This window comes from Anopheles ziemanni, chromosome 2 (genome assembly GCF_943734765.1).
Source record: "Anopheles ziemanni chromosome 2, idAnoZiCoDA_A2_x.2, whole genome shotgun sequence".
Classification (NCBI taxonomy): Eukaryota; Metazoa; Arthropoda; class Insecta; order Diptera; family Culicidae; genus Anopheles; species Anopheles ziemanni.
Window position 1 is genome coordinate 26,341,210 of NC_080705.1, and position 72,089 is coordinate 26,413,298.

Here is a 72,089-nt window from a genome sequence, read left to right on the forward strand (position 1 = left end):
AATAGGTACTTTTCTTAACCATGGAAAAACTAAAAAAAAGTAGCTTACCATCCTTGCCAGTAAAATTATACGCGAGATGCAAAAATGTTCATTTTACGACATTCCAATATTGTGCACTTTTAAAACATGAGTTGATGCAGCATAAACAAATTGAACCGAGACTACATTTGGTACCACAGAAGTAGATTTGAAAAACATATGCCAAGAACACAAAACACAGCATCCCAAAATCCTGAAGCTTCGGTATGTTGGCAACAGGAGGCGCTCTTCCTTATCAACTAGCGGGGGTGCATTTAATGACGAGACGCTTTTGGGGCAAAAACCCACAATTTTCCACCGTAACGGGACCGTGTGGGTAGTGGTAGTCAGTGGCAAAGTGCATCCCATCCAACCCAAAATGTCTAGTACCGGGAGGTACTGCGGACTCTTGGCTGTTTCTCCGGAGTTCGGTTCATCATTTATGCAAATAATCAATACGAGTTTTCCAATTTTCCGAAACTACTGTTTCGCCACCGACTTTGTGATGCTGACACGCAGTGACGTGTCCTCAGTCTCTTTCTACACCCTCTCTCTAACACCCCCAACCCCCACCACCATCAGCACCCGATCCCCCGAAAAGGACGCACGCTTTCACGCCGCCTCGGTTCCGTCCGACTGTCCGAATGAATATATGTTTTACGTTTTACTGAAGCCTCCCACCAGAAGCTGGCCGACCACAATGAAGCCGGATGTCGGAGCCACGACAAGGTGCTAATACGTGGTACGCACCGACCGGGGACGGATGCACCGACGGACGGATGCAATTTGCAGTTTGCTGCAGTCCGCTGCGTGTGGATACGAGCGCGTGCGAGAATCCTTCGATCCGATGCTGCGTCGAAACAACCCTGCGTCCAGGTGAACGCTACGCCAAAAGCCGGCCACGGGACAAACCGTACCCGAGGGTTGAAAGGTCGAGGACGGAGGTGCGTGCAATGCTGCACCGGTGCATCGCTGTTTTCCTACCAGTTTCGGGTGCAGTTTTGAATGCTCCGGTGAATAAAGGTGGCTCATCTACATTTAAATGAAGATGGCAAATCGAAGCGGGCTCGATGACCATTGCGTAGGATTGAACGTACGCACACGTAGTCACTCAGCACCCGAAAAGGGATGCATCGATATGAACAGACAAAAAAAACAGGAGGAAAACTCCCTCCACCAACAACCATTTGCGTCGGAGGTAAGAGAAAATCTTTCGTTCCGGGGACGTCACTTTTTCCACCATCGGAATGGCTTTACCCACTCGAAACAGTAATGGGCGAGTCGTTGAAATCGGAAAGCGCCATACAAGGCCGGAGAAAAAAATTGTGACTCCAGCCTACACGGGTAGAAGTCGGACTCTTTTTGCTAATTTTTTTTATGATGTTTATTGCGGTGCGATTGGAATTCTGATGAAGTTTTGGCCATTGTCATTGTGGGAGGACTTGAGCTTTGAGTGAAGTATCAATAGAACGCGTATTACAGTTATTAAGATTTCAAGTATCGATGTCACGAAATGGCATGAAAACGAGAAGATGGAGTGGAGCTTATTGCGGAGAGTTTTGGAAGAATATGAACGGGGTAATTAGTGCTCTCGAAACGTAGAGGTGGTTTATACTTTCACAAAAACTGATAAACATTAATATTAAACCCGGTTTTGAAGTAGGTTTTTTAATTTCAAACTAATTTAGATAGATATTAATATATTCTACGTTCAAAACAGTTGCTCACTATTATTGTTAACAACGTTCATGCATTGTCTGATTAATTTTACTGTAAAGAAACCAACAACAGCGACAGATCAATTAAAGTTATTCTGTAAGAGTACATTTAGAACATATGAAGCTATTTATAGAAAGGATTTTTATATTTGTTTTATCCTTCTGTTTTCTAAGAAGGTAGGAAGCTGTTTCTCCTATTTCCAGTAGCTGATAATGATTAAATGTTTAAATTTATTTCTGTCTGCAAAAACGTAACAAATTTTTTTTTATAAAACTTACCATCAGGCTGGTACGCTTACCAAATGATATAAGAATGATTCAACAATCAAATTTATATCAACGTGAAATCATATAAAGCGGCTAAAAATATTGCCTTCAACCGTCAGACATATGAAATGTGAAATGTCGTAGGAATAAAAACATTTTAGAAGTATTGAAATACCCAAAGAGAAGAAAATAATAGATGCGTTAACCGTTCCCAGAATCAAAACCAATTCAATTTAACCAATAAATAATTCCAATTGTATCAAATAATCTTCCACGAGCTAGATTGTTGGTCGGAAAATGGAAAATTGAACAACCAACCCTCGTTCATCCCCCGTTGGAAAGTCTTCCAAAAAGCACACACACACACACACGCATGATGTAGGGTACGTCGAGTGTTCGCATCAAGGCACACGCGCCACCATATGTAGCCTTTAATTAGAGCATTATCTTCCGGCCCTGCCCAGGTCGGCACTAATTATAACCGTCGCACGATGGTTTACGGTTTCGCGGTGTTGGCATACGCATTACAGAACAAGGTGGTGGTACATACACCGCCTTCTTCCACTTGAACGGACCGGGTAAGGGATACTTTTAAGATCGTAACAGATCCCACCGTTTGCCATTTCAATTAGCTTCGCGTGCTGATTGCGTTTCGATGTTGTTTTAGGAAATTAATTCACATTTTCCACGGCACCCCGCGTCCGGTTCCAATGCCAGCGGCGGAGGATTAAAATAAAGTGATAGATTTTATAGCCACGACGACTGGAGACAACGAAGAAAGACATCATCTTTCTGTGGCGCGCCGTTTACTTTAGTTTCCGCGCTAGGGAAACTATATTAATCCGGGATCTGGGAAAGCAGTTCGTGCTTCGTGGAAAGAATAGATCTTTTACGAAGAACAACGGGCGGGAAAAGACAAAAGTCCGGTCAGTAAGTATCTAATTAAATCGTTCCATCATCTGTGGATAAAAACCATCTTGTTTTGAGATCTACGAGATTTACTCTAAACTGTCCGGTTCTCTCTGAATACAGACTAAAAGTAATATAAAAAAGACACGATCTTTAAAAAAAATGTATATCAACGTTCGCTTGCTATTAAACATGCAATTTTATATGTATAATATATTTCAAAACAATTGTTTCTACAATTTCTGTATCCTACCTACTGGTTAACGAGTGTTTGCGAATCGTTTTTTTTTCTTTCTCCGTTTCCCTAGCTCCCTGAGTAAGTAACCGACTACCATGCAACCGGTGGGAAATATTCTACGGGATATGCATGCACAAAAAACGTAACTTTAACAAAAAAGCCTCACGCAGCGAAAGGCAAAACTCGATAAACTAACCTAGAGGGAAGGGAGTTGGGGGATGGGGGTGGGTGAACAGGGTGCGAAGGATAATAATATTCGTGCATAGAAAAATTTGTAGTTGAAATGGATAAAATGAAAAATGAAAAAGAAAACTTGAACTACACATGGGCACAAACTACACACATTTCGCACACGCCGCATCGTGCAGCAGCATTGTGGTGAGCATTTTTAGAAGGATATACACTTCCGGCCAACAAAGCATTCCGACAACGGGGTAGGGATTTCACCCCCTAGAAAGGAGCATGCTTTTCTCGCAACTCGGAGGAAAAAGCGCCTTTGCTGCGTTTGAAAACTGTTCCGACAGAAACGTTGTCTAGTTGAAGGCGCGTTTGTAGCAGGCGCACCGGAAACGGCCCGATTCAGCGAGTTTGTTATTTGATTTTCCTAGTCCACCCGAGACACACGCTAGTCTTCGTTTGGTGATGATGTTCTTGTGGTTTGATAGCTTCTTTTTTTTTGTAAGACAAACGGCAAAAGATTATCCCCTCCATCCCGAGGTGGCTTGACTTGCGTGGTGTGCATAAAGCAGAAACATGGCAGTTGATGAGCCGCATGAACGGGTTGGGAAAGTTTATAATTTATACTTATTCCTTGCGATTTGGGTGAGGAAAGAGTCGGTCTTGCAAACGCTCATTTCGTGGGAGGTGGGGGACAAGGGGAATGTATAGAAAGGAAAACTGAACGAACAGGTATCCTTTGAAAGGCATGCACAAAGCCGTTTGGCCGGAAGGAATGAAATAAATTATTTTAAAATGCTCAACACAGACCACTCGACTTGACTGCCTGTGCTGGAGGGTGATATAGGAACAGGGAGGGGGGAGGGGGGGGGGGGGTATTACCCCACACTAACAGAGGAGCATGGGGGTGTGTAGTTTGTTTCTATTCAAAATTAAAATCAATGCAATTAGATGAAAGCCATGCAATTAGTAAATGTAGGTGTGTGCGAGGAGTCCATGCGAAAGGCTTGCTGAGATGGAGACAACGATTAAATCTCTTCGCGACTGATGCACTGTTGACGTTTATGACGTCATTTTGGGTTTGCAGGAAAGGGAAGGTTCGATTCGATAATGGATTCAGGGGAGGGCATTGGCTTTAGAATGTTTGTAAGCTCACAGTTGAACACATGTCTCTCTTGGCGGATTTAACCTCACTGTCTTACGTTTGTCCTAGTCGAATGTAGTATCGTTGTTTGAGAAACTTGGATGTCCGCACGTCAGTTTGTGTCCTTTTTAAAAGCGTTGGTTCTCTTTTTTCCGTTGGAAGAAAAAAGAAAGCGTAGCACCGGGTTGCAGCCTGGCTGGTGGCCACCACTTTCCAAACAGGATTAAGGGCGGATTTTGCAGTTCCATTTAATTGCAATTATTGTACTGCTGCACTTCGCCCGCCGGTTGGTAGGCGAGATGCACGCCGAGCTGGTAGCATTTGGGTCCGTGTCCGTACTGGGCGTGCTCGGGACTCGCCACTTCTTGGCTTCCTGTTTCCGCGTGCCTTCTGTGCTCGTTCTGCGGTCTTTCGTCTCATTTGGTCCACTTTTCGGTCCGCAGTGGCGGTCCAGTGGCCGTCTTGCGACAGATTGCCCGTCCGGCCGGGATATTTCGCACAATCTACAATTGAACCGAAGCAAATCGGGTCGGCATCGTGTGCGACATAGTACCCCTCATGCCGTGCGGTCTCTTTTGTTGGCTCGATGGACAATTTTCCGCTTCCACTTGATCCGACACAGATGCGACAGTTGAGCAACGGCTGCGTCATGTACGGCGTGACGTGTGCTTCCGATTCCGGACTCGGAAGCATCGATGCAGTGTGCATAGAAGTGCAGTCAATGCTTTTATTTTGCTTTCGAAGAATCCACCAAGAGTCCGTGTGGCACGAGATTCAATGCTCCAATTATCGCCGGATCAGGGCCCCAGTGACAGGCCACTGTAAGCGTTGGCGGAAATGTTGCAAGGAAACGATTAATTAAACGAGAGTTTAATTAATTTTCCCCTTCATTTCCGGGGTGCGGGAATTATATACAATCTATAGGCACCAAAGCACCACCAGTTCTTCCCTTCGAAGAAAAGGGAGGTATCGAACGCCTTCATTCCATGCATGTTTGTTGTTCCGAATCGTGCTGGAGCCGGAGTTATATCACAAGACATCAGCATCGTCACGGTCGCGTCTCCATCTCGTTGGGTTCGAGCAGCTCACGTCTACTGTCCACTGGAGCTGCGTCGTTCCGCGCCGGGTGCGGCGGACCCGGAAAAACGGGATAACGATGACGGCAGCGCCGATGGAGAGAGGGCTGAGCCACCGAAAAGCCCATTGCCCTGGCGAGCGCACAGGTCGTGGATGGCCATCAGTATTCGGCGACGTGCCCCAAGCGGCTTGATATCCAGATTAAGCAGATCCTGGTCGGTGAGCGTCTGGAAGACGGTCATATCGATCTCGCCGTTGATGAAGTTCTTGATGTAGTGCTCCAGCCCAAGCCCGGTCAGGATAGTCGTGACGTCATTGTACTGGGCCATCTGCTCGCGCTGATGTCGTGGCGTCACCTCGATCATGGTGGTCGTCATATTGTGGCGACTCGAGTCATTGTGTCCACTGCTGGAGCTGCTGCTCGTGCTGACATTGGCAGCCCCACTGCCGACGCCACCCCCACCGCTGCTTGAAGACGACGAGTTGCCCCAACTTAGATCGCACCCCTCGAGCGGGGCCGGTGTCGACTGACTCAAGCCCAAACCCTGCCACGAAAGTGTCGGTGTGCGTATTTCACCCTGCTGCGGTGACATGTGCATCGCTTTGTATCCGGCCACAACTCGCGGGTCCAGGTTAAACAAAAACGTCTCGTTAATCGAATGCTGTTGAAGAAAGTGGTTGTTATTGCAGAAACGTACCTTAAAAAACATCTCCGGAAGCTTTCGGAACATACTAACCTTCTGATCGAATGCCAGTGGAGTCCGTTGTTCGACGTCCGATGGGAACTGGGGGCTCTCGGGCGTACAGGTGACGTGCCGGCAACGACCCAACCCACCGGCTCCGGACACACTCGGACTCTGGTGATCAGGCGAGCCATTGATGAGCGAAGTGGATGAAACCGCCGACAACGAACCGGCTGTCGACGAGTTCGCCTGAAAGGGCTGATCCAGCGAGCTGCTGCCGGAGCAGTTCAGACTCTGATATCCACTGGAGTGGATGTCGTTGTGGCTGTTGTTCTGACTGCCGGCGGTGAGTGTGGTCGAGCTCGAGAGATTACCTACGTTTCCGCTCGAGGTTTGCTGATGTTGCTGCGTGTTTCGTTGATGGAGTGAGTACTGCTGCTGCTGATGGTGATGATGATGCTGTTGCTGCTGCTGATGAAGTTGAGACTGATGTTGTTGATGATGAAGGAATCCACCGCCTCCGCCACCTCCACCACCACCATGTCCTGGTGGGACCGACAGAAGATGCGGATTGGGTAAATGCAACGACGGTTTATTCCCGGACCCTCCAACCAACGCCCTATCCAGCCCCGGTGGAATCGACAACGGGTGAAGCTGCGAATGGGCCGACGTCGGTTTAGCCATGTGGAAGTTTTGGAACTGGCCGCGCATGTGACTGAACGCGAACTCGGTCGACGGCCCGAGCGGTGCCGGGCTTGGCGACGGCCAGCCAACAAACGGCATAGAATTGATGGGCGAAAGGGGCGAGAACGGTGGTGCGACGGGCCCGGCCAGCAATGCCGAGATGTTTTGGGACGTCTGCTGTGGGTGTTCGGTGGGTCCGAAGTACGTCCGGGGTACCTCAGCGATCACTCGCGGTCCGGTCGACTTCAGCAGCTGGTGGCGCGCCTCGTAAATATTCGCAATGAACTTCTCGATGCCCTTGATAACAATGCAGAGTGTACTCTGGCGAGACTTCTGGCGCACCGAGATGAACACGTCGTGCGTCAGCATCAGCTTGGTGATTTCCTCCGAATCGACCGTGTTGTCCGGATAGTCGAAGATGAGCGCGATCGGTAGACTTCCCTGTGATAAATGTGCGGTGGCATTAAATTACCAATCGATAGAACTCCACTTATTCCCGTCCTCAGGCCATACTTACAATCAACTGCTGCCTCGCCAGATAGACACCGGTAATCGTACCGGTAATGGTCACCTGGGAACGCTTGATTGGCTTGATGTTCACATCGTTTGCGTCCGGGAACATTATCTACGAACGAAACAAACATATTAAAACACTCCACCTGCACTCAGCTCACCACACATTTGCCCTTTCCTTGCAAAGAGCCCCCGTCGGGAAAGGAAAGCGTATCTACCTGCGTTCCAGTTCGGTTCATAATTTCCCGCAAATTGCTCGATGCCCGCCCAAGCACGATCGGATGGTGCTGGGTCGAGATTTCCAGCTGCATCTGGACCGGTATTTGATTCTGTAAATAAATTTATTACCATCAGACGAATGACTGCGGCACTCGGTGCTTCCTTGGACCAGAAAATCAATACCAACTAAAGACGGAGAACGGTAGTGCTCAGGGAAAACATACTAGATTAGAAACTGTGCATACATAATTTGAAAGAGACAATAGCGAAGTTCAAATCTTAATGAACCATTTAAGGCAATTGAATAAATCGAACCCTAAATAATGCATCGCTTCTGACATCGTCGACGAAGCACGTAGAATGAGAGACAATATTTTACTGTGCTTGGCATCCTTGGATTCAATTTCTTGTGTTACCGTAATTATAGAAAACTACCATAAACCAATGGAAAATGTTGAAATTTATGAAAATAATGTTTTAGCGAGCTGGATTTTACAGGAAATGTAAGAGAATTATCAACCAAAATACCTTTTTCGTAAAATTGAAAGGTATCTGTTAAAGTAAAAATGGAATTTACATCATAATTATCATCATCATTTTCAATCTAAGTATCCAAGTCATTATGCAGCTGCTGTTCATTTACTTACCGCCATGTTCTCACACATCAGATCCATTAGCCTCCTGGTGGCCTCCTTCACCATCTGCTCTTCCTTTTCCGAGCCCTTTACCAGCACCAGCGAGGAGTGCAACTTGGGCCGGGTGGAAAAGATCACCTGGACGCCGTACTCTGCTTCGACCTCCTTCACGTACGGTGTATCGTTGTCCGGAGGCGTCTTGCCCGGAGCCAGGATGGGCAACTCGAATGAAATCAGTAGCGGGGTCGAGTGGCGCACGAGTGATCGTGCCCGTTCGACTCCCTCGATGCTGCCGCACATGGACACCTGGTTGCTCTTCTCGGTCGGGTTCGAGCGGTTCGAGTCCGGGAAGTGGATGTGCGTCGCCGTCTCCTCCATAATCTTCTTGATGTTGTTCCCACCGCGCCCGATGATGAACGAGTGATCCGTGTACGATACGTCCATCTTCATGATGACACGGCTTCCCTGTAGGGATGGAATGGGAAATCAGTATCACTATTTTGCAAACAGATTATCCTACCGCATGCTGCAAACGACGTACCCTGGAGTCGAGCCGGCTCATGACTTTATCCTTCGCGCGCAGTACATCCGTCATCTTACCGACGATCCTGATGTGAGGATCTTTCTTCGTCTTCGCGCCAATCTTCAACCGGCAGGGCCAGCTAACGTAGGTGGTGGTTTCCTTCATGACCTACTCAACGTAAACAAAACAAACAAGACAGTAGTAATCAAATTGCAAATATCAACATATAACGTGCCGCAATTACAGAACCGGGTTGATGTTTCATTGATTATTCAAAAATCCAAATGCAATTTAATAAAATCGGGTGGTCACAATTTTCTTAGTTTCAAAATGGTGGTTCAAATTTCATTCTTCGTGGTTTAGTAGACTTCGGATTATCCTTCATTTTCATTTTTTTTCTAATTAGTTGCTAGCTCATCGTATAATCAATCTAAAAAAAAATCTGTAGTTAGTAAAAAATATCAACTGTTGAATTTTTTCCTTCGAAGACATTTTCTGGTCCAAGTCGTACAGATTCCAGTTCATTTTAGTTTCCAGCTCAGTCTAATTTAAGTTAAAAAGTTCGGTGGATATAAAGCCTCATTTTGGAAATGTTGTTCACCTATTCTTAGTGGTACACTTACATTCGTGAAGAATTCCTCGGCACTATTCATTCCCTCTGAATATGTTTCCACTGGAACGGAAAACTTTCGTTAAATCCTTCACCATCCGCTTTGGATATCGGCTTCAACCACCCTTACCCTTTATCATGTCCTCCAGCTTCTGTCGGTCCACCTTGAACCGCTCGACATGCAGATCGTCCGGATTGGCGACACCGAGCTGGGCCGCGATGGATCGCAGATCGCCCCAGTCACTCTCGACCGACGAGATTTCACTCGTCGTTTCGCTCGGCGGTCCACCGTTCAGGAAGATGTGCCTGCCGAAGGACGAGCACGATGCCATCATTGTTCCTCCGTCCCCCGGGTTAAACGCACGGCTGTTCCCGGCCTTCCGCGCGGTCAAATTAAACTTGCGTATCGCCCAAACGACGTTGTCTTGTCGTGTCAATAACTTTGCTGCTTTTCGTTACAATCCGTGTAGTAATGCTTTTCGAAACAAAATGAAAAACTGTACCAAATAACTGGCTGTCTCCTTGCTTTCTTGCCTTCCTTGTTACTGGCTCTAACACTAGGGCCAGCCTAGTTTGTTTGAATTTGCGTTGAACACCCGGCCGTAGGTTGATGGGTGGTGAATGACGTCTGCTGTAGTCGTTATGCTGTTATCCTCCGAAGGACGTCCATCAAACCGTGGTCAAAATCATCAAAAACGCAGTCAACAATTTTAACGTGGACGTTCGTTACGCGACCAGGCTACGTAGAAAATGGAAACAAACCGGATATTAAAAGCAAAATAACATGATATTCCATAGTGGTTTTTATTCTTTTTTTCCCTATTCATTGGTGCCAACGCAGCGATTTAATCGCAATGGAATTTATAGATTGACGGTAGAAATAAAACGAAATGAAATATGATGCTCCTATTTACCTTAACGTTGAGCCTTGTAACATGGATTTGTTTTTCGCTCATCCGTCATTTAAATGGCTTTGCGATTTGATCCATCAGAATACACAGTTTTTCCAGTTTACCTTTAAAAGTTTTTTTTCCTGGAAACTGAAGCCACGTAAACGCGATCGTGTTAAAATCTGCGATTTAAAACACGTTGAATTTGATGAAACAAAAACCACGCTAACTTTTGGCTGTATCAAATATTTCCCCGAATGATACGATGTTAGACGTCCGTGCTTTTGGACGAAAAAACACAACAGTCAACACACATATCATCCCCGAAAAGTGGGTGCCATTTTTCAGCCCTTTTAATCCTTTTCGCAGCCTGTCGGCTTTCGACGCGCTCAAAAACAAATCATCGCGTGACCGATCGCGTTGGGAAATTCGCCACAAGATCCAGCAGGCCGTGGAGAAAGTGAAAGAAAAAATCACCCCGTCATAAACTGAGCCCAGCGGGCGCGATAGCGATTATCAGATAACACATAAATCATACCGCTTGCACCCACTCAGCAGAGAAGGGCTTGTTTTTCGCCAACCGTACGTCCATTACGGTGTTTGCGTCCTGCCAACCGGGTTTTCATTCGTTTTCCTTTTCTTTCCTTCGGAAAAGATTGGGATGCTATGCTACCCTTTCCAACCGAGTGCCAAATGTGAAACATCGTTCACTGCCAACGGTCAAAGTAGGCGTCACAGTAGGAATAGTGTTGTGAATATACCGGGACGTCCCTTGACCGTATGGTGGAATACGAGCTGGAATACGACGAAGGAAGGAAGGAAGATATGATAGGCGCTAACGAGTGACTAATAACCGACCGGGGCAATTTGTAACGGTTTTGAAGCGGCGTTTTGAGATTTATTTGCTTATTTGTGAGTAATTAATGACCGGTCCAGGTCCAAAGGTCACTCGGTGGATCGACGACGCATCGATTCAAAATCAGCGTCGGGCAATTGCATTTGTTTTCTGGTATCTCATTTCCTTTTGTATGCGGTCGATTGTATCTTCAATTGTAGTAACATGCTTGTATGATGAATGCCATGTATTGAGGATGCACGAAAATGTACATCCTCCGAAGCCAATGAGAAATTAGCGCTATGGATGACTCATATGTCGATCGGCCATAATTGAAGGCCTATACCATTTAACACACACTGGGTGGGTTTTCATTCATTTTCCGTGCTTGACTATTAAACACTGTAATGTTTGGCCCATAACTTTCTAGTTTTTAATAAACCAATAGAAAGTAATTCAACCAAAATTATTGTCTTCCACAAACGAAATCACAAACTTCGAAATATTCAAATTAATTTAACAATATTCAAATTGACTCAAAATGGAGGACATTCCTTGTGGCAGATAGCTACATTTGATAAAATGAACAATTAGGTGACCATGTTTTATCCGGCATTGCAAATAATTGGTCATTTTAAAACTAGTTACTCCGTATGGCTATTTAAACATATTTTTCGAATGTAGAAAGAGTGTATGAATGATTTATACATTTTCGATCGATCAGGGTGCGTCACAAATTAAAGATCACCTATAAAAATGAATGTAACAGGAAAAAAGCGTAGCAATAATTTTTCATCACACAAATATTGGGGATTATGTAAGATTAAATATATGAGTTGATGATTTTAAGTTGATACATATGAATTATTAAAATTAATTATGTATAATATTTGGTAAATAGTAAACAGGCGTGAAATGAATCATCAATTTTTGAATCAAAATCATCTCAACACAATCATCATCAAAATATCTCTCAAATAGGCCATTAAGCTAATCTAAACTAGAAATTAATCCAAGCTGCCCAGATCGTTGACCCGTTCCTGCGAACGTTGACCCTTGAGTTTGGAGACACCAGCAGGAAAACAAACTTCTACACATAAATTACTTCGCAACTGTTGACGCACACTTGCTGAATTGATACACTCTTGTCTTTTTGGTGAGCTTTGAGTATTCGGTGTTGGTGGAAGGATCTACATTGGACCCTTTTTTCTTGTTCTTGCATTACCACTGCACGTACGTCTACGTGACTTTCTCAAGCGTGCATTAACACTTTTGCATCGGCAAGATTTTGTTTTTCGTAGCACGTTTTTTTTGCAACACATTCCATTTAACGTAAAAATAGTCGTTTATCGTAACTTTGAAAATGTTTTGTCGGTTTCACTGACATATAAAATCGACCACCATTTTAAACGAACATGAAATACTCACTTCTTCCGTTTTATACGTTATTCCATGCACTTGATCGGGCGGTATTTGCTGCTGAACACTGGATCAGAAAGTAGCTGTTGGAAACTCAAGCGCACCAAAAAAACCTCTTGGTCAATCTTTTGTAAATGTAATGCAGGAACGCCCTGCGCAAAATTGATATTACAAGCGATCGTTCAACGATCGCCACTCTTGCCGACTATTGTACGTCTAAGTCTTCATCGAGTCAACGAGATTACGGCGTGTGACTGTCGGTCGGTCTGTGTACGTTCGTTTAAACTTTGCAACGAATTTGTTCGGTATCAAAAAAGAATTAAATGTCTTCAGTTGCGATCGCTCTGGCGATCAATTTCGAACTGAGTGTTCGAACGACTGATATCCCATGAAAGGCATGCACAATACCTGATTGAAGAGAGGATTATTTAGTAACAGCATCCGAGAGGGAGAGCTAAGCCTGGAAGCCAGATCGTTATCAATAGTGTTGGTAGATAATGGCGCTGGCGTTTGACGGTCGTACTGAACATCCAGCGGCTTGAATGTGATAAATGGTTTTACCAAATGGAAGTTGATCGATCATTTTTGATCGACAAAATGACAGGAATGATCAGCAGGGTTGCCAATATGATTGCTAAAGAGAAACAAATAATTTATTTGCAACAATTTAAATAGTTTTTTAGTATATTATTGTTTCTGCTCAGTTGCATAATCTAAAAAATATCTGTACATGTAAATGTGCACTGGCTAAAACCATCAATTCATACTACATTGCCAGACAAATGGATAATCGAATCGAGCCCCTTAGTTTCGTGCAAAAAACTACATCAACTGCAATCTTGCCGAGAGTGAATAGAAATAGAAAAGAACGTGTTACAACGCTGATATGAAATAACTCAATATGTCTAAGGACCAACGATATAACAACCCCAACCTTTCACCAGAGCCTCTTGTAAGGACAACGTTCAGAGGACCGACAACGACAGGCGTACTCAACGTATCATCGCCGGTTTTACAGGTGCTTGTATGACGACCCTACCATCACGTCAAGGTTCTCCCGGAACACACGATACACGGGCAGGATGTGGGAAAGGATTCAAAAAAAGGAAAAACATAAACTAGATCCACACAATCGCCTGTCACCTTCCGTTCATTGGCGACAGCTTGTTAATTGAAGTGTCATTCTAGCCTGCACTTTGATTAAGCCGTTTGAGCGAGCTGCAAGTTTAATTAACTCTCGGTACATTTTCCCCTCTCTATGGGCGTCAGTGTCAAGAAGGTTTTGTTTCGTTTTATTTTACAGATTTATGCAGCCGATTGAACTTTGATGGCCAATAAGTGCTGTGTTCGGTGGATGTGACAGAATTTGAACTGGAATACTGCATGAAAGGGTGGTAGCAATATTGCAAAAAACATCAAGGACTGAATGTTACAACTTTGAAACGTGCTACTAACAATGGATAGTTTTTCATTGCATATCAAACATTTGACACTTCTTATATTGGACATGTGGAAATCGTTTGTTTTTTCCGAAAAAATGATTTATTGCCTAGTAAAGCAACATTTATTTTTGTTTTTCATGGTTCTTGTGCTTTTCAAGAGCACAAGTACTATTTGCAGCCAAGCATTATTCATTTTCATAATCATAATGCATCACTGACTCCATTTCATTCATTCTGCATACGTAAAATGTTATTCTATAAAAAGAACCTATGTCGTGGAGGAATAGAAACGACAAGGAAGAAGCATGGGGATGTATTCTACAATTTTCATCAAATCGTTCTCCGTATCATATTGAAATATTTGTACTGAGAATCCTGGGGACCAACGACAATCAGCATAACGAGGTAATATTTCATCTAAATCTTTCTCCTCGAGATGGTACATTGAAATGGGAGCGGTTTTGGTTTTATGGATTCGGGAGCTTCTCACTTCCCTGGACAAGAGAATGCTTTAAACATAGCAAAAGCAATTCTCCGTTTGGCCGTTCTGTCTTTTACATTGTTTCGCTCATTTTGAACAGTGGCCGGTTCTTAAGCCGTAGATAAATTGAATCTGTCTTCAACGTGATATCTGTGATTTTTAACGAGCGATAACGGATCCTTTCTCTATAAAACCTCAACGCTTAAAGATACATCTAGGAAAACACGAACGAATTGAAGACATAATCAAGCACTATGTACACTAAATTGATAAAATATGGAAATATGATAGTCGCCAACGTACCAAGTCGAAAAACATGATGAAAATGCTCTTGTTGATTTATGTGATTTTCGCTCAATTAAAGGATCAAATTGAATTTTCTCAAACTTTCCTGGGAATATGTGGGAAATTCGATCAATAATAAGAATTTTAGATAAAAATGTGTAACTATTCTTTTCTTTACTTATGCACATAATGGACATGTAAAGCTATTGTTTTTCATTGCTTTTAGAAGAAAAACAAACTACGTATATTAAAGGGTATGCCTTGGATTTTTAAACAAATGAATTTGTCAATATGAAAGATGCAAACCTCATGATAGTCGTGGTAATAATTTGTAAAAAACCCTAAAGTAAAAAGCTTATTTGCTTTAATTTGATTTTATTATTATTACGCCTTTCATACAAAGTCAAAATGGAATCATTGTTCACCAAAACCGTCAATCAAACCATACAAAAAATCAATATAATCCATTTCAGTTGTTTTTATTTCATACTATTAGAAATTTATCATCTAACTTTATTTCTTCAATGTACCAAGCTTTCATCTCTTGATGTACTGCACAATTATTACATCAAAACATCATTGCTTCAACTGCTATCTTTTTTCTTAACTGAAAACCAAAGCCTCTCTTAAGTTTCTATACCTATTTACAACATCTTTTGCTAAACAGATTTGGTTTGGAAAAATTAACTAAGAAATAAATGACATCTTTGTTAAATATTCGTTTTTGGCATTTCTTGGGCACGTTTGCTTCAAAAATCTACGACGATAACAATTTACAGATACCAATCAAATACGATAGTACTATTTTATTTACACGTCTTTCTTAACATTTTATTCTACACTGTTCCTTCATCATTCCTTTGGTGATTATACTTCTGTCTGTACTTCTGGTTTAAATTATACACTCTATCCAAACTGATCTTATAAACCATTTATCCAGCACTCCAAGTGATTAGAAAGGTTGCATTATGTACTATAGTTTGTTTTAGTTTGTATTCAATTTGGCTACTCTAGATTTTTCCTATTCAATACACTATCTGGGTGTTTCTTCCTATTTCTTTGCCCTACACAGCTGATTAAACAAGTTTTGCTTTCTTACAACAAGGCATTATCCTGTCCGCAAACAACTTCCTTGAGCAGTTTATCTGACACTATCAACAACAACCCTCTACCGAAGAACTATCGGTACCGTAAAACTGCTCTTTAAAAAAAAAATAATTCCGTTTATTCGATTCACTCCCGGAAGCGCTAATGTTTTTCGCACGTAACTCGTCGCTTAGCTCATCCCGATTTAGATTTTGATAACTTCCTTCAGATTGTACAGTCAGGAGATTCCGACACGCAACGAGTACAGCAGAACGGAGCAGATCGTGCAGATGTAGAATGCGATCCAGCCCACCTTAACGTACGCTCCGACCTGTTTTGCCGCAGAAGAGGACGATGGAGGTGTTTTATCCGCTAAAAAGATAGAGAAAAACCAAGTTTTAAAAATCAAATTGACTTAAAAAAAAAAAATTCTTGATATTAATAAATTTGAATTCGCTAAGTTTAAAAACAATCCAAACCGATTGTATCGTCAAGTTTGAAAAGAGTTGTTCATAATGATAACATTTCAAGCTATAGCAAAAATCCGTGTAAAACATCGAGAATGAAGAGATTCCTAGAAGTACTCGCTCTGAATCAACCCCTCGACAACCCCGTTTAGCTTCCAATAAGTTTACGGACAATAAAAAAACCCCTACTCCTGGCAGTAAAGAACACCTTTTAACTGAGACGCTCCTTCATCCAACAGGAAAAGTAAACTAGTGCACAAACGACCTCAATGCAGTTGATTTAGAAACCTCCCGTTGCTATTACTTCCGCCTTCCAGTTGAAAGCAATGGAAGAACATTTGGATTTATTTCTACTTTTTCTTTCTCTTCTACATGCACAAAGATGACCAGTGGAGAATTTGTGCCAGAAATTCATATCATAAATACTGGATCCAAGAATTCGTTGAATTACAGGGGAAGGAATCTAGCAAACTTCAAAGATGCATGAGGATAGTGAAGATCATGAATCGCAACCTAGGTAGCGTGAAACTAGGCCGGCTCAAGAGAGAAGGCACAGGGGAGGCGGAACGATAAAGATAGTTAGATCGGAAATGTACCCTGGAATTCTTGTGGAAAAACTTATGATCCATAAAACCAAAATGGTACCGACCGGGAGGAGATGAAGGACTCCTCCCTGGTGGTTCTATCAAAAGGCAACCCCCGATCGGTTCTCAACTGGACGGTCGATGGCCGGCACATAAATGGTATAATTTTCCGACGAGCTTTTCAATGAAATCGGCGTCCGCATCCGAGCCGAGGCGATGAGTTTTCCACCCAGACGCCACCCCCAAACCGGACGCAGCCAATGAAAAACAGCAAACCAAGTGAGGAAAGACGGCGAACGGAAGCAGAGTCGATATTTGTACAACCGAGCACTACTTTTGAAAAACTCCCGCAAGGCCACAGCCGTTACTCCACGAACCAGAGGTAGTCGATATTTGCTACAATGAGTTTCGGTTTTCCGACCGGATTTTCTTCGCCCACAAAGCACCCGGAGACTGGGTTTGCCGGTCTCGACCCGGAAGAGCTGGAAGAAAGCTATTGCCTTCTCCACGGACGTCCGTACTCATCACTTTTCCATCGCTCTCGCGCACCCGGAAGGGTACCGGTTTACCATTGAGAACATTTCAACCGCAAGAATAAGACGGACCCCGCTCGGAGGAATGCCCCACCCCTGGGAGGGTGATGTTCGGTGAGGTGCAAGATTGAAACTGTAACCAAATGACCGAAACCGATTTCTTGTTTGAATATTTGGGGATTAAATGTAAGTGCGGGGTAGTGGCCGAGCTACCCGGACTTGTTTGCAAATTCTATGGAATTTGTAAAAAGGGCAAGGAATAATCCAACCGTAACGGAATGATTTGCCCACCGAGGGAAAACGCCCGAGACGAGGGCGAGTAGATTCTAGTGAACGGAATGGGAAGTGCTTGCGGTCTGCGGGGAGATCGTTTTAATCCGAAACGTTCGTTCGATTGGGGTCCGATGTTCATATTCGATCATAAGTAATGCCGTTCAATGAAAATATCAAATGAAACGGTATCCGATAGTGTTATCAAAAGAATTAGAAGGGAAAATTTAGTGCCCATGAGAGCTGAAGTTTTCCCGCAAGAAGTTTGTAATGAATATACGATGCATGTATTTGGATGCAACATATAGAATTTTATTTTAAGAAACAATTTCAAATATTACAATTTGTTATAGTGATTTAAAGATATAATAATTTTTATTGATGGTTTATAATAGGAAAACTAGACCTGTTTATCATTTCTTAATTGATTAAAGTTACCCATGGACAGAATAACATCTTAACGGATTCCACACCCTTTAAACCACCACCATTAAATATGTTTTATTGAAACAATTTCATTGAGAAAAACCACAAAACAATCCAATCCCAACTCCATATCCACGAGGAGAATGAGATGAATTCATATTTACAACACACGAGTTGCCGCTTCGCTGCCGGCATGTGAGAGGCATTTTATTGCGACATTCGTCGTCACGAACCGTAAACCCTTTCCAGCGTCGACATGCCACCACGCCAATCGGTGAGTATAGCGAAACATGAATTATGGCGGCCATTTTTCACACGTTCCCGCTTCCGTTCTGCACGATCTGAGCGCGTATCCCTGCGTGGCAGCTCGATGGCGCTGGACTCAAGGATTTCCTGGAGACCTTGGGCGGTTTCGTGAGGGTACACGTCCACGTGGAATCCGAGATTTTCGGTTCCGGAGCCTGGGTGCCGTCGGTCCAGTGCTCGCTTTCGCAGACATTCGGGAGCAAATTCAAACGTTGGACAAAGCCACGGCCCCGAAACATCGTGCGAAACCACGCGCACGAGTGTGTGCGAGGACAGGAACGTACCGGGATCCATTTCCGGGGATGATTTATATTTAATATCTTTCCAGCCGGTGCCGGCGTTCTTGTCCCGCCAGTGTGTTTCCTTTGCGGGCCGCTCCCGAAGGGCCACCGGAAACGCACGTCACGGCTGGGCAGCTGGGCCTTTCAGTCCCATTCCAGGGGCCGGTGGAATATTGTTCTAAGCCCCCGGAGGGGTGGCCAATCCGCGACCGGGCGACACGTTTCCTGAGGTGCTGAGTTGAGAACTTGAGGCCTGAAAAGATGAATGGAGTCGCACGGGCGAGACAGCCCGAGGACTCAGTCCCGGTACACCCGGATGTGCATGGGAAGAACTGCAAGCAAGAGACCACCGTGGTTGTGGTTGGTGTTGGTGGCGGAGTTTTCTAGCTGGGGATCGTCTTTCATTTGGTGATCGTAGCGTGTGGAAACCTTGGCGCACGATCCGGAGTTGGCCGGAGAAACCGGGAGCCCAAGTGCAATGTATATTAACATACTTCTGTGGTTGAATTTATGAGGCGATAAAATGCAGATATGGCACGGCTAAACTCCCGATTCGAACCAACGCTACGCTATCTTGCCGATTCGATGTGTTTTACAAGCCCTAATCGACCGGTTTCTCGGGGTACGAAGGTGGTTGTAATATCGTTTGCCAACATCAGGACGCCGAATCGACGATTGCAAAATTGCCGGAACAGTTTTAGTACACTGCGTTTAAAACCTACACAAAAAGGCATATGACAACTTTTTTCACGAATTGAGGAAATCAAAATAAAATATATACATAAAAATAATTTTTAAATCCGTAAAAACCATCGCTAGCGATTGCTCACCTTTGTATCCGTTCACCTTTAAGTACATGTCACTCTGGTCCGGCTGCTCACCATCGTAAACAGAGTTCTGGTACAGCTGGTTGAGGTTGTGGCCACTCGACGAACCTGTCGCCAGTATTCGGGGCCGATCCTCTTCCACATGCCATTCGCTACTTTCGTCGTAAATTTGATGAATGGTCGCCTGACATTTGATCTGGAATTGGGTTAAGAAGAAACAATATTGATTTATTTAAGTATTTTCACTACATGTAAGTTACGTTTCGTTTGTAATTGAGTTTCCTTAGTAATTACGATTCTTTACATTATTTTTTCTAATGAAAAGCATCGAACAAGAGTAACAAAAAGCGCCCTAATGACAAACATATAATGATAATCTCAACAATGTCTACTAATCCTGGGACTAAACAGAAAAAAGCAACGGAAAGAATTCAACTAGGAGCGCAGAACTAATAGAAGCAAAACAATAACAGACAATGATGATCAGCGGGAAAGCATCCGTAACAGATGCAGCATCCGGTTGGTTCCGTGTAGCATCCGGACCAAAGGCTGCACGGAGCATCACGTTGCCAAAGGGGCTGCAAAGGTAACTCTGGTAACGGTCGATGGCCATGCGGAGATGGAGTTGGACCCGGAATAGCCGGAAGGAAAATTTTCTGCTGAACGAAAACCAAAAACAAAAAAAAATAATAAAGCGATGCAGCAACTTTATTCCATCGTGCGCCACGAGCGCCATCTTCCGTTACGGAAACGGAAAGAAGCACCACCCGCGCAGTTCAGCGCTCGCTCCAACCCCCGGAAGGGTCCTTTGTTGGAATCAATTTAACTTTTAATTAACACCATTCGTCCAGCGAAGAATTGAATGCCGTTTTTCACTATTCACACGCCCGTTCGGATCGTTCCGGGTTTCTTCCGTTCAACTCTCGCTAGTTCATTTGTTTGCACGAACGAGGGCGCCGTCATCTTTTTCTTTCCGTCAAGGAAAGGGTCGTCTTGGTACAAAAAGGCACCGCATGCAACGTTCGGGACGTTTGGTAATCCCGTCCGGTTGGTACATTTTTTCCAACGGTCGGGTTTTTGCTTCAGCCCGGGTCAGTTTCGATTATCTTCCGTCCGCTGTACGGTGGGATAAGAGGCGGACATTTCGGACCAATCGAAGTGTTTTTATGTTAATGGTAATGTAGCGTTACGAGTGTTGGACCCACGCACCTTAAGATGGGGACATAATTATGCACCTTAAATATTTTAAGTACGAAGCACTGCTTTGGTAAAGGTAATAATAAAATAAGCACTCTTTTTTCATCAGGACCCTAAGTTAGCAAGACCTTTCTTTGCAAGGGTTCAAAATCGAGCTGATTAGGCGTAAACCCCCGAAGTAACAAGCTTAAACGATACTTAGATAGTTAACTAAGAGTAAGCCTTAGTATCAATCTAATACATTGCACAATGTGCTAACTGTGCTATATCAAAGCAGAAAAAGTGAAAAAATGTGTAATTTTTGCAAATCGTAAATCGAAATACGTGTGGTCAATTTAAAACGAGTTCGAAATTTAATGTGTATTTCAGCATGTTGAAGAGATATACTATAATAATATGAATACAATTTTCCCATTTTAACAGCTACAAGCAGTGAAATAACGTGCTCTTGTTTGGTAATGAATAGAAATATTGACATGTCCGCATGATCGTTCTACCTTATCCTACTGTGCGGCGGAGCGAAGATAAAATTTTCCAAGAATGACCTCCACCGCGCACATTTGCAATGGGTCGTGCCATTGTAGCGGTTCGACTGCAGGTGTCGGTTACCGGTGTGGAGTGGAAAACTTGTACTTTTTCATCCCCCAATGGGCGACACCCTTTTTTGTACGGGTTACAATTAACCTTGCCTCCTTGGGGTTGATTTACCAGTCGTGCTAAATATTAATTACACTCTCAACATTTTCTTTTGGTTTTAGTTTCTTCCCGCTTCTCCGATCGGCAAGTGACAGCTGCTGGCGATTAGAAGAGATTACCGGATGAATTGAGTGCGCCTCGAGCAGCGTGAACCATTGTCGATGAAGGCAAGGGACGGGTCATATTTCCACAGGAAAGATCTATGATGTAATCAAATTCGCTTTGGTTTAAGTGTAGAAGCTCTAAGTAACTTCCGGAAAATGATCTAAGGCTGTAAACCTCCTTGGCAACTTTTCGTGCATACAATTCAAAAAGCAGTAAATTGACTGTGAAGTTATCATGGCGAAAGTGGGGATGAGAGCAAAGAAATTTAATCTACAACTAATAAGATAAGGATGACGAACAAAATTTTCCATGTCGGTAAATTTCGATAAAACAATCAATGTGCTTCATACATATAATTTTAATAAAGAAAACAATTTGGTGTTAAGCAAACCTCGTCAAAAATACTGTGAAATTAAAAGGGTGTCGTTATATAAGCAAAATCTGGTAGGTGAGTGGTCGACACTCGACAATGTTGCACAATTGTTCGTTGAAATAGGAATATTTGACCATTTTTAATCATACTTTTAAATTTCCTTCGTTCACCGATCAACCAGTCGCGGCGTGTCTGACAAGAGCGCTATTTTGCATTAAAATGAGAAAACTTTTTGACGTCATCTTTTCCACCTGTTTCAACCTTCCTTTGTGCGTGTTTAAATTATGACTATCTACGCTTCTTCCAAGAACTCAGATCGACCTGAACCGAAATACTTTTTTCCTATCTCCTCGCTGTATCCATTACTCCACTACCTTTTTTTTTGTTTGTCTTCTCATTCATTGGATACATCCTTCGTTTACACATTTTTTTTTTGTCGAAACCCCGGTGGACCGTGTAATTTTCCACGGAATCCCCGGTGTACCTGGGGAAAATTTAGCACTACCCTTACCTTTAGCTTTCCCTTGACGAAGTGCGAGTGAGCGACCAGAATGTTGATGCCGAGGATCGAAGTGTCCAGCCCAGTGTAGGTGTCCTTTATCGGTCGGTACTGTTTGATGTACTGTTGTATAATCTGAAGTTTAGAGGAATAATAGTGCATTATTAGATCTTCCCAATGCAGTATACCACTTTCTTATTGTTCGTTGTTTTGGTTTTGAGCAAACACAAAATATAATTAAAATTTGCTTGCCAAGGCTTTTCTATTTTCGTCACAAACAACTTTCCATTCACAGTGTGTTTGTTCGCATGCTCCATGTTTCCGTAAATTGAAGATATTTCAATTTCAAACAAACAAATCGCCATGAATTGGTTAAAACTGATCAGAAAAAAAACGTTTCCACTCTCATTCCCCGAACAAGGCACCCTAGAGTGTGTAAAGTATCGCTGTTAACACGACCGGAATCGAAACGCTACGATACGGTTCGTTTTTCGCCGAGAAAAATCGTTAGCTGCCGTAAAAGTGTAAATTGAATTTCCCTTCCAGTGGGTTTACCCAACCGCACTGTTTGACTGCGAACCACCTCACACACATACTCCCAAGTAATCAGCATCAACATCGGCAGCATCAGCAGCAGCATCATCATCATCATCATCATCACCAACATTATCAGCTTGATCTTCAACTTCTCATCGCTCCACGGTTTGCTATTGCGAGTCGCGGGCAGAAAAGTTCTGGTCGGAAAGTGGATAAAATTACAGCAAATTCGATTTCGATTCCTTCTCGCCAACCCACATCGGCGACTCGCACGCGATCGCGAGCTGCTGGAAAATGCTGGTGATATTCGATTGAATCGTTTGATTTCCAACACCCACCCCCCGTTTCCCGTTTGCTGTCCCAGCGGCTCCCCGTGACAGGTGGTTCAATCCTTGCTGATTGAGTGGCAGGAGTTGGGTTTTTTTTTTCGTTTTTCGCGAAAACATCCGTCGTCAATGTTTGGCCGTCCGAAGCCGGTTTCTTGGAATGCGCTCGCTCGAGAAAGGGAATTATACGAAAATTACGTTTTTTACTTGGAGTTTTTCTTCGCTATTGCTTCCAAGAATCGATATGGACGAGAGATGGTAGTAATTCGTGATAAGTTGTTTTTATAATCCCCAAGAGATAAACAATTCTTCGAATGTAAAAACCACCTACATTTCGAAACCCCCGAACTGTGTAGTCCATTTGTGTTTCCTTGGAAACTTTAATATCATTTACTTACGCCCATAAGCCCGGATAATCCTTGACAGCAATATACAAACAAAACGCACACACCTCTTCATCGACGCAGAAACGCACGGTGCGTCGGTGTGACGATATGATGCCCTAAATCAATAGACCACATGCGGTGCTGGAGGAAAATATGGTTTCCATCTCCGGTCCCCACCCCCACACACCCTCTGCCCGAGTCGGGTCGTAAGCGGGATGCAATAAATCTTACCGGTACGTCATTAATCGTCCACGTCAGATTTGCTGGCGGTTTAGAATTAATCGAGGTGCAGTTGCCCCGCAGGATGTCGCCCGGTCGGTACCGACTCTGCAGGCCCGTTATTGATGGTTTTTCCGGCGGTGGTTCTGATGGGTTGCAGGTGGGTTTTTTCGTGTTGTTTTTAGGTTGTTGTGGCGTTGGTACGCATTATATCCACGTGGCACGCCGTGTGGAGGTGAAGATTTGACGCGTCGATTCGATTTTGTGGCGTGCGTTATTGAATTGGAAAGAAAAGGAGATGATGTACAAAAGAGGTTAATTCAGGGTGTTATACATTTTTTGCTGTTAGATCATCTGATACTAATGTAGCAATATTGTTTGAAATCGAAGAACACGAATAAAACTATGAATCGTTAAATATTACATTTTGCATCTCTGTATTTGTTGTACGTGATTCTTTTTTGAATTTGCTATTAAAATTAAATGATTTCGCGTAATAAGCATAGTAAAAAATCGAGTAGTCACATCTTTTTCCACAACGGATTCATTATCTGAAAATCATTTCTTTTTACTGGTCCTATTGACGTTCCAACTTATCCTCGTAGTATTGTCAGTCGTCGTCCAGACGCATTTGTGAGCAATAATTTAGTAGAAATAAAAAGCTTTGAAAGAAGTTGTTGAATATCGAAAGCCGGTCCTTTACAATTGCGAATAATAACAACGATCGCAAATGACGCGCTCGATAGGGCTTCACGAAAAGTAATGTGAATAGTTCGATGTAATCGAATCAGATGAAATACAAGATGGAGGATCTAGAGCAGTATCTTGCCTTTTGTTGTCCCCCCCAACAATGGAACTATTAACTTTAACGACTGGCTGACGCTAATCGGAGAAGCTTTCGATGGGATCGCTTACCTATAACCTCCATGTCGCCGGAGACTATCATCGTGTGGAAGGAGGGCGCATCGGCGGACACTTCGCAGCTATATTTCCCCGTTACGTTCGTTTCGTGCGCCTTTATGACGACGTGACTTTGGTTCGAAAGGGAACGCTAGAAATGTAAGAAAGTGTGGATAATGTTTATGTTAAAAAAGTTTACTTATCAAGTGGGGACACGTTTTATTTAATAACACTTATGATTCACTGTAATATCACCATGGTTTAAGCTTTACACATTTACTCAATTAACCAATGCTCTTACAACCCTTGAAAAAGTAAAATGATAAAATTCACCTAAAAGCATGGAAAAAATTACATGATAAGATAATACTCATCCAGAATTTAATTTTACTGTATGCAAACATTCATGAACTACTTCCATTCTTTGTTCTTCAATAAAAACAAATATTTTCTTAACAATTTAAAACGTAGCCAGCCTTGCAACTTTGAATAGAAAACCCAAGGCTTCGTAATTTATAAATGGTGTTCTATCACTGCTACTGTAACTTCATGCTATTCAGTTTTTTTAATGTATTCAAAACACATTCAATAGTCTTCGTTTTTGCCAAAGACTCATAAAATCTTGAGTATCTAATTTGGACCCCTCGAAGAGTGCTTATGCTTCGAGCGCGAACACTTCACTTTCCGAGCATTTATTCGCCTTAAGATTCGTGGCCTGCCTCCCCTTATCTTCCCCGCTTCCTCCAATGCAGTCTATAGTTGGCCAACAAAAACAACCCACGCAACAACAAGCAAAATAGAAAAACCCAAGCAACCTCTCCCCGAACAGCTGCAGCCGAGACCGGAACACAAACGAACCGTCATAAATCGGCGAGATAATTTAAGACGGTAGCCGGTAGCCGTTGGGTCGGCGGCCATTTCCCGGTGCTTTGCCAGCTGCCAGCAAAAAAGGCCGGTACTCTTCAGACGCGCACCCAATGTACGGGAATGTGCAGAGAGTTGGATGAAGAAAAAAAAAACACTTAGCAACATTTTGACCCCCCCCCCCCCCCCCCCCCCAGCCCTGGGTGCCGGCCGCCGCCTCTCGTTCGCTAGGACCCAATTTTCTAGATCAGGGGCAGCCGATAAACCGAGCCAGGCCTCGCGTAAGGTCACGCCCTGATGATGCCGTGCGGTTTATGGGCCACGTGTAAAATATTCCTTCGCCGCTGCGTTTTGCTGAGTTTTCTTTTGCTGATACCGTACTGGCCGCATCCTTCCCCTTGCGCGTAGCGATCCTTCGCTGCCTCGAAAAGAAAAACCCACCGTTGAACCCTACACGGCGGCCATGGGACATGGTAACATATTGGAGCGCAAACAATTTGTCGCGAAGTTTCGCGTCGTTGGAAGCTGGTCACAGTTTCATCCTCTACCAAATCCGAAGCAGCGGCCAAAAATGATGCCCGCTCGCAAGCACCTCCCCCTCTCCCCCTCGCCCAGCACGCCTTTGTCGGGGCGGAAGCCGAAAAATTCCAATAAACGCTGGCCGCGCTTTTCCGCTTCCGGGAGGGGTTGCCAGGGCGTTATCGCAGTTGTTTATTGACTGGAAAAGCAACAAAAACAGACATTATTTCTTGCTTATCTTCCTGCCGGATGCGTAGGGGTTTGGGTTCGCGCGGAGATGATGAAGGTGGCCGCAGTGGCCCCTTTTTCTAAGTCAGGTTTTATTTTTTTTTTTCTGGCTTGCCCCTCTCTTCCCAATTTAGTTTGTATCGCGTTTGTCGGACGCTCAGATCTACGGGCAGCATATGAATTTGCCTTTAATATTTCTTTTGCAATGCACATTCCGTAATTAAAGGTAGCCGAAGGATGCTTTAAGGACGCCGACACAAGTGGATCGTCGATGAAGATTTTTCTTCTTTCTTTCTGTAGCATCGTTCAAGCATCGTTCAAATCAGAGGATCTCTCTTCCAGCTGAAGTTAGAGATAGTCATAATATTGTCCATATCTCTACCGTAAGAGCCCAACGGAACGGCGTGTTTCGTTCGCTGAAGAAACCAGCACAAGAAAAACAACACATAAAGCTTCCATTTCCCTTCCCTCACAACATCGTGAAAGCGACGCGAAAGTGGAAATGTTCCAACAAACTACCAGAACCATTATTCCCAATCAAGATGAATCGATCGGGGCGAACAGATTGGTTCCCGGTTTTCGTTCCCGGGGGTAGGGCGGGGCCCTGTCTATCCCCGAAGCTCAGAAGGGCCCTCATGATGGATGATTATGATGGGAAGAATGAAATGAAATTAGAAATAGCAACCCCTCATTCGAGGTCGGTTCGCTTTTTGGCCCCGACCAAAAGCCCGTACCACTCCACGTTGTTCGATTTCTTGGCCACCGGTTCTCTAGTGGAGCGGTAGGAGAGTGATTTCGACCACTTGAAAATGTATTAGAAATTCATGAGGGATTTATGATGTCCGGTTGCTGACGCCGTGCTGTTTGTCCCTCACGATCTCCATTTATTGAACGGTTCTTCGACTTTTTCGACTTGAGCTTTATCTGGTATGTTTAACAATAAATAAATAATTTTCCTCCATTTGAATGACGTTGACATCGGGACAGTTTATATGATGGCTACATTTTTAATTCTTCTTTATGTAGGAAAACATTTAAAGGTAAAGATGGTTGATAATGTTCAACACTTTCACATTGGATTATAGTAACACAAAATTGACATAACTGTTGCTTCAACATTTACTATTGATCCATAGAATCAATATCATAGAATCTTTTGTGATTCTTTTATTTCAATTTAACGAAGTATTACAGGCTACAAACCTCGACGTCCAGGTTGAAAACTTTCATGGATGGATTTTCCTGCGGCGTGTACCGGTAGAACTCGCGCTTTCCCTTGTACCACTTGATCGAGTACAGCCGCTCCTTGTCCTCCAGCTCGTAGTAGCAAAACAGCTGGGCCGATTCGCCCTTCCGAACGGCCGTCGGTACCGTCACACGCACGTTTCGAAGGCATAGGGACATCTCTGCAATGACAAACAAAAAAGAAGAGTATGATTAAAGGATGTTTTTCCTTTCCAACTGTAAATTCCAAGCTCTTCTAGTTATTCTTAATAAGGCAAGTTAAGGTAAGGTTTCAAATGGCATTGTTATACCTTTCACTCCAATGTTTGGATTAGATTTACTCTTTAAAAATTCCAGCTTCCTTCAAAGCAATGTTTCTGATTTCAAAACCGCCAACTCTGTAAGTCTCTCCCTTGATGGTGCATGATAAGTTTTTCCCTTTAGATGCTTTACCGAACTTTACGATTCAAATGTCATAAATTTCGTTTCATCATCTCCGACGGTTGGAACTGAATTTAAACGGTGTCTTTTTCGTAGCAACAAGAAAAATCTTTCACCTTGAATTGAGGCAACACAGTGCTTTGCCTTACGGCGCTGCACTGTTGCATTTGTCGAAAAAGAAAGGGGAAAAGAATTACGATTGCGCTTACAGTTCGTAAGGTTCGAACAGGCACCGCCTCACTGTTGAAGGGACTTTGTTTTCCCTACGGAGCCGACAAGAGTCGTACAAATTCTGACGAAACCACGAAGGCGGCCTCGGTACGCGACTCAATCCCAGCCACCAGCAGCTTTCCATCGTCTTTGTAGTTTCCCGCAGGCAATCGTCTTATGTTTACAGGGTTCAAAAAACGTTCCACGAAACCGTCAAGACTAGTGGTTATACGAAGAATTGCCATTGGTTGAAGCACTCGGCCCGGGATGTGGAAGGAAGCGGAGAAAAAGATGAAATGTAAGATTAATTGCAGCACCGTACGCCTGGCCGGGTCCGGGAAAAGTCTATCCCAAGGGAGCCGCATCACCGGAGAAGCGTCCCAACCAGCCTGGATTTGGGTTACATTTGAAAATTGAGCATCGCGGAGAAAACTCCATACAAAAAAAACCAGCTCTCTCGGACTTAGCCGATTTTTGCGATGCCACTCTCGATGATTGCCGTCCGCAGATGCCGCGATAGAGGCGGAGACCCGTCGCTCGTGGACTTAGCCAAATTTTTCGATCCCGCTCTCGAACATAGCCCGCCGCAGATGCCGCGATAGCAAAGGAGCGTCCGTTTTGTGCGATAGAACGCGCGCGACGATGTGCGTGTGGATGTTTTTTTCCCGTTCGAACGGCGCATCTCACACGCAGAGTGATTTTGACATATCGAAGTAAACAAAGCAGCACGGTAAGTTCGCTAAAGTTTTTCGCCGATAATTACATGTTATTTTTACATTTCAGCTGCTACAGGGCTATATTTCTTATCTTCAATCAACCATCAATCGATCAACCTACGATCCAGAGCAGTTTGCGACGTAATTTAGACGCAGCGTCCAACTATATCATCATGACGAATCCTTACCAGCCGAGATGTAAACAATCTGGTAAGCAATGAAGTGAAAGTGTTTCATCCGAATTATTTTATGATTTCTGGTGTTGTATTTTGTTCTTGCAGCATTACAAACGCAAACTGCATCTTTACTGATGATTTAATTTGGTTTCATCAGTTGCACTTCATTCAGTCACGATGGATTTACTTCAGTGTAGCATTCGATTCAAATCGCCATCGGTTTGGGCATGCATCAATGCATAATCCCGCATCGTAAACAGTCAGGTAAGTTGAAAGGAAAGTGTTCTTTATCCGCAATGGATTTCCCCATATCACATTGTGTTCTGTGATGTCATCAGCGCATCTGGTGTAAGGTTTATATTCTGTGCAAGCAGCGTGATTATCATTCCGGTGGTCTGGTTTCGACTCAGAACACTTACACGTATCCTGCCCGGTATACATGGACATAGGTATCGTTGCGTTGGATAACGCACCGACGAAACTTCTTGAAACATGCAGGTGAGTTGTGATGTGTATGTTTGCTAGTTCGTATAACGTTGCTAATGTTTGATTATTATTGTGTTTTTACAGCTAAACTAATATCGTTGCGCATCTTTATTACAAGCAACGCAAAAAAGACATTGCGTTTTGTGGCCATCCAGCCGGATTTGGTTAGGTGCGTTTGGCGACCAGACGGAAAAACTATACTTGTGGGTGAGTGTATTGCTCTCGCTGTTTCAAACAATTAAAAAAGCAATCTAGAGAAGTGTGAAACCAACATTGCTTATCAATAGCAGTTTAGTTTGAAATTAATGTAATATGAATCTACTTTTCCAGCTGCATCCGATGTCACATGAAGGAGCTAATGACAGTGTTTTCGAAACGAACAGCTTTATTGCCGAATATCAGGTGAGATTAATCAAGAGATAAAAAACGATTCGAAGCCGTCCTCTCATATATAAATCCTAATGCTCTACTTATTTTAAATTTCAGCTGCATCTGTTTTGTTCGTCCTTTATTTTTCCCATAACGAAGGCGTCTGTATCAACTTGTAGTCAGCATAAACATGTACGAATGGTGTAACGTTTTTTTTAACAACAGAGGAAACAGGCACATGATTGCTTTCATCAGAAGTAACAGTCGGAATCTAGCAGGTAAATAAAATAAGTTATGAAAATGTTTTATTATCAGTAATTAGTTGATAAGCTTTGATTTAATGTTATCATTCTTTTGTTCTAGCAACACGTTTAATGGAAAAGTGTTGTTAGCCTGTTAGCATTGCTGCTGTAAATGCAACGTTTTCAGTGGCAATTAAAATGGAAGATCCACGAAATACGCTTGGAACTTCTAAGTGCAGTGTCTTCGAATTCGTACTTTATGAATTGAAATGGGGTATGAAGGTTATGGGCAGTAATCAGGTAAGATATGAAGTTAAAATTGACGATACGAATGAGTTTGTTCATATCTATATTTAAATAATGTTCTCTGTTTTGCTAGTACGAACGTTCAAACACGATGTGTGTGAGGATTCGCACCCTTTAATGCATTTAAGCTTAACGACCACACTACACGATAGGTCAAAGCCACCAGCTGTTTAATTTTCTCCAGTTTTACTTCCTTGGTTGGCTTCAGTTTCATGAAAAGCATCTTCGGCGTCGTTACAGTTCCAGGAATTATTTTGGTAAGTCATCTTCTAAAAGACGTATTGCAATAATACCATACATATGCCGTAAGATACGGGAAAGTGTATTTCCGATTTTATATATTCACTAAAATTATTGAAACATTTTAGATAACCCGCCATTCATCAAACGTCCTCCGCTTCAATGCATGATGCTGATGTCTACTGCCTTCAACAACACCGCCAGTATCAGAACTGGTAGACGGAAAGATCAACTGGTAAGCTGATATTCTATTATTTAAAACAATTGGGGTAATAACTTTGAAAACTTAACAGTTTTTAATATTAATTTGGTTCCGTTTAATGCAACAGTTTTATCACAAAAAATCGAGTCCATGTAATAAGAAAATATTAGATAAGAAAAATCAACATTAAATTCTTATACCTAAAAGGTGAACTAACACATCGTAATTGATGGATATCAACGATACTGAGTTGATGTAGGAAATTTCGTATATCAATTTATTTAATTGATATCTTCTACATTCTATAATAACAATGCCTTGTTCATATCATTCAGCAATAATATCAGCTCGATTACGATTCGTTAAGGCAAATTATTATATATTCTTTTTTCTATTTTACATTCCAGATTCGAATGATGATCATCACTGCATTTGATAGAGATCGTAAATCTTGTGTGTTCACCAAAAAAAATGGTAAATAAAATGAAAACCAAGCTAAAATAATTTTCGTTCATCGTATTTATTCGGCGCACGGGCTGTGACGTCACAGCCAAGCGTCGGAGTGAAAGAAACAAATACACCGCGGGGAAAAGTAACTCAAGGCCCTGGGGTGCTCGCGCGCTCACCACTGAAATAGCCCGCGAAGACGCTGCTATCGCGGGGAGTTGTCGCTCCCGGCTATTATTTGCAGATAGCCGGCTATAACCCGCCCAACTCGAGTTTATAGCATTCAAATGGGTAGTTGGGGTGTCTTGAAAGCTCGCCCAGCTCGGTCGGTCTCGGCCAAAGAAACTTTTCTCTCGTGAAGTGGCCGGCTTTGGAGCGAACCGGGAACGGTTCGGGGTTTTCGGGACGTACGTGTGTTGCGGGCAGTTTTCCCACACCGCACTCCACTACACAAGTAGTTTTCCCCCACCGGCCAGGGCACGGGAAAAAGGACACGGAATTTAAAGAAGATAAATTGATTACAAAGTTTCAGTTCACTCTCCCATGAACTCGGGCTCGGCTTCTGTGTCAGTCCATTCTTTAATATTGTCATTTATCGCGCGGGCGTATAAAGTTGTGCGGAAACTCTAATGCACTGCGGAATGCTCGACGGCGGCGAACTTTTTTCCCTCCTTTCATCAAATTAGGTTAGCGAGGCGGATGAGAACGTGCACCGCCACGTGCGCCCGACGTAAATTGGGTGGGTAAAATGGTAAAAAAATAATCTTAAACAATATATTATTTATGGTTTCAGTAAAGTTCATCCAATTTTTTTTTCATGATTAGAAAACTTTGCCTGCGTTGTTGAATATCATTTTAGTTTTGAAATCATCGAAAATGTAAATTAAAATGTTTTAAATAAAATGCAAATTCGTACAATAATTAAAACACTATTATTCCAAACAACTATTGACCTAATTTCTTGTTCGTCGTTACACTTAATGGAAACATTTCAAAAGTCAGTCATGTTTGATGTTCCACAGAACACCGTTTTGAGACTTAAAGTACCTTGTGCTTTATGAACGAGTCACGTCCAACATTGGAGTGCAACAATGTCCCCTAGGGATGGTAAATTCCACTAACGGCTGTTTGCACGCGAGCCAGCTCTTGGCCAGATCCGCGAGGGATCTGTATTCTGGCCGGCTATTCGAAAATCCTTTCGCGAAAAACGCTGGCCATTACATGCCGACCATTCGCGATGGTCCAGAAAAAGCGGCTACAGCTGGCCCGGATGGCTCCGTTGTGACATGAACCGATGCTGCTGGCTGAGGCTCTTCCGCTCGCGGTAATGTATTTAACAACATGGACGTCCCCTTTCCACGTGCGCCCATCAAACGTGGGCCAAAATCATTCGCAACGACAAGTTTAATGGCCTCGTTCGAGGATTTTTCAACTCAAAACATCCAACATGACGTGCGGATGCACCGAGTTGGCGTTGTTGATTCGTTCATCCACCTTTTGTTCGTATACTAGCCAGTTTCAGCATTCGGGACTCGTTTAGCTATCCATTGCACCTTTTAGGAAATGGGTTTAGTAGTTTTTGTGTTTTGTTATGGCAATCACTATGGCTTAATTGAAAGTTGGCTGCAGATGACACAAGCATTTGACGACGTTATGTGCCATGTTTGACGAGCTTAATGACTCTGCCGTATGTCGATTGTATTGAATCAATTTTGAGTAAATTTTTGTAATGCTATAATGTTTAAAAATATTTTAAAAAAACTTGAAAAGGTTGAAGGCAAGTCACTTGTTATCACTGCATTCCTTTATGTAAAAATATCATTAAAGCTTCAGCCAGGGATACCATATTACACGTAAAAACAACCCCTAAACTTTGACCTTATAAGAGAAGCGCTTTCCTTCTACCGGTGAAAATGGAAAACCTTTCAGCATCTCAACGTATAACGATTCCTTTTTTTTTCTTCCCGGGCGTGTATTTATTTTTTGCATCTCGCGATCAACTTTTCCACCGACCCACCGAAAGGGAATGCCACCGGTACGGTTCGCTGCCGGTGTGCGGGAGTTATGAAAAATGAAATTTCACCATTTCCATCCGGCGGAAATGAATCGAGATGAAATTGGTTTGAGCAATTCGCTGCTGAATAAAATATCACCGTTACTTCTGATGCCTTGCGTTTGCGTTACCTCGCCACACGGCCCTTTGGCAGGCAGGTGCGTGCGTTGGGCTGGGAGAGGGGTGGAAATTGGAAAACAATTTTCACCACCGCTTCAAGCAGCTCTCTCAGAAGCGGTTAGCGGGCTGGGAAGCGTTCGTAGAGGTTGTCTTAAAGTAGTCGAAAAGAAACCACGATGTATGTTGAAACCGAAAACAAAAACGATAGGGAATTTTGCAGATTTTCTTCCGAACTGAAGCATTTCGTATTGAAGTTCATGTTCATCGCTACTCAATACTTTAATTAAACTTACATTAATTTCAAGTTTAATTTATTTAGATTATTTTTTTGTTCATTTTACGTTTTGCGCTTCCTGTTTAAGTTCAATGTCGTATTCCATAGGAGTACCCTTTCCCCCACCATCCCACATCTCTTCCTTTCTACGTGAAAAAATACCACTCTTACTTCATCATATTTTATTCGGCATCTTCTTGACCCCCATTGGGGGTCTATTTTTCCTTTCACATTGGCATATCATTTTCTCATTTCTCCTCCAACCCCGGAATTCGGTTGAACGCAGTGTTCCCGTTATTGTAGCATAAAAGGTGGGTGTGGCCCTGCTTCCCAAGTGATTGTATGTTCACTTGCCTGAACGCAAATTCAAACTAGCTTCCAGTTGTAATCACCTCGTCAGGAACGGTATGAGGGCAAACGTTCTGAAGAATGGAAAACCCAGTGACGAACTGTTTGAAGCGGGGTTGGTGATGCTAATGTCGGTAGGGATGGAATATTCTTTTCCAAACCCATCAACAGAGGCAATTCCACACTAAAGCACATACACACACACACACGCGCACTTACAATAAGGTGCTTGTCACCAGTGAATGTCGTGACAACCATTTCCTTTGGCAGCCCCACTTTCCACTGTCTGAAGTAAACCGAAACCCCGTCAGCATCAGCGACAGTAACGGCAGTGAACCTGGAAAAACCTCACTTATGTATGTGTGTTATGCGCTATCTTCAGCGCCAGGATATTTTCCATTTTGCGTTCCACGGCTTTACAAGAGGCCGAACGGTTTGGCCTTCGAAAAAGCGGCAAACTCGTTATTTATCCCATTTATTCCGACATACCTCGGTCGCACACGCTTTCCACCGCTTGCCACAGTTGTTGCCATGGCTTCAATCTCTAAGCGAAGCACAAGCCTTTCCCTCCCTCTTCCGAGAACGCTCCCCTCCCGCGCAGGGCACGCCCGTTCTGCCATGCGGGAGTGGATTATCATTAACAACTCGTCGTCAGACTAGACTCCCGAAAAACGTTCACAAACACACATGAATGACATGGGGAGAGAGGGGGCAAAAAAAAGGTGACCGACATGCTCCCGCACCAACCTGTTATCCCGCGGAAAATGCGCGCGCTTTCACCCTTCGCCCGCACCGAAAGGATGCAAAACACGTGGCAGTGTGATAAGCAGTTTCGGTTTCACCCTTAGACAAGGCGAGCTGATGTCACAGCTATGGGTGGGTGGGTAACAGAGGCGCGGGGAGCGTTGGGGGAGTATTTTTGGATAACAAGTTTTTCAATTCCATAAACATGCGGATAAGAAGGCATCCCGGAGGGTGGAACCACCTTGATTTGTGTGTCCCGATATGGCGCGCGTGTGTGGAAACCTCAGGAGCCCATAAGGGGGGAGGGCTGGAGTGGCAAATTTTCTTCTTTCACATTTTACCTCCTTTTTGCCCATGCACCCTCGCTGTATGACACCATAAGGGGCGCCACAAACCCACATCTTCGGTCGATGGATGGAATAGATAAATGCTTCGCTTCTAAACCAGCTGGAACCAGCTGGCAGACTTTTCACAAAGTAATGGCAGCCGCCGGGCAAGACGCACTGTGGCGCAGGTGGGGATGGGAGGGAAGGAGTGTGAAAACTTTTCCAACACACCGGCACAGATGTGTGAGCCGGTTGGCGGTTCTTCTGGCCCGTCGGGGCTCATCAGAGTCGCGCTAAACTTTAGGCAACTGGTTTGTTCGACCATATTTTACGAGCAACCATTTTTTTCCGTTCTGAGTCTTATTCTTAAGCTCTTGTTCGGGGTTTTTCTTCACGTTCTTGTGGATTTCATTTGTCTCGGTGCTTCAGTTTTATTCCAGAGTGTCGTTACCGGTATTTTCTATACCGTTTACCGTACGGTTGCTTTGATCCATTCTCGACCGCCATGTCGCTGGTTTGCTTAAAAACTTGCCCTTTGGTGATTTGATAGCAAAAAACCGAAAACACAATCCCTAAGTATTTTTTTGTAGACCAGAAAACATGATCGCATGTGAAATTTCATGCATCGATCTGCACTAAAAGATAGTTCTATTTTCAAATTTTGGAAAAATGACCAATATTTGAGCAACCCCGTCTTCCACGTAGAAAGCTCCCATGTTTTCCCTTCCAACACTAGAAAACCGAACATTCAAATAAACCTCTATCGACAAAAAAGAAACTTTCCGAAAAGGGGAAACCAGTGAAAATTCAATTTAAATTCATGGAATTTGCAAAGCAGTAAAAATATACCGAACCCAAGGAAAGGCGGGATTTTGCACGTGAAGTTTTTCTATACTTTTTTTTTAAACTCTATTTCTCTCACAACTCACTCCTTTTAGAGTGGTTAGCAAATTCACAGAAAATGTGTAAATGCATGCACACTTTACATCGACCTCGGATGGCAAAAGTAATGGCGCGCTTCAAGAGGCTGCACTCGACCTAAAGTTCGGCACTGAAGGATCCCCGTCCATTTTTCGGTGTGATCTTTACACTTTTCGCTCACACTGCCTTTAGATGATCCGGCGGAAGACGGTGATCCTGATGGTGCACGATGCATCAATGCCCGTTGCAAGTTGCACCAGCGTGAAAGACAACGTACAGACAGTGATTTGACTACGACCGTACGTCGAACCGAGGAGCAATTCGTACGCAAACCCGATTGGCAAAGTTAAAAAACTTTCCAGCAAAGTTATTTAATATTTCCGTTTTGCTTTCGCTCTCACTCTCTCTCTGTGCTTGGTGTGTTCGTCCAACCGTTGTCTGTTTGGACCTCCTTCTTGGCCCCACGAAATTTCCTATCATTTAAATGAACTCCATCTACTACTTCTGCACACACTTAGGAAGTTGTTCGACATTTTGCAATCGCTTACATCGGATTTCGGAGAACATTTGATGCCCGGTTTAAGTTGCACCGAGTTGGATTCCGCTTCCACTTAGCCCTAGCTGCTGGCGGCGATTATTACTCCCAAGTGCTACTCAGCACAACTCGAAGTGGATTTACATGTTAACGCCAGGTAGTACTTTAAATGCGATGATTGGAAGAAACTTTTCTGCACATTTTGGGCCCTGCAGCCCCCAGCCGGTTTCCGTCCGACCGCATGTTAAGCGGAGCAGATAAATGTTGTTCAAGTTTTTGCTCCCGTAAAAGCTTCAACCCTTGTTTGTGCCACCATTCAGGGAAGGGTTTTCCGTTTTTCCCACCGACGCAATAAAGGCTGCCACGATTGAACCAAAGTAAAATCGGGGCAAAAAATACGTGCTAATCGCGCCGCAGACGGACAAAAGCCACTGTTTGCTCACGTACGGGTTCGTGAAACAATGGTGACCCCCACGCAGGATGGAAAAATGGGGTGAAAATCTTCCATCCCGGGCAGATTTCGCACGGAAAGCGATGGGGGGAGGAGAGAACGTAAAATCAATGAACATTAACGGTGCCATCGTCGGGACGGGTTTCCGTGCGTCACGCTCGCCCCAAAAAGGGACACTTTAACGACAGTCATTATTTTCGGCATCGTACAAGTGAGCGGATGGACAAAAATTCCCTCCATTCGAGCGGTTCGTTTTTTTTCATCGTACCACAGAAACATACTCCGATGCCGGTGCCAGTCATCGAGGAATGCCGGGAACATGGGTAAAAACGGACCTTCCATCATCTCTCTCGAGAACAACGAAAGCAGAGATGGAAAAACACACTTCGCTTTTGAGGACTCCGAAGAAAAAGGGCGATTGGAAAGGGAAAAGAAACGCGCCAAGAAGCGAGTCCCGTAACGAGTTTCCACCGAGGGCGACACCGGGGAAAAAACTAGTTGCCCAGTGACCACCGGATGGACGGTTTCCGGGAAATGGCCGACCGACCGGTGGTCAGAATCAACAAGGAGATAATTGATTGTGCAGCCAAAGGCTCCGACACCGGGGAGACAGGGCCAGCTTGTTCGCTCCGGACGCCAGCAGCCAGCGCGGATCGACCGAAAGGATCGTTGTTTTCCGGCCATCCAGCCATTGCCAACCCTCTGGTCTGGTCTGGAAATTAATCACCCTCCGAGGAACTTTTACGAGTGCAAAATTGTTTCCGCGACAGAGTTAACCCATTTTCGGTGGACGGGCGAGGTTCCGGACCGCTTCGAAGGGTCAATTTGGGCCACTTTGACGCTGGCTAATAGGCAACGCACACAGACGGCACGGGGGATGGGTTGGCGCCGGTGGAAGGGGGAAGCGTCCTCGGGCGAGGGCGTCCGGAAGCTCAAACTTTTGCTACATTTTCATCACATCTGAGCCGCACTTTGTCATGCCGGTGGGGTGTCTTATTTTAGTTTACTTTCCCAAAAAGGGAAGTAACCGACACAAGAAAATTGCGTGAAACGACATCACGAACCGTGCCCTATTTTCTTCAGCCCAGTCGATTCTAGTTGAAACGTAAACAATTGTTCCGAGAAATTTTATTTCGTGGAACCAAATATCGTAAGCGGATAGCTTATGAACTTACTTCTAAATGTATTACAGTCTTGTTATATTCTGATAAAAATCTGAAAACGAAAAGTATTTGAAACTAATAGAAACAGGAAATTCTTAACATTACAAATGTTTCCCTACTCTCACCATTTCGTACAGAAACGGCTTCTGAACGCAATCTAATCGAAGAATTTTCTTGTTTCTGGTCATATCATTTCAGTGAACTTGAAAAAGGCCTATCCAAAGAGTACCGGGCCCTTTAAATTGTCAAACTTTTATGGAAATAGGCAGTTGTCAAATCAACTAAAAGCTCTGAAAATTATAGATTTTCTAAAAGCTAGAACGGAAAAACATTGAAGAAGAGGTTCGACCTCAGATTATAGTTTTGTTCAAACATGATTGCTAAATTTGATAGATCATTCGAGTTGAAAACCACAGCAAACGAGAAAGTTAAACTAAGATCAACAACGTATTTACTAGGAAGAAAAGGGCTCGTTTATGTATTTAAAAAATATATTTTGCATACGAAATAAAAAGAGGAAAATGTAATGAACAGCAACAGGAACAAAGTGTCTTAAATATGTCCAAGTGTTGTTTCGGTTTCGTGCATTGTTATGTGGGTTCTGTCCCAATATAAAACTAACCTAAGAAAGTCAATTAAATATGTTGGTGCCAACAGTTGTGGTTCTTCAAATAATCGTTAACAATGACAGACCTTTTAGATTTGTGTCATAAGTCCAAAATACATGTATATTTCATGTTCAAAAACAATTGTTAAACTGTTCAATTTAGTTGTCAAAATCATCTAGTTGTAAAAATCATCAATGATGTAAAATTACGTAAACACACGTTAAAAGCAACTTGGCAGCACGACTAATGTCATCGAACAGGATTTCACAATTAATTTTTAATTAATTTCTTTAGAAACTTCAAAATTTGAAATTTCACGTTACAACGAAACCGAAAAACAACTGCGCCCACCTTTTCCTTCGATTAAAATTACTCAACCATCAACGCTGCAGCGTTTTGTTTGTGTGAAATAAATTGAAAGTCTTTCACTTAACGCCGTCGACTTCATTCCCGTAAAGTGCTTCTCGGCTTTCAATAAAAGTCCAAACTTTTGCCATCGATTGATGAGCTTCCGGACGTGCGCATTACGCCCCGCATCGCACCATCGCACCATCAACTTGCCGTAATGTTTACTACCCCGGGCCAGCCATGCCACCCCCCTCACCCCTGGCAGCGGCTGTCAAAATGAACAAATTGAACCATCAACCCCATCAAATCAGTCCCACCAGGATGTGCGTCGGCGAGACGCACGCCGGTTTAAACCCATCTCCCCGGTGGTTTATGGTGCAGCGCATAAAATTCATCGACTCTTTTATATCAGCACCATTCCGCCGTGCCGCCGCCAGTGGAACCACCGTCGGACGTGCGTCGGTTTTCTGGAGCGCCCCATTTGGTCGAGGATTTGCTGAAACTCGACACGCTGCATCTCACAAATGAAGCCCTTCTCCGGGGAGGCGGAACACAGGAAGGACGACCCCATCTTCGAAAACGGCTCCATGTAGATCACTTTCGAGATTTTGAGTGGCACGGGATACACTTTCCCAAGAAATGACACCCCACACGAATATCGAGAGCACAGGACTTAAGGAACTAAATCTAATTTAAAAGTTTAATCCTCTCCCAAAACCAGGGCGGAAAGGGCTGGACGTGGGTCGGGGTGTCATCACATCTTGAAAAGTTTCTTCCCCGAAATCCTCTCTTGCAATCATCCACCAACAAACCAGCACACACAGAGCAAGTTTGTTTGTTTTTCCGGTGCATAAACCACGCCAAGCCGTTGTTTTTCCGTACTTTCCCGCATGCCAAAGCGTATGTCAAACGATGGTTTATGTGTTTCCGCGTTTCCATGCAGCGTCCGGGGCGCACTTTCGGGTGGCGTTCGCACGGAAACACGTTAAACTCCTAACATAAAGCCCCCGAACTTAACCGGTTTAGGGGCACTTTCTGCACTTTCAAACCGGGAAAAAGTGGCGCTGCTAAAGTCTCGCCCGTTGCGTAATTTGTTCCATCCACCAAATTTGTTAAGGTGTCACGCGGGCAAGCGGAGGGAACCGCGGTACAGAACAACCGAAATGGTCGGATGGATTAGGGCAAATTGTAATCATAGTTTTCGAGCGAAAATGAGTAGAATTTCCCGCTGTACGTGGTACGTTTGGTCTCGTGCTGGGTTTGCGCGAGGGAGCATAAATCGTGCCGGATGCAGCGGATTGTCTACAAAGTAGTGAACGCATCCCGGGGGCGTCATGGTCGAGGGAAAAAGGGGGGAAAAGGTACCCAATGGCAGGAGTGGAACGAAGCTATTTTAAATCACATAAGGATGTGAGTCGTAAACGCTGGCGGAATGAACTTTTCATAGACCAAACTCGTGTTTTTAATCTCACCGCAATGCCAGAATTACCATTGCGGAAAAAGGAGCTAGGGAACCAGCACATAAACTTTCCGTGAGACGATAATACAGGACAAAGACTTTCATTTGTCACACAACATATTGGATGGTTTGGAAAAATGTGGGAAAATTCTGAAAAGTTTATAAATATGAAACACCAAACTGATGGACTTTCACATTCCTTTTTCCGTCATTTTCGAGTTGAAAAATGGTAAATAATTTTCTCACCTCGAGTAGAAACGTCCAATGCAATGTCAACTCACCAAAAAAGCGTCCTTCTAAGGAATTCCGAAATAGATTTCCAATCATGACCGAAGCTTAAACCATTCGCAACATGTTAACCGATTTTATTCCACAGCACCTCCCCTTTCGGAAGCTTTCATTAACAGCCCACGTACGATGGGGTTTTTGTTGAACGCGTTGGCCTAAAATATTTCTCCCATTTTTATTCCAAGCTAACGGCAAATCAGACCTAACCCTTTTCACCCGACATCCGATTGGACCGTGTTGGGGTAGGGTTTTTCCGGCAGTCCGGGAGGATTTAACACAGAACACAGAAAGTGTGTCCCTCCCGTTATGATGGGAGCTAGAGGTTAGGATTTCCGTTTTTTTTCCGGTGCGTGTTTGTTTAACCATTTTTGTGCATTTTTCTAATCAACCCACGAGGAGGCTCTCGGTGGCTCCCGACTCGAAGGAAAGAGCTTTGTAGAAACGGCACGCCGGTTAAATTGAAAACGAATCCCCGAAAACCCTATCCCAAGCGGGGGAAGCACCTGGGAAAAGCCGAAACCTGTGCTAGCGAGCGGGAAAAAGAACGGGTTGGATCAAAGGGGACACCCGGCGCTACGACAACGTGCGCTTTGGCACGGCGGATCCCCGCTGGCCCAGGTCAGACCAATTCCAAACCACATTGTAACACCATTTCGAGCACCCGGTTTTCGGTGGAGCGGAAAACTTTTTGCCCCTAATCCCCAGACTAGACTGCCCCGAACGACTCCATTTACGAAAGCAAACCAACCGGAATCATTGTGGCCAAACCGGGGCGGTATCGTTTGCTGCGATGTTTGGCAAGCGCTGCTTTGATTTCTGCTGGGAATTCGAAAAAGTTTCGAACCAAATTATTGTACACTGAATGTGCTATTTCCGTGCGAGAATTGAATTGATTTGAAGCTAAACCATTCTACTAATGGAATGTGTGTTAGAGAGCGAGTCTATCCAACATTATGATACTTTTTAATGTTGGGAAATAAATTTGGTATCGATCAAGTATGAACATCTTGTATACAAGATTTAATAATCTGTATTTGCTTTAACCAAGTGTAGCTTTTACAAGACACCTGTGAAAAGTTCTCAATGCCTTGGTACATTGTATGTATGTATATTTGTGTTACTTTGAAGCATAACATGCAATCCTGCCAAACCGAATCTACCGTTACCCGTGGAAAACATTGCAACTACAGCATTATCATTCATCGATTTCCCTCGGCTGTTTCGCATTGAAAAATCTGATTCACTTCTCCACGCCGCACAAACAACTTCATTACGAGTGAGGCACCAAAATTAACATATCACTGAAAACAGCAGTTTGCAGCACGGAAAAGGGATATCCCGTTTTTCCGAAACAAAAATAGTCACGAACCCGCACACCTAGCCCCCGGAAAACCGCACCTATCGGGATCATTAGTTCGCACGTCCGCTCCGTTCCGCACTAATCACTCATTCCGCGAAAAACATAATGAAACAACTCGCGGATGCCCATCCCTCCCCCGGGGGAGGGGATAAGCGAACATAATTAAACTAATGCATGGAAATTACGCGATCGGTCCCGTCCGTTTCCTGCTGCTTTCCACCATGTAGGACAAAGAAAAAAGTGAAGGGAAAATGAAATCGAGCGTTGTACCGCCTCCGGTAGGATTCATCTCCAGCGAAACCCCTACGCCCGGGTCGGGAAACCCTTTTTACTGGCTTTGTCGGGAATTCCTGGAAAAGGGAAATGAACTATCGGTAACTTCTTGCTTCTGGAATGCTCCGGGTTTTGCGGGGAGGGCGAACAAAGCCGGAGTGAACGAATGCGTGCACCGAACGAGGCCACAATGCAGCAATGGGTTGTCATCAAAAGCAGATGCTCATTATGCTAAACAGTTACGGATCCGTCGAAGCGTGTTTTAGATGTTGCAGCTGCACGATTTTCCGGCACGACAAAGGCAAACTTTGCAAGCGCACCGTCTCGGTACGCGCCCATTAGATGCAGTGTGAGAATAATATTACTAAGGCGCGTCTAACTTTGGATTTTGTGGATCTGCATTTAACATTTTCCATCATTTTTTTTTTCGTGTAGGACACAAAAGAGAACCGAGCAACATTTTTGCATTGTCCCCCAAAGAACAGTTCACACATCAAACTTTACTAGTATGAATAGGTTCAGAGGGGAGAAAAACTTATCTAATTAAATGCAACACCCCGTAACCACATGGGATGTATTCATCCACCTCGGTTGTACTCGACAAAATGCTCGAACATCGAAACACATGCGTTGAAATGTTTGATTTGTATAGCACGGCGTGTGCTCTTGTTTGCACGCCTGTAATTATGGTAATGGGTTTGTGTAACGCAACGAGAGTTTGGATTTTATTTGGTTGTTCAATGTTTTCACAACGAATTGTTTAAAAAAGCACTGATTCCAATTCCCATAGGGATAGTGCGGGAAATGCTGCTCTGCTTTTGACCGCTAACATGACAGCCGAGTAATTAGTTTAGCGATGAAACCGACCAAACCAGCACGAGCAGCTGAATGACATGGAACACGAAAATCATTGTCACATTTTGATCGGTAAAAAAATAATTATGATCCCATTGAAACGGATGAAGAAGGGAGGCAAATCGTTAAGAGTAGCTGGAAAAACAATTGTGCATTGTTTGAAATCTGTCAGTTGAGTGCGAAACTTATTTAAATACTGATGAAGATTTAATAAATTGAGAGCATCACGGACAAAGCTCCACGGGATTTTGTTGTTTAATATTTTGGGAAAAAGTAAAGCATATCGTACCATTTTATTTTTGTAATAAAATCAATGGTAAGCTTTCCGTTGAATTAACTATTTTAAATATTAACAAGTTTAAACAAACTACCATAAAAGGTTTAAATCAACTGATTCATTTTTCCTGCCCTCAGCGAGAGAACAGCGAGAGGTACGGTGGTGATGTCTCGCGATTTTTCTCTTCTCCAGTCCGACAAAAAAGTCGCTACTTGTTGGGAAATGCGATACACGACCGCTTGGCAGCGATAAAAGCCAATCGAATGAAGTTATTCAATTTCTTGCTCGTTCGGCGTCAAACGTTTCCGTCGACGACATGGATACCTTCGGCAAAGTTATTTCTGTTTTATTTCTTTTCCCTTTTTTGCAGTGGCAAACAAAACAGACCTCCCCCTTTGCCGTAGGCACATTTAAGACTTCAATTTTATTGAAAAATCAATTTGCACTCGCTCGCTTTCGACGGGTTGCGTAAATGCAGCTTGGAAAGAAGGGGGAAAACTCGGCCATCATGCACCGCCGGAGTATTTTCTCTCAATCTCCCCGGGATGGCTGTCAGTGTATAATATTGCACGTCCCGTTGTTTCAATCCCGGTTCGGCGAAGCCAAGCCCGTCATGCGATATTGCTCCGAGGAACGAACCTCCAACGGTGGCGCGATTTCGCGTAGCGAATAACAAAGATGTACGTGGAAATGCGTCCATCGGATCCAAACCGGGCTAGAAGAGCGTGCATATGATCACGATATAGCTACTCATCGCATCACGGAGCATCCCGTCAGGTCACCGGAGGCCACGCTTCGTCGCTGGAACGACGTTAAAATCCTTTTTCCGAGCGAAAACACCACCGGGCCGTATAATGGCAGGGTAACGGAAGATCGAGTAATAAAAAATTACAGTGGAGGGAATAAAAAATAACGAAGTAGAATGCAACAGTTCGTTCGGGGTGCACGCGTTCAAATGGCATCATAAAACGCGAACCGGGGCGCAAAAGGGGACAGTTGCAACTATTTGAGAACAATTTGCAAAACGTGCTTTGCATAACGAACGAGTGCGCTGTGAGAGTTTAGACCCGAGCTGCAGAGGTTAAACGCTTTGCAGAGGCTCGGCGAGGAATGAGGGTTTCTTTTTTAATTGATGCGTTTAGCAGAGAAGTGAGTATGTGTGGGTGTGAGGAAGGAAATGGAAGTATTTAATTATGAAAAGAGTCATTCCTAGTTGGATACAATTATCATGCACTGAACAAGAGTTTTTAATTTTTCTTTTCAGTTTTAACATAAAAAACTAATTTTCTTGAAATTACTCATAACTTTTTTTTCATACACAAAACATTTTAAATTTCTTTTGAGAAATCTTCATTAATAAAAAAACAGACGTCATTGTAAAGAAAGATTAATAAATAAATCTAAACAAAGAGGATCTTGTACAGCAAAGTAGAGTAGAGTAGAACAAAGAGAAATCTTGCCTATTGAACATCTTTTTTCTACCTTACTGGTCGAAATTACCATTCAAAAACATGAATTAAACCTTAAAACTACGCAAGTTCCTTTATGATGCTCATTGCACTAAAGCTAAAAGGCATCGTTTAGAATACATTAAAGAACCGAGTAATCTGTGCATTGAAACCAATCGAACCAAGCAACGGTACACCTTCACGAGCAAGTAATGAAAAGCAATCACCGGTAGACTGGAATCCCTGCAAAGAATCCGACAATGCTGGGGGAACTGTGCTATCTGACGGGCAGCAAAGTGGACTCCACCGGGGAGACCGGAGGATTTTTGCTTTCATTGATCGACCGACAACAAACAAGAAATAACTCATAATCGACATTTTCACGTTCGATTACCTCAACACTAAAGCGCGCGTCCCCTGCTGGGTGTTTCCAATCAGGTCGGGAAGGAGAAACGTCGTCGTCGTCGTCTGTCGTCCTCGGGTCGGAAACCATTGCGGTGGATGTGGAGTGATTGAAAAGCCTAGGATTTATTTCTACCCGTCCGATGTCAAACGATGAAATACGTGATAGAAAATTGAATTTCTCTGGCCTCCCACCGGGGGGACGCAGCGATGGGAGGGCAAACGAAGCGTTTTCCACAAACATTCCCTGGGAAACATTTCTCGAATCGCCTTTTGCGAGCTCATCCAGTGGATCGTCCCAAATGCTTGGACGATAAGTACATGGTACGGGCTTTCCCTCCTCACGCGGACCCCGTTTGCCCGTCAGGTGTGTCTTCTCGGAAAAGCCGGCGCTCGGTGCAGATGTGAGCAGTGGACGAAACTCAATCAATCATTAAATTGCCAGCATCCTCCGCCCGAGGGCACAAGGAGCGAGGGCTGCCGACGGGCTTGGCTGGGACGAGGATGCGCATCACAACCGGCACGCGAACTCTGACCGCATTTACACAATTTTCCTCCCCAAGGTTTGGATAGGCAGGTCCTCCGGGCACGACCGGCAGCCAGTTGGTCGGAGAGATTGACACACTTTTTACCGAGCACTTCCTGCAGCTTGTGTCCCGTTTCCGGAGCCGGATGTGACACACTACTAGGGGGACGGTTCATAAGGTTTCGGATGAAGTCATTCGTGACGTTCGGGGCGATCACCTAAAATCCGTAGTTGAACCACTTGAATGCGGTAAATTTAAAGTTGACGAGAAATTTCTCAAGAGCTTTCACTTAGCTTAACGTTGGCACATTCGGTTTTCCATTTCCAGCAACGGCGCCGAAGGTCCTATGTTTGACTCGCTAATCGACAAACGACGGAAAACAAATACCGAACCCGATACGTGCTGTAAGCAAACTTTGCTTTGCCTCCAATTTGCTGTAAACATAGTTTGCCGGTGCGTAGTTCCTTGATCTTTCGGTCGATCCGTGGCGGCCCGAACTCGGAGGCACCGAACAACAACACATCAAAGAACTCCGGTTCGAGCAGTTTTCACTCCGTTTCCCATTCCATTTTCATCGGCGAACATTTAACCCCCACCGGATCACTCGATCTTCAACGTTTTCTCCACCCCACAGGGGAATGAGTATTTTACCGTCAAACGAAACGAATCGAATCGAACATCGAGCTTGTCTCCGAAACGGTCGCACACATACCCACACCGTTCTCTTCATGCCGGCGGCTTAGCACTAGACAATATTGATTTTGCAATCTGAGAACAAGCGCATACACACAAGAAAGCAACGCACGGGCGTCCGGGTTTGGGGCGGAAAAGCTTTCACGCACTCGACACACCAACCTCCGTGTTTCCCAGCGGAGTTCCGCCCAAACTGCGAAGGAACCCATCACTCAGTCTTCTTTAGGGGCTGCAAAAGGTCTTTCTGTTGTTCTTGGCTGATTGGCTTCGGAGCTCATTGTTCGTTTGTTTCGTTCGATGCCGTCATTTGTTGCAGCATCCAAAGCCGAAACCGATGAGCCGCTCTAAGCCGTTGGTGGCCTAGAGGCAAAGCATAAGCTGTGGTTTTGGGCAAAATGAAAACTGTAATTCTTATGCGGCATTGCATCGAATGGAGTGCTCGGGAGACGAGAACGAACACGACGACGACAACGACTACATCGATGGTTGATTGATAAATTTTTAATCAAAGCTGCAAATAGCTCGTTGATTTTGATGCAAATTCAGCCATCTTGATAAATCGTTCTATTTCGTCTCTAAGCGGTTCACATCTTAACGAAAGATCATCGATTAGTTTTTCCTCACAAGATGCATTGATTGAGTGTGATGCAATTTACAATTAGCAAATTTCTCACGGAAGGGATAACTATGACACTGAAACAAAATTTTGCGTTTTAGAAAGTTCAAAATCATGTTCACAATATCAAAACGACTTCAAATTGAGAAATTGATCTAATGCTTTTGAATCAGTTTCCCCTATTTCGTCAAGTTACTCCTTTGCAAAATTCTCCCCCATTTTGTCACACATTTGCCGAATTACCCTCATTTCACACTATCCTAACGTAACTTCAGACCAATCTTTCTGACCCATTTCCGTGATACAAAGCTTCAAAGCTAATTGTTCAAAGAAATAATCACGGATGAAAACGGTGTCGTAAACGTCTATGGAGTGGTCGAATCATATTGAATTAGTTTGTCTTGCTAACATTTTTTTCATAAGTTTCAGCGATTTTAGATTATCTTCTGGTTTGTTTGATTTTTATTTATATCTCGTGTTAAAATATAAAAAATTCTGTATTTTTTAAAAATATACTCATATATCAAGTTAGTTTTGGACTTTATAGCTAAAAGACACAGCTTCAAACGATGTTAAACTTGTTAGTTCAGTACTTTATTACGTAGTGTGTAAACTAAGCATTTTGAAAAATAAAAATAAAATAATCTCAACCCATATTTTTTAGACTCAAGTAAACAATACTATTTTTATGAATTGTCTCATTTTAATGCATACTTCTTTTTTGGTGCACCTTTTAAAAGTTCTTTTCTACCAGTTTTTCTTCCCAGTAAAACGCGGTGTACCTGAAACAATTTGAACATATCCCACCCGCGGAACACGCTATCGCCAGCAATCATCTACAAGCATCGCTGCCTGGCAACCGGCAAAAGGCAAAGCCCGCATACTCGTACCGAAGCAGTACCAAATTCTCATTTACTCAACCGTGTGATACGATCTTAAACTAATTAGCTTTCGCTCCGGAGCGATGCACCAACGCAACGCCCTCGGTTTTCCAGCAACAGCAGCAGACACGATGCACTCCTGTGGCGCCAACCCAAACGGTGTGGGAACCGAACCGACTGTACATCCGTGAGCGGACATTTGTAAGTGTGTCTGTATGCGACATTGCAAAGTATCACATTTGCTTTGCTATCTGGCGTTTTATCGGGTGCAAATAACACGGAAATGGCGCGCCACAGTGTGTATAAGCTAGCACCGGGGAGGTATTTTCCACCAATCCCCGTGGGAACCGAGCGAAAACAAAGAGAACACTACGAAGGACAATCGGGAAGCACTTTCATTTCAAGGTTGAATAAAAGTAGATTACTGAAAACGGCTTACATTGGCTACGAAACCAATTTGTTCGATTATTGTTTCTGGAAACAGCGATTAGATGTAAGGTGTAAAACTTTTCAATAATAAAATCGTGTATTTTAAAACATCTAAATACAATACCGTCCCACCTTGTTAACGGTAAAGAAATTTACATTTCTAACCAATTGAAATGAATCTAATTCAAACATAAATTGCTGCTTATTTTTCACAAAGTTAATAAACCTGTCTACAGTCCATGAAAATGCTAATCTACTCCCTACGCAATGTTTTCTCGCCGGCAACGAGCAATTTGTAAGCCACTAACACCACGATAAGCATCACGGGTCGCGGCAATGGGTTCTCCATAGTTAAAATCGTTTTCATTTTCACCCCCCCAGGGGGGTTTTTCGTTCACTTTCACATCCACCCCTTTCCAAAGTGAAAACCGCAGACCGAACGGTACCATCTCCGAGCTCGTTCATCAGCGATTCAACCTGAATACCGATGCAATTGCTCGCAAGATAAATGTTACCGTAAAAAAAGGGAAATCACTCACACGCACTCACACAGCAAGGAAAAATATATTTCAAACTCCCACAGTTCCGTCGCCTGCTTTTCTACGGTCAAAAAGCTCTGCGCCAGCATGCCGAATGGGGAAGACGAACAACATAAACTTTAAGAAACAGCGCAGCGCTACGCGGATGGTGGGCGAAAATAAATGGATGTAACATTAGGTGGGATCGATTTCCACCGGCACGTACCTGCCACTATCAGCAAACAGAGAATTGGGAGTCGTAAATCCATTACCACCGGGAGCCACATTTCCCGGCCGGGGCCTTCCGACGCGCTGCTTCCCCGTCGGACCAGCACGTTCTTCTGCCGCCGGAAGAAAAAACCGACCACTCGCCACCGGGAGTGTGGCGTCTTTGGAGGTGCGAAGAAAAAAGGAAAAACCGGGCCCCCGGGACCGAAAGCCAACCGTACACGTCGAAGGCGAGGCGGAATATGTGAATATGCCCACGTGCACGGAAATAACGCAACCACTTGCGGTTCACCTTCGGCACGATTCCGGTGTACTTTACGACGTGTGGGCCCCTTTCCCGCCTATCGGCTGCTCGACGCGGAAATGTTTGCTTTCGGTGTGAACGTTTGTGTTACTTTTTATACCACCGTTTCGCCGCCCGTTGGGGGATGGTTTTTGTTATTCACATGTTTTTCCTTTGTTTCTTTTACTTTACCTCTCTCTCTCTCGGGAATGCAAGTGCTTACATACGGTGCAATTCTTTCCTCTAAAACAATGATTTGCAAACACACAAGCACCGAAAGGCTACACACTCGTACTGCACAGTCGTCGACCGATCACCAAGAACCAATAAACTAACCGCAAACAATCTCACACCGCTGATTAATCGTACAAGCTTGTTAGTGCCGCTCTAAACGTTCGCAACAAAACCACACGCTCGCACGCTCATTGCCTTCGCCTCGTTGTTCACCGGCACGTACGCAGCCACTTTCGTACGCTGAAAGACCGGGCGCCTCCATCAAACAGTCAACCGGCACCGCACCGAGGGAAATTACATCCACGCCCCCTTTTGCCACGCCGATGCTTGCGTACACCTACGGATTCTTCTCGCTGCCAATCGGTGGGGGGGTCGAAACCATGATGGATCGTTTGTCGAACGATTTTTACGACCGCTTCCTCTCGGCTTGCTTTCTAATGACTTTCATTATTCAGCACAAAACAACAAAGCAATAAATGGTGCGTGTTCGTTGGCCACGTCAAGCGTGGTTTCTAGTGGTTTGGCACTTCGTTCCCTCCGCAAGCGCTGACAAATGGATGATCGTCCAATCTGCGAACGGAGAAGAAGAGAGAAAATGTTCAGATTTTAATTTCGACGGCGACAAGAAAGTAATACAAAGTGGTGTGAAGGAACAAACCTAGCATAAGACAGTTTTCAATTGATAATCACTTTATGCTATACAAAAAAACAGAATAAAAGAATGAAATTTGATGAATCTTTTTAGATCTTATATAAAATATTCCCTATTATATACAGGAATGAAAATTGTGGAATTGTTGTTTGTATTTAATGGCAAAAGAATTTGTGAACAACACCAAAAACATGTTTTACTTTTCAATTGAATTACTTCCGAATTAAAAGAGATGTTGACTAAGTAAGCAATCAATGCCAAAGTTTGTTGGTTTTGTTTTGTTTCTTAATTTTTTTATTATAGTGTTAAGTCATGTTTTGTAAAGCCCAAGCGGCAAACAATTGTTCTAAATAAAATATTAAATGTTAAATGTAAATACAAAGCCCAAACGGTGTGACACATTTTATGTACAAAGTTTTGAAAATTGAATTGATTGATGGTAATCCGAACAAAGGAATTGCAACACAGTCGTACAATAAAAATCTTAATATATTTATCTTCCCTCTCTCATAGCTCATCGAAACACGCAATAAAATTCTTTGATGGTTTAAAATTGTAAAATTGTATTTTTGTTACACAACTCGCATTCCAACGGAGCAGGAAGAAATCTTTGTTGTTCCTAGCAATAAATTCCCTTCAAATGTAAATAAGCATGTTCGGTAAACATTGAGCAGAAGCGTAAAAAATTAGACCCTAATGCCCCGTATTTCGCTTTTCAATATTCTTGTTACGCCTCCTACCGCACCTACCGTGAGAAGACCGTTACCCAATATTGACATTATCGTAGTCTCCGAAGTCTCCGGATCGGGAAATGGTAGGATGGCAAAAAGTGAAACCTCCCCGCGCTACGCTGCTGCTCCAATTGTTCGATCGGGAACTGCGCTTACGATTGAAATATTAACCATAATGCGGTGGGGTGGTATAAAAATTAAATTAAATTAACGGCCACCGTCCGGCTTGCATCCGCATTCGTTCCTTCCAACGTCCTCCTCCAGAGCGGCGTAATTGGTTTAACGTTCGAAACCGAACAGCGTTTCCACACGAAGCGGGAAGTAAGGGGAAGAAAAATAATAAATCGAATAACTGAAAAAGGAAAATCCAAGAACGAACGAAAATTGGCAAAAACCAGTAGCCAAGGAGAACATTTTGTTCGCTGAGGTTCCCTGCGCCTTCGGTTTGACCACAGGATAAGGAGGAAAGGCATTCTAGGGAAATATAGATCGTGCCGAACGTTCCTTGTCGGTCGTGTCCTTCACGGCCGTTGGATGAAAAAGAAAACATAAAGCACAAAACTAGCCAGACATTTTCGATTCACCACTGCGTGCTCGCCACCCAACATTGAAAACGGAAACGGCTTGGTCCCGTGCTGTCATCGACGCTCGGAAATACACCGCTTTCCACTCGGGATCGTGAGGGAAGTAAGGAGGGGAGATGGTAGAATGGTGCGGAAATATATTAAAAAAATCCGCCCATCCTATGGCGGATGAGGGTTGAATAAATAATGTACTGCACCACCACCATCGTCACTCACTGTCACTTTCCTCAGTGGAAAGCTCCCCGAAAAGCAACCACGACCGACGGACCGTTAGAAATAAAGTGCACCAACAAGGTCCAACGAATGAAAGAAGATTTTCCTACCGAATGGATAATGTAAAACAGTTTATAAAGAATACATTTTTTCCTACCTCATCGCTCATCGAAACGCGTGTTAAAGCTAGGAATTACTAGCACACACAGATAATACTTATTGAGGGGAATTCTGGGATAAGGAGCATTCTGTGCGGGAAAAACGCAAAGAAAATAAATATAACTTAATTCATCCATCTGTTTAAACAAACTTGTGGGTGAAGTGACTTTTTTTTCCTCTTTGTATCGTTCATTTCACACAGAAACGATGAAAGAAATATATATTAGTCGGGAAAATGGATAGCATATGATTTGTGGTTCGCGTACGGAAAGGCTAACAAAGATGGTGACAAAGATTTGTGAGGGTTTGTTTTTCGAATTTTCTCACTGCTCCAAGCAACGGCAAATAAACGAGACACGGAAACGGAATGAGAAAACTTTCGACCTAGAAAGTTCGTGGAAAGTGTCATGAAACGTGATGAAACGGTTTCTTTCAACAGATACATTTTAATTTCATTCGTGAAGCTTGTTGCTCGGGGGAAAATCAGATTCGCAGCGGTAGATTCAACCAACAATTTATCTCTCATATTACATGCGTCTCGCCGGAAACGTTTTCCGGGCAAATCAACCATATTCTGAGGAGAAGAAATGGTAAAAATAAAATTTAGAAATCACCAACCTTCTGAAGAATTCATTACTGAACCTTCCACAATAGTCGGATGGTGATGGCCTTGTCCTTGGACAAAGTGGTTCGTATGAAACCCCTGCAGTGTTGGTCTAGACAGCGGAGGGGCTTGTAGGAAACAGCACGTTCGAGAAAGGGTGGCCTAGAATGTGCTGGATTTTTTTTTTCGCTCCCGAGACACAACCAAATAGCCCATGTTTTCTGCGAAAACCCTCCTTGGTTGTCCCCTGTCTGCCTTTCTCAGGCTGAGATTCCTGCACCCCAGCACAAGAAAACGTGTCACCGAGAAGGTTCAACAACAAAGCAAAGGCCCCTCGCTTTCCTCTAGTGGGCCATTACGCCACGCAAGCGACCTTTTTCCCATCGCGTGACGAGGAAAAACCCGGGACGTCCAAGTCGGTTGTGAGCCGGCTGATGATACGCTCTCGCGCGCGCTTATGATTTGGATTGTGCCATCGGTGGAAATCGGCGTCAGCACGACATGCCACGACCTTACTAATGTGCACCACGCGGGAAACATTTCTCCCGCAAGTCATTTTCCCTGCCCTGCCGCGGCTCACATTTCAGCCTGTTCGATGCGCGGATGTGTTTTCCTTCCAAGGTGTTTGGGTTGGGTTTTCCCAGCAGGAGCGGCGTGGCGTGATTCTTTGACATTTTTTCCTCCCTCCATCGTATGTATCGGATCATTCTTGCGCCTCGCTGGAAACTCAGCTTCCCCTGTGGAGCGATTTTAATTGAATATATTTGCGCGAACGTCACGTGAGGGAGTGATTTTCCATACGATGGCTTTGCGCCTGTTACTTTCCATCGAATTCCTCCTCACGGCACTCACGACGAAAGCAACACCCGTGGAAAAGCACCTCCAGCACATACATACACAATCACCAAAGGAAACTGATCTGACATGAGCCGTTGAATGGCATCCGGCCCGGCTTTTTCCCGGAGACGGAAGGCGATGAAGTCGTTTTCAGGCCCGGGACGTTCGCGTTTTTAATGATGATTGAATTTTGCCTCTAACGAACGCCCCACAGTCCCACCTTCATCAGGGAGCTGAGGAGGTAGGGAAAAGCAAAGCGGGATCGATCATGCTCCAGGGAAAATTCCCAACGATCCCGTTCCTCACTCAGGGAGAGATGAAAATACGGCCGAGGAAAGTATTGTAAGAAATTTAGTAATGCAAATTTGATTACCGCTATCGGTGATGATAACTAATACCCGGTGAAGCTTAGGACACTCATCCTCACTCCGAGGTACAAGCAAAAAGAAGCAGTAAAGGCATGGAAAAACGGGAGAGAGAAAAACCAACGTAAGAGCGAGAGGTGGAAAGGCACCAAAGGGACAACTAATGCCAGTAATTAGTAGGCAATCTCGACTGATAATTTGATCAGCCCGGGTGCTTCCGTACCTCGGTATCGGGCGGAACGATTGGGGAGTTTCCCATGTTTCCACCCTCCTTCCTTGGTACTGCATTCCCCCTACTCGAGGGATCGATACTTTAGGGTAAACCGGGGGCAATTCAATTACTAGCAGGAATTAGCTACTGATGAAATTTCGAGGGTGAAGTTCGTTGCGAGTATCGCTACCCTCAAAGGTGTGGGAATTACTTAAGTTAGAAACTAGTCGATGGAAAAGATAAATACGAAAGCGTTTCTTTCTACGCAATTTTAAACCGCTCGCTTTCAGGCAGACAAATTTTATCACAGCTTACTGCCAATTTCAATCAAAGGTCGAATGGAAAAACGAGAAAACCCTTATGGCGTTCCTTTTGCCTTACATTACCGTTTCCCGAGTCTGGTTCTCGATGATTGAGGCGAAGGCAAATTTCTATCAAATCTGTACCAAAGGAAACAAAAACCCACCAATCCGATGAGACGAGATTTTCCATTTCTGCAGTAGCTATCCTATGAATTTTCCATTCCCCCGACTGGTTTGCTCTGCTCGGTTGATCCAGGATGAACCCGAATCCGACACGACGAAGCTCATGTCGTCTGTCTGCCAGCTGACGAGGGGAAGGTTTTCCCGCTTACAGACCCGGTCCGGGCAGGGGTCCCATTTTCCCTTTCCGACTAAGGATTTTCGATGGATCGTGGGAAGACATGCCGGGGGAAGGCACCCGACCCAAACAAATCTTCCCACGATAATCCACTTTAAAATCCAATCCACCCAAAACGAACGCGCATTAGGCTTAGGCGTTTGTTCTGTTGCGACGATGCAACATTTTGCGACAGCCGGAGTCGGAAGCCTTTTCCTTGTGCGTGTGTTTTTATTTTAAAGGACGGTTGGCACATTTTCCAACCGGCAGCTCACAATCCTTCGTCCTCCTCGGGTAGGTGTTTGTATGTGTGTTGGACTTCTACCCGCCAGTGACAGTGGCTCGATTTTCCGAGAAGTTTTTAGTCCAAATGCGTCCCGTCGTGGCTGCGCCGGGCGGAAAAACTCCACCGGCCACCGGCCGGGTAAGGGAAACAAAGTGGAAAGCGGTAAGCTTTTGTTATGCTGTATTTCGCCTTAGCGGCATTATCACATGCTGCTTACGGAGCTGAGCCGTACCGCATGGCTTTGGCATTATGTGGAGCTCCTAGATGGGCTAAGGCTCGGAAAAATTGGCAGAAGTGAGTGGTAATAAATCCCCACACCCTCCGGGTAGGGCGAGACAATCCGTGTGCCGTGCACACAAAGTAAGAAAGGAAAATGGTAAACCCCGAAAAAAATCCTCTTTCAAAACAAAATGTGTGTGAGCCCTTTTTTCTTCGCATTCCCATTTTGTGTGGATCTGTTTCTCTGGGGCTCACAGCTTGGTGTTGACGTGTCGCCTAAAGAAAAACAGCATTGTTCGCTTACAATCCAAGCACGATCGCACGGCAGCAGCGAAGGAAAAATCGATTTCCTAGAGACGGGTTTTTGGGTAAGCGTATTAAGTGTGTATGTATCGTTGTGAAAATCTGTCCCTTTTACAGGTTCAGGATCATTTCGTTTTTCTTCTTTCATTTTCTTTCTTGAAAATTTCAATCAGAAATTTGTTTGCAAATTTTCCACCCGTCCCGACACGCAACAACAACGACGAAGAAAATATTATTCCCTTGTTAATTATAACATTGTTCCTCCCCACTCCTCGAATATCAGTCCATTAAGCACAAAAATACGATATGAATATTTTAATTTGCCATCCCAAACGGAAAATGATACCATATCTTGCCGTCCAGAGAGCCACCCATTCTCATTTTCCTCCGCACCGATAGATGGCACCTTATCAGGGTGAGCATCAAACAAACAAATGCAAAACGCCCCAATCCCACGAAGCGGTAAGCAACAATGGCCAAACGAACCAAAGCCACGGACCCATAAGCCAGCATAATGTGGCCAATTGCCGAGCACCGTCTCCGAAGCGAACCTCGGGCTCGGGAGAAAACCCGGTTCGGAAACCGGCAGCCTCAGCAGCAGCAGCAGCAACGAGAAATCGAAAGATAAATAAATGAAGCACGAAAAAAGAAACCTTCCAAAAAACAAAAAACCCACCGTACGACCATTCGGAGAGGCCATCGCCATTTCCCGGCATTATGTGAATCATGATTTATGTTAACTTGCGATCCGTTTGCGCTGTTCCTTGGCGCGGGACGAGACATTCCATTTATGTGAGTGTGTATGTGTGTGTGTGTGTGTGTGGGTGGTGCGAGTCTCTTTAGAGCATAAACAAAGGGCCTTAAGTGAACGAGTGGCTGGAGTTAGATTTTCTTTCCTTCCCGACAGCGAAGGTCTGTTTCCGAAGGAAAGAAAACTTCCGCACCCTTCGTGGAAACTGAAGAACCCATTTTCTCGGTGGATTATTTCGATTGAAGCTTTGGCTCCCGGTTTTATTGTCGGTGGGCACCGGTGGTGCGATGTAAATTTTTGTTACCATTTTCCATTCCCATCCCTCAGCCTCCCTTGGCTGGCCGCAACGGCAGACAGCCCCGATACTGATCACTTTCGACCAGTTTCGCTTCGCATCGAAGATCACCGAAAGCGAGTGGGCGTAATGTGGGAAAAGGCAGTAACCAAAAGTAAAAACACAACAAACGACCCATAATGTTTCCGCTCCCCTTTTTTTTTCTTAATGGAAAAACCCCGGTACTGCGGATGCTGTGGTCCATCCCCGTTGCGGGTAGCCATTTTTCCGACGCACCGGCACTCGGCCCGCCGTAATAACGTACGATACAATCAATCTTGCGAGGGCCATTAATATAATCTCAGATCGATCTTTTGCCCTTGCAAAGGGGTGGCACTGCTTCGTTCGAGACGTTGTGTTATGCTACGTTGTCGAAAGCATATGTGTGCACCTTCGGAGAGGATATTTTCCTTTGGCCTGAACTGTTGTCGGGACGCTTCACCTTTGCTCTCCGTCGATGAGCTTCCGAACTCTGACAAGGAGAACAAGAACCCCAAGAAAATGTTACGAAACGAAAGAACACAGCGTATGAACCTTTTTAGTTCCGTTCTGCTCCCTCAAGACTCTACGCAAATCTGTTTCCCGAGCATCGAATGAAGTCCTCACCAGTTTCCGGGCGGATGGTTTTGCTAGTTTTTTTTTTGCTACCTTAAAAATGTTCCTTTTCGGTAGCCGAACCGCCCTTCGTCGATTTTCGACGAAATGTATCGCAATCTGTTCGAATCAATCAAACGGGCCGACCTCAAAGGGACGGGGTGTTATGCTGCAAGTGAACGATCGGGAAGAAGAAGAAGTACAAATCCTTTCAGGACTACTTTGCTTTGTCGAAATGAAGAAGCTTGACGAACGCAGCACCGAACTCGCCATAACGCTTGATTGTGCCGATCTGATCCTTGCCGTTGTCGGATGCTGCCAGCTTTTGACGTCCTCATCGCGCTCGTGTGCGTTTGTGTGTGTGTCAAACAGAGGGTAGAAACTTGCTGAATGAACCACAAATTGCGCCCGAATTAAGTTGCTAACTTTTCACTCACCCATCATTTCGGGCTTGCTTGTGCTTGAGAGAGTCGGGTGGGGTGGGAAATGGTTCGTCCCTTCACTGGTCGGACTTTACATGTTTCGGAGCAAGTTCTTTTAGGCCCGCACTTGCCAACCAAATAGGTAAGATAAGATCGATGAAGGTCAGATTATTCTGGTATGCACATGGATATTTTTGCTATCAACAAGCAAAGCAAGTTTGTTGACAAGAATAATGTTACTTCTTTATCAAAACTTGTAGATCAGATGAGTTTTAGCAAATGGAATATGTCGAGTTATTTTTGGTATAAAAGCTACTTAAGCGTAAATTGACATGCTTACGGTTTTAATTCACTCTAGTCGGGGGTCTTTATCTGCATTAAGCAACCCTCCATTAATTCATCAAAGGTCGAATTAAAAACGAAAGCTTTTCTGTTCGGTCCACGATACATTTCACTTAGAGCCCATGCAGCATAACATTTCCCGAGCCTTCGAGCCGTCGGTTTGGCAGCTCGTACCTAAATAATTCCGTAATGAGGTGCGTCGGGTACGAAAAGGAGGATGGAGCGAAATAATAAAAATAAAAGCCATCAGGCCCGTTCCCCGGAGGTCGAAGGATTAAACGGTGCGACCGGAGCGAGCAGCCGTCTCGATTTCATTAAAGCGAAGGATCAACTTACGTGATTAGATCGAGGCGATGGCACGGCGCGGCGGCCGAGGACCGACGCCGATTGCGAAACGGCGAACGCTCTCTAATAAGTGCGCCCAGGATTAATAAACCACTCTAGCAACAAATTCCAATGTCGTAAAATCTTTATCACCAGCGCGTTGCCGTTTCCAACTGTCGCCCGAGCCGATGCTTTTCTGCGAGTTGTTCAGCCCGCGCAGATGGTCGGGTCAATTGATAGCTTTGTCGATGGCGAGTGCCACAACATTTCCACCCACGCAGAACACACACACACACACGCTCACACACAGATTGCGATACCGCGTCAACCCCACGCGGCGTTCCGACGCGCCAAACTGACGTGTACCGTTCCGGAGATCGTTTCCGAATGCGAGGCCGTGGTGCGCACTGCTTCCGTTAATCCCTGATCCGTTTTCCCGGCACGAACAAAGAAGAAAGAATCCTTGCCGCTCTTCCTGGCAATTCAACAAACGGCCGCTCCGCTTGGCCACCGTTCCACCTCCGTACGTGTGCGTCTGTGTGTGTCCTTTATGTTTTATTCATTTCCATCATCGGATTCCACCACCAGCGTGACGACAGCGTGGACCGAAAGTTTTCCGCCTTCGAGGCGACACACACCTACACACAGTCAACCGGTAGGGCACGCGATGGGGCCGGGGGGGGGAGGAAAATTCTGTCCACCGAGCGGGTCGGAAAACTGACCTCCCGGACGAGACCGACAGCGGGTTCACGGGGAGGGAAAACAACACCACATCGATTACGATACTTGGGCGATTTTTCCACCCTTTCCACGGGGAGCGTGGTGGTGGTTCCTCGAACTGGACGTGGAACAATTTTCTCACCGATTTGTTGATGTTTTCCGATTTGTCCTATCGACGATAAAATATTCCATTGCCTATGGCTGCCCTTTCTTCGTTTTGTGTTTTCCTCCTTTTCGTTTTTTTGTCCTATGTTACTGCACCACGCGGCACTGACAGTGATCGGACCCACCGTCTCAGACACAACCACACACACACGTCCACATCGACGACGGCAAACAACTACACCCACGGGTACCACCGGGTGTGCGAAAGTGGAAAACTTTTCATTCCACCTGCGGGACAAAGTTTTGTCCGCTGTTTTTCCACTTGCTTCTCTTCCTCTTTGCGAGTAGAGGAAAATATTTTCCTCCAACTGGAAGCAACACGCCGTGCCAGTAGAAGAGGGCCTTGCAACAGCGAACGGTGACACAGACGCGTCCCGTAAATGAACGCCACGAACAGACCGGAACCAGGTATATCTTAGTTTCGACGAACCGCGCGAGATGAAAACCCGTGTTTAACTGACTGCCGACGGTTCGCGCGGACGAAGCGACCTCGTGGCAGTGGATTTCCGCTCGAAGGTGTTTTCACAGCCCGATTTTCCTCGGCATGATGCCGAAAGGACACTCTTCTCAACTCGGTTGTGCAGCTCTCGCAGTGATGGAGTCACTCTTTCTCGCCACATTCCGTCCCCTCTCGTGAGTTACTGTCTAGACGGAAAAAATAAGGTTTGGAGAAAATTTTCGTACAACACGGATGCTGTTTTTGACTGTATTGGTTATGGCGTGTATTGTGTTGAAACAACCGTCGTAAGAAGGGCAACATTCCAGGCGTCATTGCAAAAGACTTAAAAGACCCAAATTAATTGAAATGGAAAGATTGTTTGAAAACGAGTGAATGGTTACAAAATTTCATTAGCACATGATTTTCAGATCAAAACGAGGTATTTTATATTCATTTGTAAATTAAAAATAAGGATCCTGCTGAATAAAGTGTGGGTGCTATACAAAAATATTTAATCTCTCACAAACAACTCACTTGATCGGGATTTTATTTGTGGTGAATATAAAGTGAAATGGGACAATGAAGTGAAAATAAAAACAAGTGAATCCCGTTGATGTAAAAGTTAAACAGGGGAAACTTGCTTTTACATTGATGAGGGGTATACACATTTTTCACAAAAGGGATGAGACACAGGATGTGTTTCTCACGGCACCCCTATCGCTGAATGTTGAATGAAATAAAATAAGGGGTGAATCGTTGATCCTTTCTGACTCACACTTTGGAGGGGGAAGTGAATATTGGTCGTTGTATTGAAAACTGCAAGAAAACTCATTCTCATTGCATTAAAAATAGGATAGCTACACCTCAGCGCAGAAGGAGAAGCAATAACTCTCACTAGGTGAACTGGCACAAGGAAATCAGGTCCTCACTAACTGAAGCAAGGGATCAAAGATGAGTTTGATGTTTCTGTATATTATGAAAAATTTGTGGATAAAGCTCAACTTCACTCAAACGAAATATCACCCTGGTGTTTCCTCGATGAAAACCCCAGATGACGAGTATAAAAATAAGTCCACCATATTGGGGTATTTTTCATATACAAACTTGTGTGAAGCGAAAACGGAAGCGGAAACCTAAAGTTTCTGACATGGTGACAATTGTAGCCCCTGTTGCTGATTATTGTTCTGAAAAACATTACTCACTTGTTTGTCACATATAGAATTGTGCAGGAAGAAGCTAAGAAAACTCACTTCTCACATCATAATGAGCTGAACGACAGAACATTCACATACCTACGATTATTGTTCTGAAAAACATTACTCACTTGTTTTTCACATATAGAATTGTGCAGGAAGAAGCTAGGCAAACTCACTTCTCACATCATAATGAGCTGAACAACAGAACATTCACATGGGCGTTGTGAATCGAGTTCTCTCTAGCCGAAGGTGAATGAGATGCGATGTGAGGATGTGTTTGAGGATACAATAGTGTTGTGAGTAACAAACTTCTCATCAAAGGCGTGAATGGATTTTCTCGCATCGATTCACGCCAAATTTCATATCACATAGTCATCTCATCTCAAACCTGAGACGAAATAACAACGATGAGGTGAAGAAATCTTGCTCATGCAGCAAACAGCTATGATTTTCTCCAAATCATCAAATGCCCTATGTGAGAAAGCCGAGTCAGTCATGTCTTCCGAGAAAATATTCTTGACAGAAGTTGTATGAGCCACAGTGAGAAAAACAGCGTTGAATCTGATGGTGAAGCGAAGAAATCTCACTCTAGTAAGAGACAGCAGTATCCTTCCCAAAGTTTTGAGGAGAAAAGTGAGCATTCGAATTGTGAAGCATAAATGAATGAGTAAAACTCAGCTCGGTAAAAGAGTAAATGAGGCCCCGGCCGCCATGTTTTCGATCGTGGGTACACCTCTTGTGGACGTTTAAACTGAATGTATGCAATTGGTGATACATTAATACGTTAAATTCAACCTACGAGTATTTGAACCGTAGTATGTACCGTTAATTTCGGCTACGCAATCAACCTAATGGTGCGGTATGAGGGGGGCCCACGGGCCCCCCTTATTTCTCAAAACTATAACAAACTCTCTTTTTCGGTAGACCTAGCGCAGTCCGCTCGCTTCGCTCGCTGCGGGCGCGCCGCCGTTTCCAAATCATTTCTTCGGCTAAACTCATTGTTTCATGCTGTCCATCATGTGTGGTATAGTTTACTTACTAGTAACTTAACATGTAAAAGTATATTGACCCGCATTCAACCCCCACTGCGTGATTAGTTTAAACCGTTATGGTCTTTTAAGCGAACCGTTAGCGTTCAAAAATTCGAAACGAATGCATGTGTCGCGCTTTGCATAGCTTCAGGCGCTAAATGTGAACCAGTAGGAAGAGGAGAATCTAGCCCGGGGCCTCATTTACTCTTTTACCCTCAGCTCTTATGAAGTAAAGGGATCTCGCTAGCTCAAGATTCCTTATCATCAACCTTCTCTGATGCTCGAAAAAGAAAAACAATGTGGGAATCAAAGGCCAACTACTTAGGGAACGTGAATATTTCATTACAATGAATCAAATGTGTTTCTGCGAAGATATTTTTCAAATGAGTGAATCTCAATTTCGTACGACATTAACCTTCTCGGAAGCATGAGCATGTAAATTTGATTGGTAAAACAACTACAATTGAGATAAACTCATCTTAACAATAACTGCATCAGACAGCGATCCTTAAAGTTTTTTAAGATTTGTTTTGGGTAAAAGAGTAAATGAGGCCCCGGGCTAGATTCTCCTCTTCCTACTGGTTCACATTAAGCGCCTGAAGCTATGCAAAGCGCGACGCATGCATACTTTTCAAATATTTGATCGCTAACGGTTCGCTTAAAAGAACATAACGGTTTAAACTAATCACGCAGTGGAGGTTGAATGCGGGTTAATATACTTTTACATGTTAAGTTACTGTAAGTTACTAGTAACTAAACTATACCACACATGATGGACAGCATGAAACAATGAGTTTAGTCGAAGAAATGAGTTGGAAACGGCGGCGCGCCCGCAGCGAGCGCAGCGAGCGGACTGCGCTAGGTCTACTGAAAAAGAGAGTTTGTTATAGTTTTGAGAAATAAGGGGGGCCCGTGGGCCCCCCTCATACCGCACCATTAGGTTGATTGCGTAGCCGAAATTAACGGTACATACTACGGTTCAAATACTCGTAGGTTGAATTTAACGTATTAATGTATCACCAATTGCATACATTCAGTTTAAACGTCCACAAGAGGTGTACCCACGATCGAAAACATGGCGGCCGGGGCCTCATTTACTCTTTTACCCAATTTATAATTATACTTGGAACGAGAAAAGAACCTGACCTCAACATCATAAAAACTCCAACATTCCGTTTGTTGCCAAAACCCACTCGAACAACATAATAAAGAAAGTGCATGGAAAAAGCTTCTCGGAAAAACAATAACATGTAGCTCATACAGTGCTGCTCCGAACGAGCATAGTAAAAACAAACTTTTCCCAGCCTTATTTGCTTCCGTACAGCTGATTATCACACCAGCTCATCGTGAAGCTAGCAAAACTACGGCATGATGTCAAAAACGAGACACAACACCGGCCAGCGAAAGATGATGTATGCGCAACGTTTTTCTTCCCATCTCCCGGGGGGAGGCGAAAGCAGGGGTGGAAAAACCTCAAAAAGTCTACCCCAAACACTAAACCACCACCGGCAAACTAACACAAAGTAAAGCAATTAGTTTGACGGGCAGCAAACATTAATTAATTTACCCCTTTTTCCCCCTACTTCCTCTCCACCGCAAACCACCGCAAATGTTCATGAAAATAGACCCCTTGGCTGATGGACAGACGGTCGCATCGGCCCCGCTCCCGCCCTGTTGGGGGAAATAAAAACGGGGGTAAGATAAAGCACCGGAGCAACCCGGTTTTTCGAGAGGGGCAGCCAGACGTTGAAATAAAAGCTAAACCAGTAGCGCACTAACACCGACGCCGGTCGGGTTAATGGTTGCTATGATGCGTTCCGCTTGGTCTGGGTGGAAGGTGGAAAATGCTCCTGGGCGGAGCGATGGACGAAACGTATACAAATAAAAATATGAGACGATGACACCCAAAGCACCCTTTAGTAACCGTTTGGTGCAGCACAACCAGCCTCGAGCGCACTGACGTCACGTCACAGCTTCACGAAGCAACGAGGATTCCGAGTCCGTTTATTTTTTTTTGTTGTTGTGACAGGGCGCATCACCGACACGTTCTATCCGTTGACATTTGATAAACCATTTCCGATGGGTCGTCGATTGACCGGAACGGGCGAGGCGCCAATGTATGTTTAATCCGGCCGACGTGACATGCAAGCGTAAACATCAAACCGACACCTAGTTTGTCCATGTTGGTTCAGCGTCTGACTCGCTAACTGACTGACTGACCCCAAGTTACCAGAGGGAGTCCGCCTGCTACTGGGGCAGAGCGGGACATTATAGAAAGGCTAAAAGTAGCTCAATTGCTCAAAGCGATCCGTTTACCGGTTCCAGTGAATGGAAAAGAATTGTCCTTCATGGATACTTGGCGAAAAGGATGACACACACTGGCAGAAGAGCATCACTAAAGCCCATTAGGATGTGGCATTAAATTGGCTTCATTTGGATTGGATTCATTTGTGGTAGAAAACGTCTACATGCTAATGCGAAACAAACCTTCGGGAATAATGCAGAGTATTTTGGTTTTGAATTAGTGCAAAAAAAATATCTTTTCTTCTGTTTTACCACAACTTATCATACCATTTGTACAAATTTGTTTGAATTGCTTAAGGTTGCTATAAACGGAAGCATTGTTGTCCATGTTTTACCTAATAAACTGCCTGAACAAAATTCTATCTCGTATAATAGTGCCACTTTTTCGACAACTTAAGAAATAACATAGAAATTAAGAAAATAACCTTAAGCTACATTTTTGTAAATTTTTCAAACTATTTCCTTGCATCGTTGTAATTCTAATTTTTCATTTTTATTATATACTGTATTTGTCTTATAACTTTGTTGATACTAATAAACTAGAATCCCCTTTATCAAGTTTATCAAATCTTAAAGTTGTAAAACCCACAAACGGTTTTATTTCAAAGCATAGTTTTATCAAATGTCTTTAGAGCTTTGGACAAAAATTCGCGTAGTGGCATAAAATGAATCATTTGCTCGTCAGCTGAAGTGTTAATTCTCTTTCTTACATTTCCTAAACCACTCCACAAAAAGTAAAAGATCCGTAAAGAGTAAAATATTCGAAACCAGAACTATCAAGCTTGATGATATTTAACTAATCCTTCGAGGAAAGAAGCTTAATAATCAGGAAGGGTAAGTACAAACCAAACCACCGCAAAATTCCAAATTAGGCTGATTGAATACAGTTTTGATGGTGGAAAACATGTTTAGCAATTCAGTACAAAATCATGGTAACGAACCAAAGAAGCTAATTATCAAGTAAAACCACCTTTGATAGTTTTTACCTCGTACCGCTCAGGGAATACATTTTTTGCTACATTTTCACTAGAAATCCTCTACTATAGACACACACACATACACCGGTGTAAGGTGAAAGCCCTTTCCAGAAAACTGCAATCCGGAGATGTCAACCAAAATCACTCAACTCAAGCGGCGTAGTGTAATTCACTTTCTGCAACATGCAACACTAGCAACATGCTCCGGAGATTAATCTTTGCCCAGATTTGGACCCTCTCCTGGGACGGCCCTCCCTCCCGCGCCGGTAAAACAACACCATCCACCCCCGAACCCGCCGTCCACACGAAGGACGACATGACTAAATCAACTTCCCAGTGCGCTGCGTTCCGTAGGGATCGGCCGGATCCGACGAAAAACTTGCCCGCCCCGTTGTTGCCGTGTGCTTTGTTATAGTCGGTAAATTGTTTACCATCCCTTCTCGTAGTGTACATTGTGACACTCCGCGCTTCCTTTCCTTCGGTGGCCCCTGTTTCTGAGGATACTATCATTCCACGCTTTTGCTTCCCGCTAAGGCGTCTCCGGCGCTAACCCTAACCTCAAACTAACTATTCCGACCAGCTCGTCCGAACTGCAAGTAACAAGATTTTCATCCGCTTACTGTCACCCTCCGCCAACCTCAAACCGTTCCTTCTTCATTGTATCTTTTCCCGAGCTTTCCAAGGAGTACGTCACGGCCAGCGAGTGTAGATGCCGTGTTGTTTCCGGAAGCTGCTGCCAACGGAACAGAATGGAGGTCGTCGAATGTTGCCAAGTTTGACACCACTCCTCGCACGAGATCCTAGTTTTTCATTATCTTTTATCTTGCAGGGCAGAGGGAAATATGCGAAAGCAGCCAGCCGGTTCTTAGCCGGCCCGCTCTGGTGGAACTATTTGTTGTCTATAATTCTATACCTCACCTGTGCGACCTATGTGTATGTGTGCACATGTGATCCCTCGATTGCGTGTGTATTTAAAGGGTTATAAACCTAGGACCAGAAGTTTCACGCTTCTCGTCCTACGGAACAGCGTCACCCACGTGGGTCCGTCGGGTAGATTTCGTCGCACACTTGAACCATTTTCACTACATCGACCATTCGCTCGAAACCCACGCCGTGCGGCGGTAGCAAACCGAAACCGGAGACCATCACCTTCCGGATGGGTCAGATACGATTTCCGAATCGGTTCAGGTAGCTTTTCCGACGTGTTTTCTGTTTATTTCCGTGCGCTCCAACATCAATACCACAATGCGTACGGAAAGCCCACCCCAGCCAGGGTGAGGAATTCATTTAATTCAATGCCTAACGACATCTGTAATCTTCAAATGCCGAATCGGAATACGAACGCAAATGCGCAGTACATGGCCAGGTTTAATCCCGCTCTGTAATCGACGGCCAACGCACCACGGCCGCTAGGTCGGGGCGTTTCAGCAAATTGTTTCTATTGAACTATGCTCGCCTAAGGCACGGCATGCCATTCAATTGCCCATATCAGGGCAGGTCTGTGCGAGTTTTGTCTTTGAACATCTGCAGATCTTGGAGCACTTCACCACGTCGTCCGGCGAACACGCTTCTCAAACCGTCCGTGGAAACTCGTCCGGAATGACTTCTGCTTGCCTTTTCACCCGATCGATCCGGACAAACGCGTAATTTCGTTCAAGCAATGGGAAGCCACTGTGTTCTAATTTCCATACCCTGGAATGCCTCACCATTTGGACCTTCGCAGTCGATTCCAGCGGTGCGACCGACGACCAAAACGTTCTCGTGGAATACGGTTCGGACAGGGAGAACGGAAGCAAGCAGCTGCTCGCAACATTTCCCGAAGTAATCAGAATCATTTATCCATCAATCTGTAGCGATTTTTTGGACCATGCCGGGCACCCGGCGAAAGGTGATTGAAATTAATGATTATGTGGGCCGCGATTCCGGCGCAAACCGAGAACGAGAATGTCCGTTGTCGGAATCCTCCAAAAGCCTGCCTGGAGAGAACGGAGCTTAACGGTTGTTCTTTATTTAGCATCCAACGGGAGTTTTCCCGCCAGCAGGAGGCCAGAAAAACACAGCCTTTGAACATCGTTTTCTGTCAATAATACAGCACGGTTAATTGGAAACGCTAAATTAGGGCGGCTGTCTCGGGCCAAATCCGAGCCCTGAACCAATCGTTGGAGGGAAGCGTGGGTTTGGGTGGAAAAATGGGCAAGTCTTAAGGCGGACACAACGTTTTGCGAGGGATATCCGGACGCCCGGGGGCTTAGTGTCACCTTCAGTAGTTGTCAATTTCAATCAGTTACGAATCGAATGGTATCTAGCTGTAAAGCCTTAAGCGTTTAGATTGGGTTGGTAAATTTGGGTGCTACAACGACATTTGCAAGCAAGAATTTGCAACATGGAAATAAAGACGGACAGACGAGTACATCATTAATTAAGAATGGATGGATGGATGGGATGGTTGATGGATTAATAAATCGTCTTGTTTAAAATTTTTACTACAAAAAAGCTTGAAATATCAATATAAAGCAAAAATTTCTTATAATATCGTAGCCGGGGTATGTTTTCGTGAAAAAAAGGTTAGTATTCTCGTTACCCAACTGAAACGTGGGTCCTGAAATAGAATGATGATCTGTTAAGCAAAGACTTCTTTCCATCAACAAATTACATACAGAATTAAAAACGACCAACTTGTGGAAACATGGTCTACTATCAGAGTGGTTTTTAGGTGGAAGATGAGTCTTCTGTTATCACATATAGAAATACAATAATGATAGAAAATGACAAACCAAATTGATAATACATGACATACATTGTTTTAATTACTTCATATAATATTGTCAACATGATTAGAAACATGATAGTCAAAAGATGGCGAATATTAGCTTTATATAAAGAAAGAGATTCTTGCTATACCATGCGGCTTCTACCTAGCAGACACAATTTTCACTTCATTCAAACCATTTTCGTAATAAACAAGCCCAGAAACCACGCGACTATGGTATTTTTTAAGCTTCCAATGTATAAAACACTACTACAATAAGAGGCAACTTTTTGGCAACTTTAGCATCCGGTCAGTAATCGTTTTTAAGGAAGGAAATTTTATTTCAACTAGAAACAACAATCGCATAAATATTATTAAAGTAAACTAATTGTTACTGTTATGTTATTTAAACGCCTGCATATCCTTCCCATGCCTACGTATCCTTTTCAGTTCTTTTTACGCCACCTCTGGTACAGTGTAGAAAATGGCGTATAGAAAGTGGGTAAATTTTCTTTGGTGTCATCTGTTTTCTACATAAAACGTAACATTTGCACAACTCGAGTACATTTCACTCAATTCAAATACAGCGAGGTGTCTGTGTTTGCCCAAAGTGATTCCCGTGAAGCATCGGTAACTGATTGCTGGAAGCCCTCGATTACGTCAAGCACGGCCCATTCACTCTGAAGCACGTTAGCTTTAATTGTCCATCGCCATCGATAGCCTTCCATCGAGTCGAACGGTCGAGGGTGACGGCAAGTGGCTAAATGCGATCGATTGAATCATTTACTTTGATTGATTGAAACACATCAGCATATATCGTCTACGTATATCATTGCATTGCATTGCTGACCCGTGTCGAGGTGAAGTAATTGACGAGAGCTTTGATGTGCCAAGATACCTGAGGTCAGGTTTAGGCTCATTAGCACCACTTCCGGGCAGAACTTAAGTTCCAAAGCGCCGCCTTATCTCATTATCAACGGTGAGGGTAAGTGTTCGATTTAATTTATTAGGCAATAATCGCCTCAAAGCTGGATAAGACACCGGTTTTATTGATCGTGCCGGTCAAGAATACAATATATCCAGATGCTCCACCCAGCCGTTACAATTGTAGTTCGCGGGAAAAATATAAGTGCAATCCATCATTGCTAGAGGTAAATTATGACCGTGCAATAAACGTTGCAAACATTTTAACCACTAATCTTCCAAACTTCTCGCTGCAATCTGAAACCGGCTCCGGATTTGCATTTCAGCCACCCGGGGTGTTTGTGCCTTGTTAGCAAAACTGTGGTTGTGCAGCAAAAGTTAAAACGAAACCATTACAACGCCCGACCGTAGAATACGGGCCGGGGCGTTATGATAAATTCTTCTGCACGACTTACGTGCAGTGCGTCACGTGCAAAAGCGCAGCGAGCTTAATGAGTGAAATTATATACGACTCGATCCGACCAGGGAGGGTTCGTGTGTGTGCACTTTCTGGGGACGTTACAGGAATGTCTCACTCGTCGGCCAAAACACCCGAGCCGGATTATGAGCCCTGCTCAGGTGAAACATTCATCTCGGGCCGTCGGTGTAGAATGTGCAAAGTTTGCAGAAAATCTTCCTACGACGACACACTTTACACGTGAGAGCGCATCCGATTTTCCCGGAGTTAGCGGTGTCTCGGTTTGCCTCCCCCGGTTCACGCTAATGAGGATGCGGTGACAAACGAGCTGGCAGAATAGGTTGCGTGGAATACTGCACCGCAAGCAAGGAGGATTTTATCATTTCGGTGCTATAATGGACAAAATGTGAATGAAAAGTGGAAGATCCGTTCCTAATGTCACTCGCATGTAAGCGTTCGTGTGAGTGCACCATAAGAAGTGGAGTTATTTTAAACATGTTCTATGATGTGTTCGCAATACATGTTGCGTACGAAAATTCCGACATTGAATTATTCAATCTCATTCTAAACACAGTGACACATGTCACAGATTCGTGTCCTCTTAACATTCGTCTTTGATTCGCCGTAAATATATCCAAACATTCAATAAACGAGAACCTATACACAATTCCTTTTTTTTATTATCTTTTTCCCTACCTTTCATCTCCCTTCGGAGCTAACTAATTCACTCCAGATGTGTCACGTTTTCCGGCATCCCACAAAATACGCAGGCCACCGAACTCATCCATCATCACCATAGAAAGATGACCACACCAAATGCAGCAAAAATAAGAAAATCTACATATCTTTCAGTCTGTGATTTCCCTTATTTTTTGCGCGTCAGAAATTCTCGTCCTTCTTTTCACTAGCACACACACACACACCCTCACACGTATCTAAGTTTTCCCGCTGGAAACACGCGGTTCACCGAAAGCTCTGATTAAATCTGCATAATATCGAAAAGAATAGAACTTTTTGAATATTCAATATTGCCAGACAAGCTGTCAACATATCGTCAGAGCTGGGGATGGAGGATAAAAAAATAGCAAGGTATCGAAAACATGTTGCATTTTTCGTTTTTTGCAGTTTACGGCCATTTGTTTGATTTATTGATTGCAAACGGAGCAGTTCTTTTGCAAAATCCCACAAAAAATACCCAGTTAAAGCATTCTGCACAGATGTAAATAAGTTAACTTACTCAGGAAGGTCTTTGTGTTTTCTTCTCGTTTCCTATTCACTCTTGGTCGTATCGATAATAAAACAAAGCACCATGCGCCTCCATCACTGACCGATAACCCCGAAGAGCTGGGCAAATGTTTGCGTTTAGAATATATCCGATAAGATTACCGCATTTGTTTGCATTTGCGTCCGATCAGGTACCTTCGGTGCCTTTCGGGGTGATTTTTTTGGTTTTGCATGTTTATAGAGCTTCCCAGCAGACCTCCCTCTACCTTCCTAAGTATCCTAGACCAGCAACAGAAACCTTTCATCAGGAGGATTAATTTTAATTTTAACAAAAGAACGATTGATTTCCCATCGGGTGGACGATAGACCGGACGAGAGAGATTTTAATTTATGGTTTCAATTATCAAATGATGCAACCCAGGCCCACTAACAAGCTGATACAAGCATCCTAGCCCGAGTCGGTCAAAAGAGGTGCTTGAAAACAATCACCACAAATTGATTAGAAACGATGCAAATTGAAAATCGAACCACTCGACAGGGCTGCCACATGCACCTTCGGAGCAAAGAGTGGATTAAGAGATGGAAAATGTTGCACCTCATCAGCAAACATTATGTAGCCTGCTTCCCGATCGCTCCCACCGGGAGTTCCCAGTTGTACCCCGTTCGGTTCTGGCAGTGGAAAATGGCATTCATGGCTTTCCGATGGCTGACGAAGCTGAAACTGTGAAGGACGGACCCGCCGGTCATGGTTTATGTGTGTAGCAAACAATCGAACATTAATAAATCTATTCATGCAATGATCTAATGAAGCATGCGGGACCATTCGTGTCCGTTGCTCATTGTGTTGGTGTGTGTGTGTGTGTGTGTTTGTCTTTTTGCCTAGTCACAGCGTTTTTGTCCTGACGCAATGCATTTCCTTCGCAATGAGATGAAGGCGAGTCTTTGTAGGTTTTCTTGCGCTTGCGGAGATTAGAATGCTGTAACCGGAAGCAACTTCAGATGCAAATATTGGGAATGCATTCGATCGGCATAGGAAACCGATGGTCACAGCTTCCCCGTTCGCTTCACCAGTGATTGATAATTAATGTTTATTGCTATGAAGGGCTTCACTTTCCTTTATGTAACAAACCTGATGTAGTATTGTACTTTGGTACCAATGAATCAGAATCAAGGTTAAATATCTTGTATCAATACGTTACAGTCTAACATGGAAAAT

General features: G+C 44.0%; 2 protein-coding genes across 2 annotated transcripts; both read right to left on the reverse strand.

Moving 5' to 3' along the window:
• Positions 1-5,439: 5,439 nt before the first annotated feature.
• On the reverse strand, positions 5,440-10,148 carry LOC131282390 (protein bicaudal C homolog 1-B). Its single transcript, XM_058311842.1, has 8 exons — positions 9,546-10,148; positions 9,429-9,478; positions 8,824-8,973; positions 8,295-8,747; positions 7,647-7,757; positions 7,433-7,540; positions 6,286-7,356; positions 5,440-6,210 (listed from the first exon to the last, which is right to left on the reverse strand). The coding sequence occupies exons 1-8, from the start codon at positions 9,748-9,750 to the stop codon at positions 5,563-5,565; spliced, it is 2,796 nt and encodes a 931-aa protein (XP_058167825.1). The 5' UTR covers positions 9,751-10,148; the 3' UTR covers positions 5,440-5,562.
• Positions 10,149-16,091: 5,943 nt separating this feature from the next.
• On the reverse strand, positions 16,092-49,659 carry LOC131281089 (uncharacterized). Its single transcript, XM_058310343.1, has 7 exons — positions 49,599-49,659; positions 27,600-27,802; positions 24,801-24,936; positions 23,898-24,031; positions 22,430-22,552; positions 19,551-19,743; positions 16,092-16,225 (listed from the first exon to the last, which is right to left on the reverse strand). Exons 1-7 carry the CDS (start codon positions 49,657-49,659, stop codon positions 16,092-16,094), a joined length of 984 nt encoding a protein of 327 aa, XP_058166326.1.
• Between the last annotated feature and the right edge of the window lie 22,430 nt (positions 49,660-72,089).

What these genes read in the sequence shown, in the direction of transcription:
- LOC131282390 (XM_058311842.1), bottom strand. Translation starts at nt 9,750, where the DNA reads ATGATGGCATCGTGCTCGTCCTTCGGCAGGCACATCTTCCTGAACGGT. An exon ending in CCGAGGAATTCTTCACGAAT is followed by an intron (nt 8,974 to 9,428) that starts GTAAGTGTACCA and finishes TACGTTGAGTAG; the next exon opens with GTCATGAAGGAAACCACCAC. An exon ending in TGAACCGAACTGGAACGCAG is followed by an intron (nt 7,541 to 7,646) that starts GTAGATACGCTT and finishes TTTCGTTCGTAG; the next exon opens with ATAATGTTCCCGGACGCAAA.
- LOC131281089 (XM_058310343.1), bottom strand. Translation starts at nt 49,659, where the DNA reads ATGTGGCTCCCGGTGGTAATGGATTTACGACTCCCAATTCTCTGTTTG. An exon ending in TTTTCAACCTGGACGTCGAG is followed by an intron (nt 24,937 to 27,599) that starts GTTTGTAGCCTG and finishes TTACATTTCTAG; the next exon opens with CGTTCCCTTTCGAACCAAAG. An exon ending in GGACGATTAATGACGTACCG is followed by an intron (nt 22,553 to 23,897) that starts GTAAGATTTATT and finishes TCTAAACTTCAG; the next exon opens with ATTATACAACAGTACATCAA.